Source organism: Canis lupus, chromosome 30, assembly GCF_003254725.2.
Source record: "Canis lupus dingo isolate Sandy chromosome 30, ASM325472v2, whole genome shotgun sequence".
NCBI lineage: Eukaryota > Metazoa > Chordata > Mammalia > Carnivora > Canidae > Canis > Canis lupus.
This window is the reverse complement of record NC_064272.1, coordinates 3951848-4023936: the sequence shown is the minus strand read 5'-3', so window position 1 is coordinate 4023936 and position 72089 is coordinate 3951848.

Sequence of the window (72089 nt, the reverse complement as noted above, 5' to 3'; positions counted from 1 at the left end):
TTTTCCCTCCAAAAAGTGAGCTTGGAAATGGAGCACGTAATTTTACTGAAAAATATCATATTTGAGAGGTTATTGCGTTAAATGCTTTCATCCTCTCGCATCGTTTTTGTTAAAGCCACTGTTCTCTTGGGAATGGGGCAAGGGAAGTTGGGAGAGGGGGAGTGGAAACACAGAAAGACAAAAGCAGCCCAGGAAACAACATGCTATCACTACTTTCTTAACTCACAGCACTTTCTGAAACTTTGTCAGGTGCCCTCTCCCTCTATTTTGCAGGTGGTTAGAGGCATAATTGGAGCCTAAAAAGAAATGTTACTGCTGGAGATCAAAAGTTAAAAACACCATTAATTATTGATAGGCCTGGATTCTGACAAGAGCATCCTTTGGGTCAGAGATGAGTTAAGAAGCACTTAACAAGCATTCCTTTTGCAGTTCTTGATGGAACAAGTAAAAAGAGATGGGAGTTTATTATCCAGATATATAGCTCATTCACTTAAAAAATCATGACTATGTTATGTAAAGCACTGTCTTATGACCAAACATTTAAAATGAAATAATTTTTAAAAACATGACCACCTAAAAGGAGAGGTGGTCATTTGAGCCAAGTGTTTGTGTTCAGAAAAAAAAGGTATTTGTGTTCATCTTAACCTATATACCTTTTGGCCATTGTATTGAGAAAAAGCATTTTGAGGTCTTCACAACCTGTATTCCTTTTGGCCATTGTAGACAAATCCGAATTTCTCCTAAGTAGGTCACAAATAAGTTCTGATGCTGCTCGTTTCCATTTTAACAGCAACCCAGGAACAGACAAGCCATCTCTTCGAGGGAGATGTTGCTGAGTACCAGTTAGAGCAACTGTAGGAATCAGGCATGATGAGTTCTTGCTTTATTCTTTACCCCCCACATGAAAAGTTCTTCGCCCCCAGCGTTGCCTCAGGCCAAAGCCATAAGGCCATAGCCTCAAGCTCCTGATGAATCCTTATAGACCTCTGTGGTCAGAGTTTCTCAGGCAAAGTCAGCATAGAACAAATGCTTTTCACTTGATGTCTGCTTCTTGAAAGCTTAGGGCAAAGACATCTCTTTGCAAAAATAGAAAAAAAAATTGAAATTATGCTTTTATGGTCATCCTTCCCTTCTTCCCATTTGTGTATGCAGTATACACTAAATATTGTATTGCCTAGCAGGAAGTCAAATACAAGTGCCCAATGTGTCTTAAATAAAATAAGAGGCATGTTCATTTAGAGATTGTGAGTGATAATTCAACATGAAAATCTGGGGGCAAAGAAATGATCCTGGGAGCCCGTGGGCAATCCTGAAGAATTGGCACATGGGCAGTCAGCAACCTGGCTTGCCTTCATTACCAATGGGATGTACTTTGCCTTTTTTCTCCTGTCTTTATTCATTTTTCAACAGCCTGCCACATGCAATATGCCAAATCTCATATAAAAAAAGCTCCTATGCACGCACGCACACACACACACACACACACACACACTCACACTGGAACTAAAGAACCTTCAGCGGATTCCGGCATAGACAGTAAAAACAGCCATCTGTACCAAAGCTCGGGATTTATTCAGTTACACTTGCCCGAGTTATTTGTTTGGCTTTGCAATGTAAAGAGTTCTGTTTTATTGTTGGAACCTTTCATGCTGTCGAATTGTTTTCAAAACTCTTTCCCCAGATGCGATTGTCATTTACCAACAGTGAGCAAGCACCAGCAATGGAACACAAAAATGTATGTGCATTAAATGGGCATTGAAATCTTTCCCAAGGTCACTTGCTAGCATCAGACTAAGATTTCTGGTATTTAATGGGAAGGTTAAAAAAAGTTTACAGGTTTAATGCCTGTGGCACACTGATCATTTTTCAAGGTTTTAAGGATTAAAGCTTCTGAGATTCTTTGAAGCAAGTTTGAACAAGGGTGTTGGGAAGCATGAATGGCAGGTGGCTGATCTATACAAAGTGTCATCCGGGTTCAAGCTTCTGGACATGATGTTATCAACAACCAACTCAGATTTCATGTTTGATCCCAAGGATTCTCACGTTGCTATAATCAAATCAGGTAGTGCAGCCAACTCTTCATTTAAAGTAAGGCTTTTTAGTACTGTGTATGCTTTCTATTAAACCACATAATTGCTCTCACATAGTATTTTTTGTGAAGAGCTCAAATGCTCATTAATATTTACACCAAAGAAAGGAAAATATAGAATAATAATTGAAAAAGGTAAAATATAATAATTAATTACAACACATGTAATTTTCTGATGCAAAACCTCTATTCTTATCTATGGCCATAATAGTGAAAGACCTTAGATCAAAATGGAATGATTTCATATTCTATATCAGAATACAGTATTACACCACAATAAATTTATCACATGCAATCTTAAATTTAATGTGCAAAGCATGTAACAATCCACAACTCTTGGAATTGTCATGACCAGAGGTGAATCTGATACTTTAGTTACAAGCCTTGTTCAATATACACCTGCTGTAGAGGTTTCATATATTAAAACAGATGGATATGTATGTGTGTGTATATATAAATATATATATTATGTCTCTATACCTATCTCCATATCTGCCTTGGAATGTTGCTCACTTTGGTAATAGCTGGGCACGTTTTTATCCCAGTTCTAGTTTATAGTAATTATGAAAACTCTTGTTTTTCCCACAGATATTTATCTGCATTTGAACATTTTAAACATCCTTTAATTTGTTCCATTTAGGAACATTTTACTATATGAAACAATCCAGCAGAAGTCTACTTATGGTTTCTCAAAAAATATATAAAATATTAAAAATATTAAAAACTACTTATAGTTTCTCCAAAAATATAAAACGTTAGAAAATATTTCTTCCTTCTTTCCTTCCTTCCTTTCCTCCATCCTTTCAAATGTCAATGCTTGGTTAGGATTTGAAAATAAACTGTGCTTTCACTGTTTCTAAAAAAGAATGAAATTGGAAATTCAAAAGATATTACACAAAAGCATATCCAAATAAGACCCTGTATGAGATACATGAACGTCAAAACTGATGCTCTTAGTTGTAAAATGAGGCACAGTGCCATGTTGATATGTGTTGTTGTATAGTCAACTGACTGAAGTTTATCCTCTTGGTGTTTTTCCTTCCTGAATTATTACATGTCTCAGGTTCAGAAAGGAAAGAGATGTTGGGTCTTCATTTGTAAGTTGCACCCATAGGTGTTACACTATAGATACCCTTATTATCTTTTTCCCAGATGTTAGCCAGAGGACAGGTGTCCTCCATTGAGAGCAAGGACGGGTTCTTTTTCTGGATATAGCCTGAAGGAATTGGTTAGTTCTGGTGTTTGGTCCAAAAGCTCACTGTAGGCTCAGAGAGAATCTTTTCTTTTTCAACATAATAGAAATCCAGGAATCTCTTTTTATTTTGGGGAAGGAAATGGGGAAACAATCAGAACCAGGTCTTAGTTCAGTATGGGTCCCTGGATGCCTCTCTGTTTCCAGTTTTTTCTTCATATTTCCTTTCCATTATGAATTTGAAACATGGTGGGTTATGTTTTGTCTTGCAGGAGTTTCTTAAGTCTGGGAGCAATTAGCGCCTGGAGGCTAATAGCCTGTAGTATCCCAGCTGTGACTTTGGAGACCTAGCAAACTGCTACAAATATTTAGTGACCTAGGATTTGAGTGAGAGTGGGATGCATACCATATCCATCTATGAATGTATTTCTTTGGATCTGTTCAGCTTTGCTTTCCTATGAGTGAGACAATGACCATTGCTAATTTTTATGCTTTCTGAAAATATTGCTGTGTTGAGCATAAAAATGTGATTTCTTTGTGTCATAACACTGCTGCCAAACAGATGCATAGTTTGCATGTATCAGTGTAGCATTTAAATAAAAAAAGACAGTGAATTAATTGTATTTTAGATAAGATTTAAATCAACGAAACTGGAGTGGTGGGATGGCTATTTGGAATGTAAGAAGCCTTTTTCTTGTTGTGATTTACATGGTTTGCTGTTTAATTTATACTTGAGCATTTACTGCACAGTCTCTAACTTTTATTCTGTCTTTCAGAAACAATCATCAGATGTCAACTATGAACTAGACACTGTATTTGATATTTGGGTTCTAATGATGAATTTACCCAGTCAGAGAAATGTGGAAATACCAAGGGGATCCCAGGGAAAAAAGCTAAGACATAAGGATTAGGAAATTGACTTTTTACCATGCCAATAAATATCAAAACACTTGAAATTATTTGACAAATAGGGAAAGTTAAGGATTGGCTCCATAAATTCCTGCAAGTGTTCAAAGTATAGTTATAGAGGATATGTAGAGGGTATTTCATGTTTACAGAGAATAGTAGGAGGCTCCAGGAGTCAGGTCCGTTGCAAATAAGAATTGGGTTTCACATAACAAACGTTTTGACATTAAAGGTAGTAAAGAGTCTTTTTAAGGGAGGAGGTGAATTCTCCCTCCTTCATCAAGGAACTGAATGTTGAGCTACCTTCCTACTCTGTCTTCCATGATTTGGGTTTTATCTGCAGTAAATGGAGAGATTGGACCAGATGTCCCCTCTTGGTCTTTTCCAGCTTTTATGATTCTTTGATACACATGTTGGAGAATAGCTGTGGACAAAAAGTAATTTGCCATTACTTGGTTCTTTATAACTTTTCTTTTCTACTTAGTTCAGAGTGAACTGAGGCTTAGGGGGAAAGGAGAGTTGAAGATGACAGTGAATTTCATAAAGAGCACACATCAGTGCATTGCAAGTGAGGACCTGACTCATCACACAACTCTTGTTGAGTTATCAGGCCCCATCTCATTCAAAGATTCAGCATGTCATCTCAGGGGTGGTTCCTTTTCAGTGCAGCATTGCCCTTTGCAATGCCATAATTAAGATTGTCACTGTTTTCCTTATAAACTCCTAATTTCTGAATTTATAAGTTAAGGCTAAAAACTCCTGAGCTGAAGCGTGGAAACTGCAATCTGATCTTTGTTGGGTTTTTGTTTCTGCTTTTGCTTTCATTTTGGCTTCTGAAGATGAAGAGTAAGTCCAGCTGAGCTCAACGAGGACCTGATGTGGAGAAAATTAGACTGAGGATTACCCTTCCAGTTTCAGCTCAATTTTGCTTAACATACTTCCAGCTTATAGACTCTGAGCCTTTAAATCTCAGACATATGCTGTAAAGGACCATTTATAGATAAACAAGGTCTCAGAGGTTGTGAGTGTCTCATTTTGACCATGTTTCATCAAGTACACTCTATGGGTTAAATAACTGGAAGTCCTTCCCTGGAATTAGTGAGTTTTTATAATTAATTTCTTAACCATTTCTTTTCTTTTCTTTTCTTTTCTTTTCTTTTCTTTTCTTTTCTTTTCTTTTCTTTTCTTTTCTTTTTTTTCTTTTTTCTTTTCTTTTCTTTTTTTCTTTTCTTTTCTTTTCTTTCTTTTCTTTCTTTTCTTTTCTTTTTTTAAAAGAGATTATTTATGTATTCATGAGAAACACAGAGAGAGGCAGAGACACAGGCAGGGGGAGAAGCAGGCTCCCCATGGGGAGTCTGATGAAGAACTCAATTCCATCTTAGCCATTTCTTAGCTTTCCTGCTCATATGGCTTTATGCCACACCTCTAGTAGTCTAGTCCAAACAGCATCTACTAATTACGATAAACAGGCCTGATAAAAATAGCAAAAGAGAATCAATTTATACATATCTCATTTGGTTTGGATGGAAGGAAACTGGGAATACTGACTGCATCGAATACTGCATTCAAAAAGCCACGAACAAGCTAAGTAGAAATAATACCTGAGTCCCAGTTGGAATCAATTGAATTTTACTTGGTTTAAATTCAATGATTTGATGTATCTCTCAAAAAAAAAATATTTTTTACCCTAGGCACTCAAAGAGTCTAAATATAGGAAAAGATTACAATTCATAAGGGTGTGAAAACCTGAAAGGTAAACCTTCCTTAATTCTTGCCTGTTGCATTTGTGTGTAGGTGTATCTGACCCCCAGACCTAACAAAAAACAAAAAACAACAACAACAACAACAACAAAAAAAAAAACCGTCCACTGCGTTCTTATATATTTTCCCCTTTTCACCCAGGTAGATAATCTCACCATTGAACATGAATCCCTGTGCTTCTGAAGCTCTTGATTCTTTACTTTTTCACATAAAACATAATATTCTCAGAAAGTACGATTTGATTTTTTTAAAAAGGCATTTTTTTTAAATGCCAGAAAGGAGATGTTTTATGCTTCTTTTCTGTCCTTTTCTTTTCAATCCACATGAACAAGCTTACAAGTTTTATTTTTTATTCTCAGTCCAACACAATTTCATGATTTTCAAGCACTGATTTAAAAAATAGATAAATAAAGCAAGGTCTGTCAAGCTTTGGGTTTTTTTTTTAATATTTTCTTTTATAATAAATTCTTTTTCAAATGATGCCTGTGTGTATATTTTGACATAATCATGGGTACAAATGTGCAAAGCCTGAAATCTAAAATGACACTGGAATGTCTTTTCTTGTATTAGCATTATTTTAGCATTCTTACAACAGGGGGTGGTTTGGAGAAATGCAGAGGCTTTCAGTTATATATACACCTCTGATTATTATTCCAGTACCTCGAGCTACAGATCCAATCTCATATCATGATGGATGCATCTCTCAGAGTTGAGAAGAAGTGTTGGCAAAGAAAAGGGCTTTCAATAAGGCAACCATGAGAGCCCAAGATGTAAAATTCAAAATCGAATGCCATGGTGTTAAATGATGATCTAGTTTTCCTTTGGGTTTCTGCAGCAACACCTGAAGTCTATTTGGAGCCTTCACGGGTAACGTCATGTATGAACACAGTACTAAGAATCCGGAACCACAGTGACTGCTTCAGTCATGCTCTATGTTGCATTCTGATCTATTCAGTGACTTGGAGAAAGTCTGGTCCTGAGAGGATGGAGACATATAAATCAGCATGTCCTAAAGAGGAAGAAAAATTAGGCAAATGTGGTAGGAAAGGAAGAAAATGAGCCTATTGTTCTCGTTTTATTTCAGGTATTCTTCCATTTGAGGCACAGCCAGGAAGTTGCAGAGCAGAGATTTGGGTGCTGGTCTTAGTAGAGCCAGTATAGAATGTTCTCACAAGTGTATTGCCATCAAAGTAACTGCAGACACTGTCAATAGCTGAAGATTTTTCCACACTTAAACTGAAGAAGCAGGGATGCCTGGGTGGCTCAGTGGTTGAGCTCAGTGGTTGAGCATCTGCCTTTGGCTCAGGTCATGATCCTGGGGTCCTGGGATCCAGTCCCACATCGGGCTCCCCATGGGGGAGTCTGCTTCTCTCTCTGCCTGTGTCTCTGCCTCTCTCTTTCTGTCTCTCATGAATAAATAATATCTTGTTTTGTGTTATGTGTTTATATATGTTATGTGTTTATAATAGAAATGTTTGGTCTGTGACAGTTAGTAGACTATTTTAATCTCATCATTGGTTAGAAAACAAAAAGAAAGGACTAAAAGAAGGAAGAAGGTAAGGGAAGGTTCATTCCTTTGAGATGTGATACTGCACTTTTGAGATTCCAAGTTTGAAAGGAGAATACTCTTCATTAGGGTAACAGGTAACCGATTATTCCCTGAGCTGTGCAAATTAACTGATTAAAACCAAGAGGTGAGGAGGGGAAAAGGTACTGCCAGATGTGGCTGTGGCCCCAGGTGGCAGATTCTGCTGGACAAAGAGCCTCGTGGAGGGAGAAGCTGCCACACAGCAGGAGGGCAAGAGGGAACTAAAGACCCATTTTGGTTTTGTTCTTGGATTTGCCTGAGCCTGGATGTGAGCACAGTTCTGGTAAATTCTGGCCAACAGTCCTTAGGATAAATACTCCTCCTTTCATACCAGCTGGTGAACTACTGATGGACCCAGTGCCTAGAGGTTAGAGGTCAGCTGTCATTTGTGGACCCTCAGCATCTTTGCACCTGTTTTATTAAGTGAAAGTATTGAATGGTGTCTAACATCTCTCTAGCTTATAAAGTGTGCTGTTCCAGAGGATAAATTCTATCTGTCCACTTGTAAGAACTCCAAGGTAAATCGAGCATTATCAGGTTTAGATCTTGCTGTCGACATGCACAAACTGATAATGATTTTTATAACACTAATTTGTGGATTTTTTTTTCAGAATCAAATGAATCAAGTTAAAACCATTTGCAAAAGCTATTGTCACCTATTGGTTCCTTAGCATGGGTCACTAATTTTCTTCGGAATGTGACAGGGTGTTTAGGGAGAAATCAGGCTAAAGAGAGCTGAGGGGGACTCTCCCTTGAAAAGAAATATTTCCATTTATAATGTGCCTGAGTAATTCTCAGGGGCAAAACCCTGGGATAGAAACCATAAGGCTTTTCTAGAGTGTTTTCTCCCTTTACAGCTTTTGTTGTCATGTACTGAAAAACTAAATTATAATCTCACATTTTCTTCCTCCCTCATTCTTCTTGCCTCTAACTTGTGGAGTTCTCAACTTAAGAACTTATTTTCCCCTTTCAAAATGTTCATTAAAGCACAAATGACTTTCTCCCTTTTGATGTTGCCAGAGAAGCTGAAGCACTCTGTAATTAAGCTTCTGTTTTAAAGTATTTCTCTCAACAAACACAGGCTTCCAGGACTAAGACTGCATAATAGATGTTATTAACTGTACATATAAATAGGAAATGTGTCTTGCAAAGCATTATATTTGCTGAATGAGTTTGCCTTATTCCAAAGTCATCTCTTTACTAATGACTCATGAATTTTCTTTCCATTATTTAAAAATAATGTAATCATAGACTATTCTGTAATAATTTGACATATCTTATATTCATATCTGAACCTATTAATTAGAGACAGCACAGGTATTTATAATATGTCTTTATTATTCAAGGTAATCCCTTTAATCCTATTTAAATGGCCAGATAAAAATTAATCCTTTCAAACATCTTTATAAACAAACATTTAAACTCATCTATTTTCATCTTTGTTCCCCGCACCTACCCTGAAAGCTTTCATGATTGAGGTTGATAGAAGCAGTAAACAAGCAATCCGGGAAGAATAATATGCAAATTATTTTTCTTTGCAAAGAAATAATACGCATTTACAAAAGACTTCTCCCAGTCTACAGGGGCCTAAACTCACAGAGAATTATTTTAAAGACGTCAGTAATGTCCTTAGAAATTATTGTTGCAATCATTCTTAGGGCACAGGGTAGTTGTCGGGGTCCTTGACTCCTATGATGAAGCTGTCTTTCTCATAAAATTAGCAGATGTCTATTTGAAGACTTTTTGGCCCAAGAGAACCAGGGCAGTACAAGGCTTTGAGGTTTCTCAGAGGGTCCTTTGGACGAGGCGTTTACTAATGTAAAAATAACAGAGGGAAGCCATGTTGAAGGCAATTTTGGATACTTTTTCCGACACTGTGATCCGCACACACGCTAGGTCACTGGAAACAGGAGAGGAAGCAATTGTTTTTCCCCGCTGTGAGCAATGGATTTGAACATGGCTCACACTGTTCTCATGCTGAGTTTTCCTTCCCTTTCTTTTCCCCATAACACAAGTGTAAACTGAGCTCATGCAAGTCCTTTGGGCACTAGAAATAACACAGCCTGTGCACAAATGAACTGATTATCTGATGTCATTTTTTTCCCTCTAGAATTATGCAGAATTAAGTAATGATAGCTTACCTAACCGGAGAAAACTCACACATAGCACGTACTTATTTATTTTTAAAATATTTTTGTTATATAGAAAATTTGAGAAATAAAGTCAAAAAGAATGAAATAAAAGTCATCAGTGATCCTAGAACTAAGAGATAACCATGTTTATTTCCTTTCAGGCTTTAATATGGTTGCATAATTGGGATCATGCTATAGCAATGACATTATGCCTTTTTTCATGTTATTAATAATTAGCTACATGACATCTCATCTCAAACATTCCCTCTTCTTATGTCCTGTGAATTGCCTCTCCCCACCCCAACATCTTTCTTTTGTTTTTAGCTGAAGATGGTTTTTAAAGTAGTGGCTTGGCCCATTTTGGGGAGTTTCACTATTTTCTTGGGTATCTCCCATGTATACATGAGGTATACATGTTAACAACCTTCTGTTTGTTTTTCAAATCTGTCATTTATTGCAGGGAGTCTCAGCCAAAACTTGAAAGGGTAGGGGGAAAATTATTTGTTCTTTCCTGCAAAGCTATTACCTACTTGCGAAAGATCATAATGGAATGACAAATTTAGGGGTTCCCCATTGGGTTTCTCTTCACCAGGAGGAAATGCAGTATTGGGGAAAATGTTCAGAATCTCGCAGAATTAATTCTCCTCCTCTACAAAGAGGCTTGGCTGTACTGGTAGTGAGGAACTAAAATAAGTGATACAAAGCTCTCTGAAAGAAAAGGGAAATATAGGGAGAGCAGTTATTAAGAGGTCTCAGGAGGTTTAGTAAATAGGCTTAGTATATGGGCCAAAGTACTTAATATTGCTCATTTAAAAATTCTTGAAATAATGAGTTTTTGGCTTCAGGCCTCTGAACAGGACTGGGGAAATGATTTAAAACTCCAGCATGATCTCTTAGGAATGGGTGAGAGAGCCATAGACTATTATCTATGGAGACAAAGGACATTCAACAAGTTTGGAGAAGTTAAAGTAAAGCCATGGTTCAAAACTAAGGATATAGACAATTCTAGCTACATTCTTTTATTCCAGTTATCTTATTCTTGCTTTACCATTAAATATTGGGTTGGAGTTAGGAGATGCCTGACCTTGAGAACCCACAGATGAACCTGATGGAAAGGTTTGTGTGTCACCAAGGGATCCAAGACTATCTGGAAGCCATACTTGTCCAGTGGAAAACTGGAGAGACTTTTAGCTGCTCTTCAAAACCCATTTCCTCTTCTTCCTCCTACACGAATGGACCATATTTTCCAGTCTTCCCCAGTGTAATATGGCCATATGACTGAGTTTTAGTCCATGGAATGTGCAAGGGAGGGATGTGAGCCTTTAGATAAGCCGGCATCCCCCAAACTATCTAATGTTATCCTCTGAGCTCAGGTAGCTTTGAAAGCCTGTTGCTGAAGACGAGGAAAAGGGGACAATCTTAGCCTCTCACTTGCTCTTTGTATTAGACTTCTCCCACCACACCTCTCCAAACTGGAACCATCTTCTGCCTTTTTGTGAACAAAAAATGCACTTCTATTGTGTTTGAGTCATAATTCATTTTTGGATCTATTTTTTACAGCAGTTATCCACTCTAAGTTTAGGGAAGGTCTTGACAAATGGCAGAGAAAATGACCAAGCATCTCTAGGCTTCTTCATGTCTTCATTGCTCACAATATCAGGTTAAGAGAGAGATCTGCTCTTTTTCAACAATCTTAAATATCATGTGGGAAAGTTGTTGCCCTTTTAGTGTCTTATGTTCATTCTTAAAAGATGGAAGGCCAACTCCTCTGCCCTTTAAAACCACATGGTATTGGTTGTCAATGAGAGAAAACAATCTGTTTCCTGAAGGATGAACAAGGCTTCTAGGTAAGCAAAATAATTTTGAACAGTATAATCTGAAGGTACCAATACAGATAATTCTCTAGCATATATAATATGATCACGTTAGTGTAAATATTTTTAAATGTGTGTGTGTGTGTATGTGTGTGTGTATGTGTCTGTTTGGGGCAGAAAATAAACTTAATTTTCCATCTATTGTCTGAAAATTTAAAATGATATTTATTACTTCATTTATTTTTCAATATCAATGGTTATATTTCATGAGATGACATTGTGGGTCAGTTTGTTTCCTACTTTATAATTTTAATTATGAAAATTAATTTTATAGTGATATAGGACTTTAGGAATTTTCCTTACTTAACATGTGAATGTGGCTTGTCTTGACCTATATCCCCAGTACTTTCCAATGTTGCTAATATAATCTGAAGAATGAATGTGGCTTGTCTTGACCTATATCCCCAGTACTTTCCAATGTTGCTAATATAATCTGAAGTAAGAGGTTCAGATTACTTTGAAATTATTACTAATTATTAAATTATTATTTCTGCCATTATAGATGAAATCCTTAAAAATTTTTTATTTTACATTAGATTTTGTTTAATATATTTATAAATGTAATTCTTATTTAGTGAAATTAGACATTAATTTAGTCCTTTATTCTCTGACTTATGTTTCTCCTTTGATTCACACTGCATGATCATCAGGAGGATTTTTTTTTTAGTAGTTTTTTTTTGGAATATAGTAATATATATTCTGAGCCCTCTGTTTGAGAATATTTTTTCATTGCCTTTGTATGTGAAAAAAATAACTTGGCAGACCATGGAATTCTTGGATCTCATCCTTTCTTACTTAAAACTCTCAAGATTAGTCCCATGTCTTCTGGCACTCAATAATGAGAAGAATGCTAAGGCTGGTCTAATTTTTTTTTCTTTGTAATTTTTTTTCTTGCCCAATTGTTGAGAGGATTTTGTATTTACCATTGAAGTTCAAAATTGCTGCCAAGATATTTCTAGGTATTGGCTATTTTTCATATACAGTATTCGATCAATTATAAGATATGCACTTTTTCCCATCTTAACATCTCTGAAATTAGGATACACATAACAATCAATGATTAGAAAATCATTTTGTCATAGTTTAATTGGCAGCATTTTTTCTTTCATACTGAATCTGAAAATAGTAGTATATTTTAGAATTGGTGGAATTTCAGATTTGATGAAATAAAAGCTATAGTTTCTACCAATATATACTATTTATATGTGTTCCTTCCCTCCCACCTCCTTGACTACAGGAAAACATATCACCACCAAATATGTCTCTGCCCTTTATCATAGCCATCTCTTTGATCTATTTCTCTGCTCTTTTCTGTGCCATATGTGGATATTAGTTTTACTATTGTATCCTTTATTTCCCTGGATATGTTTTTATGTTAAGATAAGTATTTTTATTTAGATATCTTTAAAATTAATATTTTAATGAATTTTAATTCATTTAAAAAAATAAAAATGATACTTGCACCTGGTAAAATTCTCATATAGTACCGAGTATATTATTATATTAGCATAATGTAACCTTGACATACGTAAATCTACCACAGTCTTTCTGACTACTCTATACTTCTAATTTATTTCTAATACTTTATTTAACCATTCTCTCAAAAGGGACATTGAATTGTGTCTAGCCTTTTGTGATTATAGACAATGTTACAATAAATATCCTTATACATAAGTTTTTCCATTTCTGTAGGTGATAACTGTAAAATGATTTTTTTTTAAAGATTTTATTTATTTATTCATGAGAGACACAGAGAGAGAGGCAGAGATATAAGCAAAGGGAGAAGCAGGCTCCATGCAGGAAGCCTGATGTGGGACTCGATCCCAATACCCTGGGATCACGGCCTGGGCCAAAGGTAGACTCAACCACGGAGCCACCCAGGTGTCCCTATACAATGATTTCTAAAAGTGAATTGATAGGTCAAAAAGTAGCGTGTATTTTAAACTTATATAGATGGTGCCAATTGCCCTCCAATGGGTTTATGACATTTTTGTTTCTGACAATGGTCTTTGAACAAGCCTTTTAACCTTGATACTTGCTGCATTGTATATTACCAAACGTATTATCTTTTCCTAAATTGAATTTGAGAAACACTATCTATGGGGTTTTAATACCCATTTCCTTAATTCTAAGAGGGAGAGTTTGAGCAATTCTCATGAATTTCTGTAATCTGTTGTTTTTTGTTCATGTTCATTACGTTTACGTTTTTTCTTATTATTTTTCCCATTATATTCATTTTCTTATTAATTTATAAGAGCTTATTATATTTTTTTCATGAAATGAAATACAGGAATTTTTAATGTTTTTTTTTGTTTTGTTTTGTTTTGTGATCTACTTAAAGCAGCCTTACTCCAATATTCTTCTTCTTATTATTATAATTTTTTTTATAAAGATTTTATTTATTTATCCATGAGAGACACACAGAGAGAGGCAGAGACACAGGCAGAGGGAAAAGCAGGCTCCTTCCAGGGAGCCAGATGTGGGACTCTATCCCAGGACCCTGGGATTACGATCTGAGCTGAAGGCAGATGCTCAACCACTGAGCCACCCAGGTGTCCCTCTAATATTATTTTCTTAAATAGATAGCTTGTTCTATTACTGGTACAGGTCCTTTCTTTACTTGTATAACTTGAGCCCCTCTAAAATATATTTTAGTATAAAGAGCTAGATATAGATATATCATGTTTTTTATAACATGGACACTCTCACATCATTTTATTAAATAATCACTTTCCCCAACTGTCCTGATTTTAAAAGTCATATTAATTATAATCTAATATTGAATAATGCATTTTCTCTTACTTCTAAACTCTGTGTTTTCCTCAATTGATATGCTATATATTCCTGGATAAACATCAGTTCTAATTTCTATAGCTTTAAAATATGTTTTATTATTTTGTATGAATGTTCTACTTAGATTCTCCACTGCTTTCCCTGCCACACACTCAATTTTCATGACTGCTATCAGGCACCACCTTTCCCTCCAATAATCATGTTGATATTTACATTGAAATTACATTTGATTTATAGATTCATTTTTGGAGAATTTCATCCACACTGTATTGATTCATCTATTTAAAACAGGTTTTATCTTTCTGGTTTCTCACCTCCTTCAGGTTCTTTAACAGTTTACATTTTTTTTCCCCCAAACAAGTCAGTATTCCTTGTTATATTCATCTCTAGTTTAGTATTTTTTGTCACTTGTCAAAATGTGGTATTTCCTTTCCTTATATTATCTAACTTATTTGTGTATGGGAAAGCTATTGGTCTTTGTATAACTGAAAACCCTAGAATTATTATTGCCGAATTATTATTATGCTTTAGTTGTTTTTTTTTAGTTGATTCCCTTGGAGTTTCTATGATTATAATCATATTGTTGTCATATAGGAATAATTTTGCCAATATGTACATCTCATGTATTTCCTTCAGTTCTGATTGGTCAGAATTTGTTCCAATGGGTTGGTGTATGACTCACACCGCTTTTAAAAATATTTTTGCATGTTACTCCTGTGTTACATGACACATTTCTATTCCTCATCAGAATAGAAGGCATATGTGGTTCACAATGAGACCTTAGAATTTTAATGCACTTCATGTCATGATTTAGTATATATTTCTTTCATTTTCATTAGCTGCCTCCAAGGTGATTGCTCCTTTACTTTGACATTCCCTCCACCTGCTTCTCCCAAAGATGGCTCATCTGAAGGCCATCCCCTAGGGTTTGCTTCACCTAATACTACACATTTCAATAACACTTTAATGTATATTTATAAAAAGTAAAATAATCCTTGCAAGGGTGTATAGTAACATAACATAACCTGGACAGACACAATCTACTAAGTTCTTTTTAAGTACCGTGTCTAGTTATTTATAATAGCTCATTTAGGTAGTCTTTTATAAAAATATGTGGAAAAGCATTGTTTTGACCAACGTGTGTATTGTCCACACCATCAGATGTGACTATTCCAACTCTGACACAGCTGCTTAGGCCTTTTGCTGATTTCGCATCTAGAACCTCTAAGAAACACTGCATCCTCTAGGAGAAATGTAAAACTTTGCACATACTCTCAGGGCTCTTCTTTCTTTAGGATTTCATCCTAAATTCATTGTATTTGGCAGCTTTTTAAAAATAACCTGAGACCCAGGATTGTGACTATGTTCTTAGTTTCATAAGGATGGAGATTACTGTTTTTATCTTTTTATTCTATTTTATTTTATTTGCAATGAGTGATACAAGTGAAGAGAAACTGAAATGATGCCGTAATCCTCATTCCTAATGCAGCTGGTTTGCTTTATACTTTATCTTTAATAATGGTCTCTTTCATCTTATCTTGTGTGATAAAGTTTATGTTTTCATATGTTTTATTGAGAACACAAAGTAATGCATTTGAAAATAGAGGTATTCTTAATTTTTCTTTTCTATTTAAAAAATAATTTTTATTGGTTTCATTCCCTCTACCTCATTAGACCAAGTTTTCTTTTCTCCTATGCTACAGATTTTTAAAAATATATAATTGCTATCTAGTTCGTCGTTTGCTTTGTTTATACTTGAAAGCAGGGAGAATTTGCCAGGTCTTGCCAAACAACAGACTGTCTATAATCTCTTTGATATTTTTTATGGTTAATGTGGGGATGGGGTGGAGTGTTAGAATACACTGTTCAGGTTTCTTGCTGGAAATAACATGATGTTCATAGCCCCCAGCTAAATGTGTAGTCTGGCAGGCATTTATCTAATGCAGCTTGGCTGGTTTGAGGTGAGAGTAACTTTGCTGTTGAGTGGTATATGTCTCTCTCTTTACTAGTTGGTTCCCTAGCTGTTTGCATACCAGAGTTCTATAGAAATTTATAATTTTTAATTCTCAGAGGCAGAAATTTGACTATTTGCTAGAGTTTTCCTTGTAGAGTTGTTTAGCCTCAGGTGAGCCAACTCACCATTTTAACATCCACATCATAAAAGATCCTTATGGTTCATTGTAGTCCAAACAAAGTAAGGCCAGTGAAATGCAAAGCAACCTCCATATCTTTCCGTGGTTGTTGCTATAAATGGCTAACCCTGAAAAGGAAACCCATTGCTTTATAAATTATTTTAATCCTACATTTATGGAATTATTAAAGGTTTTGAGAGGCTTACTGTCTTTTATTGAATTTCATGGGGGAAATTATAGCCCAACTCAGTGTTAAAAAAAAATGTAACTATTAGAAGATTAGGATATTTTTTCCCTACTGAGTCGCATGATTTTTTTCTCACAAACTTCTTGAAGAATTTTTCTTTAGCCAGAAATTTATTATCTGGTTTCTTTCTTGACTGTTTTCTGCCTCTTGACTTTGTTAATACTCCTTTAACTATTTTACTGTTGTGCAATTCAAATTTACATCTGGGTTGAGCAAAAGAAGCAAGCAGAGAGAGGAATCTGGAGTCGTTGGTTTTACATAGTGATTTATGGTCTTGCATTTGTCTCAGCAACACTCGGAAATGGTTGGACCTATTTCTCTACTACTAAGAATAAGTACAGGATCCTCTTATGTTTGGTGGTGATATTTCTATTTCTCAGCAATTATAATACTTTCATCTAGGCTTTGAGATGCTAAAGTCATTTACAGAAGTGTCAGAGCTGGTGCACAAATATATTCAACACAACTCTCCTTTTAAATGGAAATTTTCATAACAGTTGAGTTGGTGCCCGATTTGATTCTCTGTCAAATGCCTGTGGTTTGGTAATCCATGCCAGGCTTTTACCTTTATTTTCGTAAGTTATCAAATATTGTTTGAATGTGCAAGTTAGTCTAATTCTATATTCATTCACTGAACTAAAATATCATTCTGAGAGACTCTAAAGTAAACGATGCCCTCCCAATGTCTCCCTACCTCTGAGAATTGGATCAGAACGCAACATTCATTTGCCTCTGTCCACACAGGCAAAATGAAGTGCAGAACTGAATTAATTAATCAGATATTTCAGATAAAACTAATTTTATTGTTTTATTGAGGAGAAAGTAGGAGTTTGAGGCTAGAATTTTCCTTTTTTAATTTTTTTTTTCACATTGGCTAAATTCAGCAGATAGCTAACTGCTCAACTCACCAGATAATTGGCAGCTCCTCTTTGTGGATGTAGGTGTCTAGTCTCGGTCTTTTAAGTATTCAAATTCTTGGAATAAAATCCTATTAGATCTAGAGTTACTCTTTCCAAAAATTCTACTCTTCTCGCTGAATTTAAACTTTTCTCCCCCCGACAGGTCAATCCTCTTTGCTTTCAGTATCCTAATTCAGCAAGAAGGGCTAAGTTGATATTTAAAGCCACTCTCCCTAAAATGCCTCTCATAATTTTAACAAAAAAAAAAAAAAAAAAAAAAAGACAGAGAAAAGAAAAAAAAAAAGAAAGAAAGAAACTTTTTTTTTCAAGATTTTATTTAAATTTGAGTTAGTTAACAAATAGTTTAGTATTATTAGTTTCAGGGTAGTGATTCTTCAGTTGTATATCACACCCGGTGCTCATTATATCATGTGCCTTCTTTAATGCCCATCACCCAGTTACCCCATTCCCTCACCCACCTCTTTGTTTCCTAAAGTGAAGTGTATCTTATGGTTTGCCTCCTTCTCTGGTTTTTGTTTTGGTTTACAACTTTAAAACCTATCTCCCTCTCTTTTCTAGGTAGATAATTCCAGCATCTATGAATTTCATCATTGGCAAGGTATGTGATGGAAAACCATTCTCTTCTTTAAGTAAACCATACAAGTTAAATTTTTCTTGGAATTAAAAATGATAATGTGGACATTTAAAAACATGCTGGCAGTTGGTCACTGAGATTGTAAAGAAAATATAATGTTACTTGACAATGAAGAGATATCCCGTGTATTTCCAAAGTATTTACCATTTAACTGGGGTTGAAGCCTAAATGGCCTAGACTCCAAGAATATTCTCACAAATACTCTATCAGACTAATTTGAGGGGGAACACGGAGAAAATGGGTGAAATTAATCAGATCTTGTGGAGCGAAGTAAGAAAGCCTTGGGAAGTGGTCTTTAAAGGCAAGTTTGTAGCTTACCTGACAACAAAACAGAAACAAAAACAAAAAACAAAAAATCTAGAGTCGACTCTTTGTAATGGTGGGGGCTGTCAGATATAAAATTTAGGAAAGAAAGAAGGAAGCCAGGCTATATGAAGTCACAGAAAACAGAGTTAGTCTGAAACAATAGGTGTTACCTCAGGAGAATAAAGGAATTAGGCCAAGAAGTCAGGAGTTGCTGCTGTCCTGGCTCTTAAATTCACCCAGATTTTTGGGTGGATCTAAGGCACACACTTCCCAAGTGTTCCCGGAGCTGCTGTGTGGCCTTGCCACGTCCAGGACGCTGACATAAAGAGAACAGCAGCTGCTAAAGTAAAATTTACACTGGTCTGGTCATAAATGCCGAAATGGACAACTCCTTGGGGTTCATGTTTTCTTCCTTTCTCGGGTCAAGTTGAAACTAAGACATTGTATTTTAATCTCTTTACTGTGTAAAACTACCCAGAAAGGAATATCCCGGGACCCCTTTTCGGCCAATAGCCAAGAGAGCAGCGGATCTGTTCAAAGAATACTCTTTTTTTTCTTTTCTTTTTTTTCCTGTGATAGATGCTTAGCATCGTATACCCTGAGGAGGACCATGAAAATCAGCAGAGCTTTTGAGAGGAAATGATCTGCTAAAATTTTTGTATATCAGATATTAAAAAGAGACAAACTTTGTTTTCTGTAATAGGAGCTGTAAAGCAAGTAGCAGGACAACACTTCCACTTACTCTGATACACAAATACAAAGGGAAATGGCACGGCACGTTTGAACGGCAGTAAAGTTAAGGTGTTTTAGTTTTTTGTTTTTTTTTTTAAGATTTTATTTATTTATTCATGAGGGACACACACACACAGAGGGGCAGAGGCACAGGCAGAGGGAGAAGCGGGCTCCATGCACCGGGAGCCCGACGTGGGATTCGATCCCGGGTCTCCAGGATCACGCCCTGGGCCAAAGGCAGCGCCAAACCGCTGCGCCACCGGGACTGCCCAAGTTAAGGGTTTTTTGACAAAATAAAAATACTCTATCCATAGAGGACGCAAAGCTTAGCGATGAGGTCTTCTTAAATCATTGTACCTTTAGGTTTTCAACTCTAGAAGTGCTGGAAGAATTTGGCACTATTCATGTATTCCTTGTGCAACTACTATGTTTAAAATGCTGGGAGGAAACCAGGGCACCTGGGTGGCTCAGGGGTTGAGCGTTTACCCTTTGCTCAGGGCATGATCCTGGGGTCCTGCATGGAGCCTGCTTCTCCCTCTGCCTGTGTCTCCCCCTCTCTCTCTGTGTCTTTTATGAATAAATCAGTAAATTATTAAGGAGGAAACCAAGATGGATCATATGCAAATCCTGGTCTCAGGAGACCTCCATGCTAGTAGTCAAGTGAAGGCAAAAATAACTGGTGCTTAAATGCCATAAAAAAGTACCTGGGATTTAGGATTAGAATATGTAACAGGCAATGATTTCTTTGAGCTGGGTAGATTCCAGGCACTATAATGAAGAAAGTGAAATTTCAGCTACACTTTGAATACTAAGTAGCTTTTATACAGACAAATGGAACAAAAATCACCTCCAGGGTGGGGCAACAAGCTTGTCTATTGGCGTCCTTGTCTACCATCGGAAGTATAGTACTTGGCACATAGTAGGTGTTTAACAAATATTTATAGACTGAATAAAGTAAATGGTTTATTTAGCAAGAGCATACTGTAAGGAGAAAGGAGACAAAGAACACAAGGTGGAAAGTAATGATATCCCAACGGTGACAGTTGGGTTTCCTTCTCTGGGCAATGGACAGTCCTCAGGATTTGTATTTTTTAATTATGTCATTTAAGCAAGGGGAGATGAGTGACTGTGGTTCGAAGACTATCTTCTTTACATGGTGGGAAAATGTGTGTCGATGAAGTGGAAACACTGACAGTAAGGGAGAAAACACTCCTCCCTGATGGATAAACTATAAAACAATTACACAAAGAATCAGATTTGAGCAATCATGCTCTGTAGCAGAGAGAGACTTGGGCAGCAGATTTTATTTTATTTTATTTTATTTTTGGGGGGGGGGGCGGGGGGATAAAGGTCTTTATTCAACAAAGTTATCTCACTTAGTAGGGCAGCAGATTTTAAATACCACTCTTCCACAGCAAATATTTTCACATTACAGAGCCTGACTTGATACGATGTGTCTGAACACTCACCGATAATAGACTTTTGACCAAAGTTGATGCTGTCATGAAATGTATGTTTTTATGTCTGTATCTGCCAAGTAGTTGACACACTTCTTGAGGTCAGGGAGTACATCTTGGTTGACTTGGTGTCTCGTTTGTCTTCACATGCTTGATGTTCAAAGTCTGTGCAACAACTGATTGACCAGTAGACTCCCCATATTCCAATTTTCTGATGCCCTGCATACCTAGGAACAGATAGTTGCTAAGTCAGCTAAAGGATTAGTCATGCCACCAAGAAAAGAAGTTGGGTCTATGTGTCAGTCTCAGGGAACTTTGTTGATTACATCTTCCCATGACCAGTAATTCCTTTCTCCCCTTGCTCGCAAGATCGGACTTCTGAGCTTGCACAGATTAGAGGATCAGACCCTGGATTATCACAATTTTGCAAAGTAAATGCCATCTTGTGTGCAAGAGAGGAGGCCTCCTCCAAGGACACCCTAATCTCATCACACCTGATCTTCCAAAGGGTTCATATTAGAGATAGTGATTAATTTTATGTTAAATGAGAACAGAATAATAAACAAAGGTGCCTGAGTTCCAGAAGGAACAGCCTAGGCTAGTGGAAACAAGAATTTGCCGTATTCTGAGTTTTCCCTTTTGAGATGTTAAGAAACTGTCTTTTGGCCTATAAGGATTCGACTAACCTAAATGACCTGGGAGAGGCATGGTCTATGCTTGCTCTTTAATTCCATGACACAGTCATTTCTTTCCGCCTAATTTTCTTTTTGTGCTTTACTAAAGAATGAAGGCAAGCTTTACAAATGCATTAATAGCAAAACAGATGACAACTTTAGTACAGGCCCCATTAGCCATGTCTGTATAAGCGCACATGCTGAGAAAGGAGAGCATTTTATTAAATATCACCTGAAGACAGCAAAATAGCAACAGCAGAAAAGAAAAATGGTCACTGAAAAATTTAGTGCTGAGGAGCACACACTATATTTTTTACCATTTGCCATATTTACTGAAAAATCAATTACAGATCTCCCGTGGTATGACCGTGATGGGACAAACTCTTATTATAGGCTAACATCCTATTACACTGGTTCATTTGTGTAAAACTTTCTGCTGGATCGGCAAATATTAGTTGCATTGTCAGGAAACAATAGCTGGGGTCTTCCAAGGATGAGAAGGTAAGGGGCATCTCTGAGAATGGTGATATTTAATTACAGCTTTATTTTGTGTAAATATTCTACTCAACAAAAGATTTGAGATTACTTCACAAAATGTACACAACCCAACAAGATGGAATCATTCTTTAAAACAGACAAGGGAATGCAGTAAAGGACAACAATATTAGAAGGATAATAAGAAATTAGAATTGAGACTAGTATCCGCATCAAATGTTGGGAGTATTTTTACTCTTGAGTGAATTGGGCCATGCATATGGCTTTAAAATTTTGAGCAGCCAGTTTAAAGAAGACTCGATCAGCTTTATGATTCACAGCATTTAATGAGATTAAAACAAAACAAAACAAAACAAACCAGGTCATTGTTCATGAATATTCTGATTTTTCCCATTCTATGCCCAGAGATAAATTTCTCTTGTGGATTTTCAGAGGGGGAGAGAGAGAGAGAGAGAGAGCGAGCACTAGAACATGGGAGACTGTATTCGTACTTTCACAATGAGCTTGCTTATAATTTTCTACTACAGAGCTGGGTGGAATTATACTCCAAAGCAACAAAGTAATAAATCTTTGGGGAACTAATAGAATGTGCTTGAGGGGTGACGCTTCCTACTGGAATGGTATAATGAAAGACAAATTCTAAAGTATACTAAGGACTGGATGGGCTCTGCATCCTCTTGAGGTTCTCTTCCCCCCCCCCCCCCCATTTCTCTTATTTTCTTTTTTATTTGGGCTTGGGATTTTTAAGTACCTGGCTAGCCTGACTGAGCCGTATGCTTCTACTGTTAGTCCTGCCGGGAGTAGGATCAACATACTCTTATGGGAACTGGAGAGTGGCAAAAGCATCTACCTGAACAGACCACTCTGCCTCCCCACCGAGGTGACCCCAGGATGCCCCAACACTTTCCTCAGTAAGAACAGTCCCATTAAGGATACAGAGAAGCATATTGGCCACGATGTTCAGAGAGAACCAAATTCTTTTGGCAGTATCACATCAGGGAGTAAATAAAAACTGATTTATGTTCTCATAAAATTTTCAGTGTGAACTGACAAAGACAAATCAAATAGAAATAACTCCAATCTCTGAAACTTAAGTCTGAAAATTAGTAGCACAAGCTCATCTGAGGGATGTAGAATTTCAGAAATTGAGAACATGGGAATGAAAAGATCAGGGGAAGGAGATGCACTCAAGCCTCCTTCACTCTCTACTCGTTCTTCCTCTGTGTACTTGAAACACCTGCACCGCATCCTCAGATTCGTCTGCCTTATAATATCCACCATGGAACTGGAGCCCTGTGATGAAGTGATTCTCTTCCTTTTAGGTCTCTACAGCAGCAGCAACAGCAATTTTGTTTACCTAACATGGTAGCAAAGTCAATATTGGTTGAATGAATTGATATTGCTGTTTTCCCAGCCCCATTTGTGTAAGTAAAAATCCCTTTGCTAGTTTAGGAAGAGCCAAAAGTTTTATTCCTAAATTGGTTAGCTAGTGAAATATTCTATTTGCATTATAGATTTAGGACTGGGTTTAGACAGGAAGAAAAATTAGGGGAATTTTTAACAAGTGTAAGAGTCTAACAGTTGATAGGGAAAAAAAAAAAAAACCTTAACAATTTTTTCCTGTTTTGCTCATCCTTTTTCACATATTTGAAATAAAACAGAACAAAAACAACTAAAACCTCTTAGTCACACCCTTTTACAATTTATGCCATCCAGCATTTAATCCTTGGCCAGTGAAGACGAGGACTTTGAATTTGGATGCTGGTCCAGTGTTGGTGCGATGTGGCTTCCAAGCCCAGAAACAAGGCTCTGCGGAGAGCGGGGTGGAGCCTTGGCCTCCGCAGGTGACGTCTGGGTCCGGGTCTGGGAATTAGGCACATTGGCCCTGATTCTCAGCCGGTAAATGGGTATCCTCCCGACAGTTTCAAAGTGGCTCCGGCCGTGTTTCACTTCTCTCCCTGTGGGGGGCTAATCTCATAAAGATTTCAGCCACACAAGCAACAGTGTCTGGGGTGTAATGATTGCTTTGAAGTTTGTTTGCTCGCCAGTGCATTTAAAGCGTTTAAATGTTCCAGGAATAGGATTAGATGCCCCAGTGAATTCATTTCATTTACCCCCAGCAGTGGTTTCCCGATGCTAGCAGAGGTTTACATGGTATCAATTTAGAGGCATGCTGCTTTTGAAGATTTTCCCCTTCACCCTCTCAATTTTCTACCTCTCCCAAGGTCTCGCCTAGAAAAATATTTAGGGGTCAGGGCTCAATAGAAAAGGGCATTACTGTTAGGCCCTTAGGGCACGCTAAAGATAATTTTCTGAATCATCTTCGGAAGTGTTGTTAGCTTACAAAGGAGAAGGAAGAAAATGAGAACAAAATCAAGGCTACTTTATACTTGTGCAAAAATTAAAGCACCCCCCACCCCCAGCCCCAACCTCTGGATCAGTGGTACCTTTGAGAAGTGGAGAATTTTGAACCCGAATCAGTGCACTACCTACGTGGCCGTTTCCTGGCAGATGCCCTTTTCAGCTTCACCCTTTGGAGCTACAACCATACATCATCAAACAGCCCACATATTGTCTTTGAAAATAAATGGTTGATTTTCAGTGGGCCCTCGATGCCTAGCATCTCTTTTATACTTAACCATGACACACTGATTCACCATGCAAGAAAAAACAGATTTCACCTCTCTCTCCATGTAGATGGAAGGAAAAAGTTCTCCTCAGCTACTGTGTCCACTGCCAACGGTCTCTGGGACCAGCAAGAATTAATATGGAGGATAGCTAACATTCTACATGTGGGGCATTTTCATGCAGCAGGATCTTCATGTGTTGGAAATGTTATTATTTTTCAATATCCACACTCTCCTAGGTAGCTCAAATGATACGTTGGGTGGATATTAAACCATCAATTGTCAGATAGTTAGCTGAGCTTCTGCTCTCCTTAGAGGAATGATGTATTTCTTAGACACTTTGGTTTTGCTATTTTTTTCTTTTTTTTTCTAAAAAGATTTTATTTATTTAATCGTGCGAGACACACAGAGAGGCAGAGACACAGGCAGAGGCAGAAGCAGGCTCCGTGCAGGGAGCCCAATGTGGGATGTGGGACTTGGTCCCAAGACTCTGGGGTCACAACCTGAGCTGAAGGTGGATGCTCAACCTCTGAGATAACCAGGCATCCCACTCTTTTTTTTTTTTCTTAAAAATAAATTAGAAATAAAACATACTCATTTTAGAAAACTTAAAAAAATAGGGAGTTATAAGGAAAAAAATTAAAATTAACAGGTACATTTCCACAAGGTTGATAACCACAGTTAAGTTATTAAGATATTTCCTATTTTCTATCATGTATGTTTCCATAATTATGATAATGTTATAAATGAATGCTTTTTAGAAAGATATTATTTACTCATTTGAGAGAGACGGGGAGAGAGTATGAGCAGAGTGGGGCAGAGCAGAGGGAGGGGAAGAAGCAGGCTCCCTGCTGAGGGGGGAGCCCCACAAAGGCCTTGATCCCAGGACCCTAGGACCCCAGGACCAGGACTCAAGCTGAAGGCAGCCGCTTAACCGACTGAGCCCCCCAGGCGCCTCTTATAAGTAAATGCTTTCTTCATGTCAGTTAAGCATTTTCTCATGTCATTAAAATTATTATTCAATGCAATTTTAGTGGCTGAAGAATATTTCATTAGGTGAATATACCATAGCTTCTTTCTGTATTCCTTTGTTGCTGTTGTTGTTGTTACACATTTAGAATCTTCCCAACCTCTTGGTGTGCAGTTTCTATGTAGTTAGAAATATTCCCAATGCTTTGATTAGGCTGAATTTCTACAACTGGAATTACTGGATCAAAAGTTCTGAACGTTTTAAGGATTCTGATATATATTGTCAAACTGTTTTTCAGAAATGCTCTATCAAATTATGAGATGTTTAATGTTAAAAATATACTTATTAGCCTTTTTTTCATGTTCCTTGCCCAAACCCCAGTCATTTGTCTATTTTTTTTCCTTTGAGGATGTTTATGTTATTCTTAATGATTTTTTAAAAATTTGTCATATTAGGGTTATTGTCTTTTTCTGTGTTTGTTATAAACATCTTCCCCCTGGGCTGAGAATTATTGGATTTTGCATCTCCCAACACATTCTTATCTTGCTGCCATAGCTTCTGAATAAACTCATTTAAATGGCAGATGTTGGAATTTATATAGATTATTAATATGAAAAATAGATTATTAACATGAAAAATAACTTCGTACTTAGCAATTATTAGTTACTGTTTCAGCGTTATGGAGAACCAGCTACAAACTTGCTAGAGGTATGACAAAACATTTTCTAAGGGAACCAGACACATTTCATCTAACTTGGTCTTTACTGGATGCTCATGCTTCTTCCATTTTCTCCACACACCCCCCACTCCCCATTAACCACCTTATCTCTGTTTTTCCCTGAAGGAGAAAACTTTTCTTTCTTTAAAGCAGAGTGAGCAATCAATTGATCTTCTTCTCCCGCTGTCTGGTTAGATTACCCAGGGACCTGCGGCACATCTTTTAGAGTATAGTCTGCTTGCCACACACAAAAAGCTCTGCATGCAGAAACTGCTAATATCACTCTGCTTGATCCTATTTTAAGGGACTTTGCAGCCTGCCACACTTGGTGTTATGATGCAAAAGCAACTCAGCCCTGTGACTTGATACTCCGTACCCTGAACACACTTTTGTCTAGCTCATTAGTCTCTGTAGAGATACAGCTCTAGATAGTTCATTCATTATGCCAACAGTGAATTGGTATCCTCCCTCTCTCTCTCTCTCTGTAGTTATTTTATAGTTGTTATATGCTTGAATATTCGAGGCAGTGGCCAGTTTTTTTTTTTTTTGGGGGGGGGGGATGACCCCAGAGAAGTAAGAGTGAACTGCTTTTGGCCTTGAGTTTAGAATTTCTCTTTTCCCATAGGCAACACCAGTATACCACCAAGATATAGTTTATCCTCCCTTGAAAACTGGACTTGGCATTTTTGCTGGGTTCTTGCAGACAATTGATAATGGACAGCGTAGCTTATAAGGCTCAGATACCAGACAATTGGAAATATCTGTTGCCTCTCCTGTGGTTATTTATTTTCGGTGCTTTTGAAAAATGATAATATGCTCATTTACACAATTACAGAAGGACATTAAGGTTATATTTTAGGGTAAAAAGGCTTGTTCCCTGGAATGACCTATGGGAGAGATTATGGAGGTCTTCGACTGTAAACGGTGAAGCAACAAACACCACTTAAACTAGGCTCTGCTTCCTAAACAAGTATTTAATCTCCTCATTAAAGATATATGAAACTAAAAATCAATGAGCTCCGGTGGTTAGAGCTTTTTAGTGGAACTAATGGATACACCTTGTCTAACATTAGAAACTTCACTTGTGGTTTACAGCTGTATATGAGGAGAAAACATGAATCTAGAAATAAGGTCTCTGGCCAGAGTAATAATTGGGCTGTGAGTTCTGGATATGCAGGCCTCATAAATATATAACGTATGGAATAATGTATTGCCAATGCATATTCTCTCACATTAAATAGATATAGTGAACTCTTACTATAAAGCTCAAGATTAAAGTCAGCAAAATTCTGCTTGGATACATACCCTCCTGAGGCCCATTAAACTCTTTAACTGTGTAAATTTAAACCTCTGACACGCTGACATCATGAACTATTTAAACTGAAAAATATTCCGTAAGACTTGTTTGGAGATATAAAAAACAAAAAACAAAAAACAAAAACAAAAACCAGGCTTCCTTTCACTGGGCAAATATAAGTAAAATGCTGGCATCTTTCATGTAAATAGTATCCTGGTCATTTGGACAAACATCCAGAGCCTGAAATGGATCTCATATCAAAGATTTTACCAACAAAGCTACAGTATCCTTAAGAAAATTTTAGGACATTTATTACCTATTCATTAGGCTACTAGGTTTCAAAGTCCTTTTTTTTTTTTTTTTTTTTTTTTGTCTATACATGTTCTAAACAGTGCAAGAAAAAAATAAATAAACACATGAAATAGATTTTTAAGCTCCTTGAGGCCAGAAACTGCATCTCTTTTTCAAAACCTCAACTGGTGCTCGCTTCAGAGTGGGCACTCATATTTTAGTTACATTAGTGAATGGAGCCTGGTGAAGGTAATATATGCAGGCTGGCTAGACTGTGAATGGAGGTAGCAGTCTACTTTGGATGGTGAGCCAGATACCATTGCACATAGTCCCGACTCAATTCACTGTTTTCAGTCTTTGCTTCATTGGTCTATGAAGAGATACAGCCCTAGGCCTTTCATTCATACTTTTGAAGCTCTCACTTAGTAAGAAATGAAACCGCAAAACACAAAACTCCACTAAATTTGCAACCTGACCAAAGTCACACTTGCTTTTCATTCTAAGCATACAGCCAGGTATCCGGTAAGAATTACAGGACAAATGTCCCCTGCAAATGGAGAAGAGGGTTCCATGTAGCATTTTAGTAAGGTCCCTTTTTTCTCAACACTAGGGAGATTTCTAGCACTACAGGTACAGAAAGTTTTTTTTTTTTTTAAGATTTTATTTATTATTCATGAGAGACACAGAAGGAGAGGCCGAGACACAGGCAGAGGGAGAAGCAGGCTCCATGCAGGGATCCCAATGTGGGACATGATCCCAAGACTCCAGGATCACGCCCTGGGCCAAAGGCAGGTGCTCAACTGCTGAGCCATGCAGGTGTCCCAAGGTGCAAAAAGTATTAATAGAAGTTAATCAGAGGGCATTTTTAAGAAGTCCAAATGAATTGCAGCATTAGTAGTTCTAACATTGCACAAGATATCAACGCACACAACACCAAATTAGGAAAGAGAAGCTTTCCTATAGGCTCCCCATATAGAACAGATATCTAACCCTTGACCATACCAGTGAGGGTTTACACCAAAACCTAGTGCGGAATCCCTCAAAATCCCACGGTACCTATGTATCTTTACATCTACAGTTATCTCTTGCTTCTTCTCCTTCACATGTTTAGTAATCTATATATGGTTGATTTGCTAGAGTAGGTGCATTCCTTTAAGTGAGTGCTTTTGCTATTATTATGAAATCCCGACTTTAAAGAATCTGTTTGGCCAAGAGGACTGATTCTTTGTCATTATTGTGCTTTCCCAGTGAGAGCAGTACAGGTGAGCACACCCTTACAATCCACTCTTAATGAGCTCATATAAAGTGGCATGCAATGATGAAACACCATTCAGGATGATTCATTATAGGAAAGCCATCCTGAGGATAACCAACTGTCTGGGCACAGCTGCCTGGACTTCTTCAAAAGTCATCATAAATGACTCACAGATCCTCGGGTCATTTTTCAATTTCAGTGAGCAGAATTATACTCACCTAATGACAGCACGAGAGAAGTTTTGAATCTCAAAATAAGGAGCAAGGAAATTTAGCTGAGGCCTGGCTTATCAGAAATACCTAGAGACTGAAAAAGGAAATACTTAGGGATTGAAAAAGAACTCTTTGCAATGAACATGAATTGATCAAACGTTTGTAACTAGGATGCCAAGTTCCTCTAATATTGCTTTCATTTTGTGGAGTCTAAGGAAAGCAGAAAGCAGAACCTTCTTGCCAAGAACATAGCATCCCTACTAATAAAATACCCTATCTACTCCCAATCTTAATGAATTCTGTCTGCAAGATAACCTTTAGAAAAAGAATGAAACCTGTCTTTTGGCTCCTTGATAAGTGGTTTTGTTTTGTTTTGTTTTATTTTTTTAAATGAGTTGATGTGATTTTATGATGGCATTTTCAAATCATTATGCTTACTAATGCCTGTTCTTGTTTTATGTTTTATAGCCTATTCAACTCTATAAATTTATTCTGATAATTCACCCTAAGGCAATTCAAAGCCAAATATATAAACCAAATATATAAAGTACATATTATTGCTGTGAGGGCATGCTTTTTGGTAAAGAAGACACCACCGAGTATGGTAAATGATAGCCATATGGGGTGGAAAGAGAAAACAATTGTCCATAATTTTTAAGAGAGGAGTCAAGGAAAGGAGTGAGAATAAACCCTGCTCATCACGAAGTATTGAAAGGAGGAAAAAAGTAGCTTTTAAAGTTACTCAGTCTGTAAACAGTAGGTTTATTGTAACAATGCAGGCAGTTGTCTCCTCCTTTAAAATCCCACTTTAGCAAGACTCCTCACTGTTTATTGAGCTTTGCTTTTACCATCTTCTTTACGTTGAAACTTGTGTTTAGACCTCAGCTCAAATTATCTTGTGAGATGTCCTTTTCTGAGGATCTTATATAAAGTAGCAAGATCTTTCACTTTGCATGCCTTTACCTTGCTTCTTCTTCTATTTCTCCACGACGTACTTACCTATCAAATATATATATATATTCATATATCTTCATATATAATTTATGAATCATATACATTTCTATAGTGTTTGCCGTCCCTTAATATAATAAGTTGTGTAAGAATAAAACAACTTTGATTTCTTTTCTGGTTTTGGTGCATTAGACTTTGCCTGGTGCATAGCAGGTGCTCAAAATATTTTGCTGAATGAGTAAAATTATGGACAGATGGCAATGAAAGATTCTTAAATAAAATCTTACTATTTAGAAAATAAATGTACACTTTATAATACATTCGCAGTAAGCAAAGTCCCTGTTTACTTGTATGTTTTCTTTTTTGATGGCTTAACATGCAACCTTCAACAATAATAATTCATGTCATGTAAAATAAAGTGTGTATTCTAATAATAACTTGGAGTTCTTTTGCATTAGCAAAATATAGGGTTTTTTTTTCCCCCTGGGAGAGAAGGGGGATCAAAACATTACTATTATTAGTTGAAGATGAATACACAGTAGAAATATCTGAGAATTGAATACTGTTTTAAAATGATGTGCTTTGCCAGAATGTAATTATTACTAATTTATTTTTGTAAGAAAACTATATATATATAACAGAAATTTTAGATCACGGTGTAAACACTAAGAAAATGTACATCACATTTTATTTTTTCATCAGAGGTAATTAAAGTTAATTTGATACATACCTTCTATAAGTGTTTTAGAGGAGGTTTATAGAGAATTGGCATTATAGTTTTGAGTATTTTGAAACTTGCTTCTTTTTTCTATTTAGTCATATTCAAAATATCTTCTCATATTGTTAAATGTTATTCTACATGACATTTTGATAGCTTAATAGTATTTCACTTTATGGATGAAAATTATTAATTCTGACAGTCCCCTGTCGTTGGACATTTATATTACTTATGACCTTTCTCTGTTACAAACAAATTGCAAAGAACATCCATATTGTAAACCATTATACCTACCCATGATTGTCTCCTTAGGATGAATTTCCGTAAGTGGAAATTCTAAGTCATAGGAAGTATATGCTTTTCATTTACTTTATACTTAACCTCCAAGTTATTGCTCTGAAAGATTATAGCATGTTATTCTTCCTACTTAGTGTACAGAGTATAAATATAGTAATTTTAGGTAATGAGAAGAAAATGTTGATATTTTGACGGCTAAGATCAAAGTTTATTTTCAAATAAAATTGTCTTTGTTTGAAAATTACTTTAATTCATACTTACGTTAGAAAGTAAGCTCCCCGAGGGCTTAGAAGTCAAGAGTTACTTTGTATGAGTCCTGAATTAGTTGGTCAGTGAAATTCCATGGAGGTGAGGAGTTTCAATGGTTCGTGAATATACTTATTAAATCAAACAAACAGAAAATACTACTGTATAGTTGTTTGCATTGCTATTGTAGGAACCCATCTCATGTAAAGTTACCTTTACTCATAAGGAGCCTGTGTGTGTAGTTTTTCTTAGCCAAAGTTGAAGGGAGGTTTGGGGGTCACTATTGAGCAGCATTTGAGTTGATAAATAGGGAGACTGGAACCCAGGATAAGAGGGGGTTATGAAAATCAAGTCCTCAGGGAAGTGTTGGACTCTTGGAAAGGAGCTTATATTTCCCATTTCATTGGGACAGTAGAGACATGGTGATGGTTGAGTCAAGTTCATTAAAATCCCAGAGATATGGAGGCTCACATCTAATAATTTGGCTTATATATTAGTAAATTCTAGATAACATTTTTGAAGATCTTTTAACATGAATATTCAGACTGTCACAGGAAACAATATTCAAAGCCAGTTCCGCTATTGTTGCCATTAGATCAAGGATAGTGAGGAGAGCGGTGCTTGGGTGGCACAGTTGGTTAAGTGTCAGACTCCTGGTTTCTGCTCAGGTGGTGATCTCAGTGTCATGAGATCGAGTTCCCGGGTTGGGCTCCGTGCTCAGCGGGGAGTTTGTTTGAGTTTCTCTTCCCCTCTCTCTCTTCCTCTGTCCCTCCTGCTTGTGCTCATTCTCTCTCTCAAATAAATATGTAAGTCTTAAAAAAATAGTGAGAAGAATGGAACCTCTTAATTCATGTTATTTTATGGGTCATGATGAGATCAATAAAAGTATACATTGACTATGTAGACAGATCAGCATGAAGAAGCTGAAGCTTGGGCAGGGTTGCCAGATTTAGCAAATAAATATAGTTCATGTTTATACCAGAGACTTGTTTGTTTCTCTGAAATTCAAATTTAGCTGATATTCTGTTTTTTATTTGGCCTTAAGCTTGGGTTTCTTATGAGGATAAAGTAACCACTCAGGAGATGCATAAAATGATAACAATGTGAATTATATTTAAAAAATACAGAATTTTAAATCAAACTAGTAGATTCAAGGACTTGCAGATGACAGTTCTATGAGATGAAGGTCCAGTGTAGCTGTTGTCTTTCTTGAATAATTATTTCAGGAGCCAAGCAAATTTATATTTCTAAATTGGGATTCGCAACACTCTTTATTGGCCTGTGGCTAGGGCAGTTCAAGTGGGCAAGACCCTGAGGCCAAGAGATATAACCACTTAAATGGAGACCTACAAAACTTGGGTTGTATCAACCTCTTGAAACATAAAATGCCACTCATTGGCTCCCTGAATCTGCCTATCTTAACAACAGGACAGATGAGAACCTCAGAATTTCTCTAATATAATTGATACCAATACCCAAGAAAGCTCAATGTTTAGATCTCTTGCCCTTGTAATATTGAAGAAAGCTACTGCCATTCTTTATCATTATTATTTATAATGTGTTGTCTTGATCAGCTAGCTGCCAAAAACAACTTTATCAAAGTATGATTTATTAATCTCTATTTCCATTATTTTAATGTGTTATATCCTAGCAATTTAACACATTGCATTGCTGTTGGAGTTAGAGACATGGTCTTGAGAGACCCTACTTCGCCACTTCATCTATCAAAATTCCACCTCTAAGTATATACTCAAGAAAAATGCATGTCAGTGTTCTCACAGACATGTATAATAATGTTTATGGCAACGATACAGATCCTCTTTCTGATATTGTAAGGCTTAGTAATACACAAAAACTAGAAAAAAAAAAGTCACTCAATAATCATGAATGCATGTCAAAAAAGATAAACAAACTAGAGCTATATGCAACAACATGGATGAATCTCACAAAGACAATGTTGGGTGTAAGAATCCAGGCGCAAAAGAAGATATATTGTATAATTCCATTTATGTAAAGTTAAACAGGCAAAAATAAACTATAAGGTTGAGAGATGCAACTTAGGCATAAAGGTAAAAAAAGCAATTTCCATAAAACTTTCCATAAAATCAGCATAATGACTATGAAAAGGATAATGAAAAGGAAAGGGTAGTGATTGGGAAGGGAAATGAGGGGGCACACATGGGGCCCAGGCAACATATTAATTCTTGATGTAGTGTACAGGTGTTTGGTTTATGAGAAATCATTGAGCTGTGCATCTTTCCTTCATAGGGCCTTTTTGAGTGGATATTTCACAATCAAAATGTTTAAAAATTAGAACAAAACCAAACTTCAGCCCAGCTAGAATGAAATGATAGGCTCTTTTAATTTATTGGAGCATGAATTAAAGACATTTTCACATTCTGCTCATGACCATGAAAGGTGCCTTGGTTGCCTCTCTAATATTAAAAAAGTGATATGTTCAGTCACGAAAACAGCATCTTTAACAGGCTACCTAATATCTTGTAGATAAAAATAAGAAAATAAGAGATGAATCACTGATGATATTAATTACATTCATGTCTGATTTTGTTTTATTTTATTATTTTTTTTTCATGTCTGATTTTAAAGCATCTCTTCAAGACACTGAATGAGATTCTTTCGAAATAATAAAACAGAGTATCTTTTTAAAAAGATTTTATTTATTTATTCATGAGAGACACACATAGAAAGGAAGAGAGATAGGCAGAGGGAGAAGCAGACTCCCTGCAGGGACCCTGGTGCATGACTCAATCTCAGGACCTTGGGATCACGCCCTGAGCCGTAGGCAGATGCTCAACCACTGAGCCACTCAAGTGTCCCTAAAATTGAATATCTTGCATAGAGCTATTATTTAGCAATTGAGTTTTATAGTCATCCCCAACCTAGGCTGTTATTCAATATTATTAGCAATATATAAGCCCCATGTTCTGTTGAACAAAATGTACAACATGGTTTCTGACAGTAAGCTATTAATTTTAGCAGATGTACTTAGAAACTTGAAATTGTAAATCCTTTTTCTTCTTTCTGATAAAGTTAGTCAAACAGATGAAAAGCCTACCAAACCAATGAACTGGGTTCAAACTCTAGATTTATAAACACTTGTATGAAGATATATGCACTTAAGTCCTTTTCTACACCCTGCCCCCCACCCCCCGCCCCAGTCTTGTGACAAGGGCAATACCACCCACAGATTGGCTCAGGCCTTTAGCACCAAATCCACTGCTAAGATAGTGGTAGAGCCCCACCCAGCCTCTTAGCCTGAATTGTAAGGTGGGAGGTGTCCATACTCCATCGAGGCTCCTGGCAGAAAGAAGAGGCTATAAAAGCCAGAGTCAAAAACATGCTCACCACACGTTTATGAATCAGCCTTCTCTTTTCTTTGATATGCATCCTTCAGAGTGTCAAAGGCCATGGGCCTCTTCTACTTCAAAAGGTTGATATATAAGTATATTCATGAACTAACACCACCTCCTTGCCTACCAGCTCTTTGTGTAAACAGTCCCAAGGCTGGGGTATCATTAACCCCACTTGCACTGAAGTCCAAGCTGATATACTTTGACAAAGAAGGACACAGTGAGTCAGTGGCTATCCTTCCAGCTGAGCCAGCTCTACATGCAGAAGGAAGAATAAGTCCTGACTCCTCGTTCCCATGTAGCTCAATGCAAACAGACAGCATCCTACACATTTGGTCCCAGACTGGCCAGATGAGACAACACAGTTACCACTGATTTCTGCAAACATTTTTTCTTCCATCCTTAGCCTGTCTGTACTGCGTTTGAGAGATATGAATGACAATATAGAGGTCAAAAAGACACTCTAGTTCCAGTACATCAGACAATAAGGACACAAACAAAGCTTCTTTTACCAGCTTCCATTGACGCATGAAGAAACCCATTATTGGGCCATTTGTATGTTTTCTCTAAAATGGCAACCCTTGGCAGTGATGTCTTGGTAATGATATGTTACAATGCCCTGCAAAGAGCTCATACAGGAAAAGGCTGTGGAAGCGTTGTCTCCCTCCTATTTGGAGAAAGGTCAAACTCATGTCACTCTTGCTGACATGGCATGAGTACTAATCTCTGCACTTCGAAGTCAACCAGAAATGGAGTGGGCACATTAGACAGCTTGTTCGGGGTTCCTGACTGCACTAATGGTAAATTAGCTCAGTACTACACATGCACAAGCAAAAATCCCAGTTTAGACTTTGTTGCCTAAAGTACTGTAATGATAATCCTAAGGCCTGTCATTACGTCTGAAAGTATAGTCAAATGGCTATGACTTGGCAGCTACCAGAGGATAAAGACTCTTTTGTTGGGGCAGTTTGGCTAGATCATTCTGCACTGTAGGGATGTTGATGAAGACCACCTGAGAAAAACAGGAGTGAGGACAGACAAGGAAAAACAAATCGGACTGGAAATGTTTCCAGAGCTTCTAAGTTGTTTGGCAATTTATATTTATTGACTCAATGTAAGAGTAACTACAAGAATGTCTTAGTTTAGGTTCACCTGCGTATGATGACTTCCTCTCTGATTTTTAACCTGAGAATCCTTAACAAGACCGATGTATAGTTGTGGAGAACTGAAGATGCTTAGTTGTCCTGTAAGAGTTTTATTCTTTAGATAGGACAACAACTTTAGGCAAATGAATATCAATCTACTCTACTTAAAGTATGGTCTCAGGTTTTGTTTGCTTCTGTTTTTTTTTTTTTTCCTTTTTACAAATAGTGTCCATATAAGATATTTATATGTATTTTTCAGGCTTCAGGTTTTCTTTTTTTTTCTTCTTCTCTTTTTCTACTTTGTAACGGAAGAGAGCCAGCATTTCCCTTTCTTAAATTTTGGTCTTCATTTTTATCGCACATTTTGTTGCTCTAAAGAAATCATAGAGTGTTTTGGGGGAGTGTGTTCTATATAATTAATTCATTCTTGCAGTTTTAAAACCCTTTTTATTCCAAGTAATATTTAGTGTTCTATTTTTTTCTTTCGTATTTTTTGGGGGAAATTATAAATACAACAATGCAACAGTATTTTCTTTTTGCTTTTCTTTTATTCATTTGTATCCAAAATTTATTATTGATGTTATATTGTGTGACTTTGGAGATCTGTCATCAAAATTCTCCTTCATAACGTATTCCAACGTTCCACAACAGTTTGGAAGGAACATTTCACAATCTTCATTATTATTATATCTGTATCACCTAATGTCAAATCCTTATATCACAGCTTGGTTTAACATCCATAAATAAAATTAAGTATTAAAGTTTCCCAGGCAAGTGGAATGTTAAGGATTAGAAGAAACCGAGGAGAGGCTAGGATTGGTTCCATGGTGGCAAATGACAGGGGAGAAGAGATGGTGCCTGATTTACAAAGGTTTGGCTTAGGACTGAGTTTATGATGGTACAAAAACAATATGCTTTCAGTGGGAAGTGAAACTTTTGTATTTGAGATTTTTTTTTGGCGGGGGGCGGCGTGCTGTTGATGCATGGCACAATGCTCTTGTGATCCTGGGTGGGGCAGCAAGCTGCAGTTCCCAATAAGCTGCGTGACGAGGAGGGTAAACAGCCAATACCCTTACAACCATTATGCACCCATATAAGCCTTCTGTTTTTCACTTTTAGTACAGTATTCAATTACATGAGATAGTCAACACTTTTTTATAAAATTGGCTTGTGTCAAGTGATATTACCCAACTGTAGGCTAATATAAGTGCCCTGAGCATGTTCAGGGTGGGCTAGGCTAAGCTATGATGTTGGGTAGGCTAGGTATATTCAGTGTATTTTTGACTTATGATATCTTCAACTTAGGATGGGGTTTATGTCCCAATAAAAGAGAAAGATGTGTATTCACTTACAGTTCATCAGTTTCTGGGTGAGGTGTGGAAAACGAGTCATTTAGCTCTTGGCTGTTGTTACTGAGTCCTATGACATAAATAATTTGGGTGTTTTTCAATGACTAATATAGTCTTTAAGAGTAACAATTAAACACAAGAAAAATGCTCCAGTAAAGGATGAGAGAGGGAGGGAGGGAGGGAGGGAGAGAAAGAGAGACAGAGAGAGAGAGAGAGAGAAAGGGAAAGAGAGAAAGGAACACATTCAATACACTTTTTCTTGCCATTCTTTGGTTCCTATTTGGTCTTATAGTTCTTGATGGCAACCAGCTTTTTCCTATCTGTGAAATTCTAAAAATAAACCTTTATAAAGCTTTAAGTCATTTCAGGAATTTGTGCTCTATTACATTCAATCTGGGAGGTACTTCAAGGAAGCTCTGAGTATTTTGCTTTTTGCCCTTTGTCTTTAAGGGCAGTGTAATAAAATGGCTATAATAATAGGGAAAGGAAATGGGGAAGAAATCATGTGACCAAATGACTTATGGGGAAACATGTTTCCCTGGTGTTCCTATTCATTTATCTCTACTGTATAATGCATTTTTCTTGTTTTACTGGGTAATTAAACCTTCAACACTCCCAAGTTTGTGAGGAATCTGAATCCCATTATGGGGAGATGCTGGAGTTTGATTCCCTTGTATTATTATCAAGAGTTGGCCTCGTTCAAAGGGAATGCTTTTGATAATGCTTGGAGAGGTCTCTAAGGAGAGTCCCTACTCTGGGCAAGTTAAGCACTGTCACATGTCTTGGCAAGGTTTACTGAACTTTTAGGTTAATTCCTACAGCTGTTTCTCCCCCTCCCACCTAAAATTTTGTTTTAAACTTATTGCCTTGTCTGCTTCTTAATAGAGCAGGATCATTTTTCAGAGGTAGAACGATTCTCTTCTTTCAAGTTACATTTTTATGAAAAGGGAAAAAAGAATAATCCACATCAAAGCCCTTATGGGAGAGACCACAGGTTTTCTGCATGTGTCTGCTCTAGTAGAACAGTAGTCTGATATCAATCCTAAAAGATGAATTACTTAAAAGTTACACTTTCCATTCTGACCTTTTGGATTTAAAGCCAACTTTTGTGTCATGTGTCTTTAATCTGAAATGCACAGCAAGGATCATAACTCACTTTTATTCGTTTTTCTAATCAAGGGAAGAGGAAGCTACAAACTTCTGTTTTGAATGCTGCTTCTCCTTTGGATACTTCGATCATGCATCTTTGTTCAACTTTTCAAAATCATAAGTAAAAAATAAAGTGGTTCTAGTTTTTTTTCCAGAAAAAATACCTAAATAGTCTGCTATATGTCTTACCTGCTTACAAATTTACTCTATCTGGAAACTAAGAGACTATGTGATTTCACAATGTACCAGTTTTTGACAAGAACTTTGTAATATGCAGTGCTTCCAGAAATGGAAGATGAAATTTGAAAGACCAAATGCTGTTTTTGCCTCTTCAAAGAAAAACCAGGAGATTTTAGTAAGGAGGTATTCTAAGACTTCAAAAACTATGTGAAATAATGGATTAACAAGTGAAGGAAGATTTTTAAATCCTGAAGTAAGTTGGTTTTGTTGAGACATGTATTAAACTATGTGAGCTTTCAAAAATATACTGGGCTTGGACAAAACCAAGTATTTTGGTGAAAAGAAATAGAGACATTGTCATGGGACTATAAAGGTGTATATGGAATCTTTATTAGTGTTTAGTGATGTTATAAGTGATGAAAAGACTAATTGAGAAGTAAAATTCATATTCCTTATGTTTTTTTTTTAGTGAAAATTTCCTGTGCATTTTAGTTTTTAATATATTTCTCTTTGGGGAAAAAACAAGTAAGACAATAGTGAATTATTAAGAGAAACTAGATTTGTGATTTGATAAAAAAAATCACTTGACTTTTTGGGAGACCTGGACTGTGGTGGTAGTATTTCCATGAAATAAGATTCTGGATCAGATACTGAATTTCTATGAGTCTCAATGTTCTTATCTGTAATATGTCATTTTAGGCTCGAATCTGTAATCTTATAAATTTATGTTTTCTGAATACATTTTTCACTGAAAACCTCATTCATACTGTGATTGTAATCCCGGTTCAGTTTTTCTCCCTTAAATCTGGGATCTCAACTGTATATTATAACACGAAGAATAATTTTATTCTGCACCCCCCCCCCAAAAAAAAGAAAAAGAAAACACCAAATTCTCTTCAAGAGTAGTAAAAGCTCACAAACCAGATGCGGTTTGTATAGGTATTCATTGTGAATTTGCCGCAAACTAGAATTATAGAGATAGCCAAACCCAAAGGTACACTTCAGAACAGAGTAATAGGGACAGAGATTTAAGTGATCCTAAAAGGAAGAGATTTAAGAAATATTTAAATGTCTTCATTATTTTTCCTTGGTGAAATGGCAGCACACATTAGGAAGAGTTCCCTTTATCCTTTACCCTGACGAGAACTTCTGTCCCGCTTCTGCAGTCTGGTCAGGCTCACAACACATCAAGGAGCACAACACATCATGGGGTTATAACAAGGCTCTAATTCCAAATGAGCTGGGATCAAATCTCATCTGGGCCATTTGCTAAACATTTAACTTTGCAAAATCTTGACTTTCTGAGCCTCTCTTCCCTCATTCAGTTATGACTTTGGGTAATAAAACTTACCTGGTAGGACTCATTGTTAGAATTGGAGATAATTTTCACCTGCCACGAATTTTCTACCCAATAAGCTACAGATGTCAGTAATGTTATTAGTTGGAGAAGCTAACTACATGTGTCCTTACGGGGTAATTGGAAAGGCCTGGAGACTGTTGATCAGGATATCGTAAACAGGAAGGTCAAAACCAGGAGGCCCTATTCGTGTTGGGCATGGTTGAGGAGCATGCTCTGGCAGCAAGTCTTGGGAATGTGTAGGCCTTGAAGGGTGGAGGGATGCATCAAGTGCAAATAACTGAATAATTGTAAGGACTCCACTGTTTTATTGATAGCTGGCTCCAGGAGGCTACCTTCCTTGTTGGAATGGGAAATTGCTTTTTGTTCTTCATATCCACATGGTACTGTGAGTAAAAAAATGCACATTTTAACATAGAAACTTTTATTTTTTCTAATATTACAATTATCCTGTGTGTTTACAGTCGATGTTTATGTTGTTTCCTTCCAGGATCCTCTCCATCTCTTCTGGTAGCTGCCCTTGGATATCTTTTAGAAAATAAATTGCCTTCCTTCCTCGTTCAGCTGACTGGCTTGCATGAGATTGATACACACTCAGCAACCAGAGATGACCTTGAATAGTTTGGGCCAATCAGCACATTACATCTTTTAATAGGGAATGTGTTTGGAAAGGGAACTTGAAAACCTGTAAGTCTTGTTCGAGTCTCAAGACGTTTGCTTGGAATGCTGGGGCATGGATGGCCTTTTCCCTTCTGGACTTGAAGGAAGCCTAAAGCCCCGAGAATTGCTGGAGCCACCTTGGGATTACCAGGGAAGAAGATGCCTGGGGAAAGGATCAACGGCACGAAAGCAGAGCACAGAAAGGAGAAGGTAAAACGTATCCATTACTTTTATTTTTATTTATTTTTTAAAAGATTTTATTCATTTATTCATGAGAGATACACAGAGAGGCACAGACACAGGCAGAGGGAGAAGCGGGCTCCATGCAGGAAGCCTGATGCGGGACTCGATTCTAGGACTCCAGGATTATGACCCCAACAAAAGCAGACGCTCAACCACGAAGCCACCCAGGTGTCCCAGATCCATTATTTTTAATATAAGTGAGCCAATTATTCAAACAAACTGAAAAATTTCACTCGTATTCACTATATTATTTCATATAAGCTAGTTTTGTTTAGATTTCTGAAACTTTGTAAGATGTTAGTGATATACTTATTAATAGTTGAAAATTTAGAAATAAGGAGAAGAAAATACATTCTATTTATAATTCTAACACCTACAAACTATCTTAGTACTTAATGTAGAATATACATCTAGTCATCTATTTTTCTATGTGTATTTATATACACGTGCTTTAAAATATTTAAAAATACATTTTGTAATCTGCTTTTTTGCTATGATTATAAGCATGTTTTTTTTGTATATCATTAAGTGTTATACTACAATCCCATTTTTATAGTTTCATAGTAATCTGTTGTATGGATATACCATAATTTATTTTACCAATTTCCTACCTTCGGGAATTAAATTATCACTCTATTTTCATTATTGTAAACAATGTAATGAACTTCATAGATAAGGCCTGATGCATATTTTTAAATATTCTCAATAGGAAAAATTTGTTAAATCTACTTTTCAGATCAATGTGTTTGATGCATTTATATGCCTTCCAGAGGTTACATACTAATTTATACTTCTAATAGTGATTGAAAGTTTTTGCACTCAAAAACCATAAGTGTTATTAATAAAAATCTGCCAGTGTGGTAGATACGAAATGCTAGCTGTACGGCACCTCTCATGGATAGATGTGTAGATACGGAGTAGAGTTTTTGCAATGTGCATAAAGGATTTTTTCTCTGAAAATTCCAAGAATTTTGAATTATGAACATGTTAATGGGAAACTACAGGATCAACTAAACTGATCCATTTTAGTTGAAGAAAATGATGGTTTTATGTATTTTTACTGATTTATTGTTTATATTAACTATCTTTAAAGATAGAACCCTTCAAATTCCTTGAGAATACATAACAGAGATGAAAAAAAATACTTCAGTTACTCTCTACAGTAGCAGCTGATGGTTTAAAACTGAATATGATATGGTTTATCTTAGGAAAATATTAGGTTGTGGAACCTTTAGAAATGTGCAGATCTACGTAGCAGACAACATTGTGTATGTCATCTGGAGCTATTTTCCACTATCTCTGTTGCTGTTCAACTAAAGTGTTTTTAAAGGTGATTTGCAAAAAGCTGATCGAGTTACTCGGAATGTTTCATTGTCTAAGGCCACGACAGACATGGTTTCAAAGATTCTTAGGAAAAGAATGGAAAGAAATGGTGGAAAATAGTGAACATAAGGCAAGGTAAATTCAGAGTAGCATTGAATGATGTGACCCATTTGTGACTCTAAGTAAGTCACTGTGTTTGTCCAAAGAAAGTGTGCAGGTTCTTGCTTTCAAGCCACCAAACTTCCCTGTCTGGAAGTCTGAGTGATTGGGGTCACCACAATGTAACACTTCAAAATACTCATCTGGTTTGGCTGAAATATCCTCTTAGAAACTCACTAATTCTTTTGGGTCAGGGTTAAGGTACATATGACAGTACTGTTACTGACCAGAGAATTATCAGACCCCAAAAGATGTAATTGCTAACAGTATGAGGAGCTATAGGAGATAGAGATGATTTTTTTTTTTAATTCCCATTTTAAAAATGGCAATACCTCTCTCACCTCGACAGGGAAAGTAGATCTTCCTGAAATGCTTCAACTAGCTTCTTTGTCTGGGTGACTATGAACACTTGAAGATAAAAACCTTCCTGATCCCTATAGCTATTTCCGTTAACTCCTTGAAAACCAAATAATGTGTGCGCTCAGCTGCTGAACTGTTTTAATGAGGTGCCACTGATTTTAATGGGGCAAAAAGATGGATGATTTACACCAGATGTCCGTAAGGGCCATTCGGGGATTGCTTTGCTGGACACATAGTACATCATGTTGCTCGTTGAATTCTTAAGGGGTTAACTTGACCTTTCCCTTTAACACAGCACTAAAAATAATGTAATTTTCATTCTCGGTGTCTCTTTTATTTATATAGAAAAGCTTCATGACAAACCCATCAGGCCTCTGAGAGCAAGTTTCTCATTTATGTCTTTGCCATCCATAAACCCCAGTGGGTGATTTTGAAAGTGAGAATAGACACTGGTGGATGCTTCACTCATGAGCATGAACCAGGCTTTTATTATCAACACTTCAGGCATTGAATCATTCCAGGATGAAAGGTATTATTTTCTGAAGATTGCTGGTCAGTGTTGTATGCCTCATCTCTGGAAGAGTATTTCAGTTAGATGATCAATACTCTTGCCCCTTGAAGTATGAAAATAAAATTTAAAATCAAGAGAATGAAGCATAAATCTTCTTTTAAACATAACATCACAGGCATTATATAACATTATTGTTCCTTATTTTCTAGATTTTGGGGGTGATATATGCTGTACCATTTAAGTTATCAAGTAGTAGGATATCATAGGGTGTATAAAATGAACACTTGACTGGCATTCATCAGGATTCTTACTTCAGAATATTTTCTGTTTAAAACTGGAGAACTGAGATTCTAAGTATTAACATTTTGCCTCTTGCTTGGGCCCAAAAGTTAGATTTGTGTTCCACCTGAGGTCCTAATGTGCTTATTTCAACTCCTTATAAAAATAGCTTATTTATTTGTTGGTTATCATGACCTTTGCATCAAGAAAAGATTCATCTTTTGCTGTATATTTCCTTTGAAAATCAGATATTATACGATTGAAAAAGAAATCCAGAAACTCCAATGCTTGTGACAATCATCCAACAATGAGGGCACATCATTGTAGAGAATCTAAAGTGTGACCCAAATGATAATCACTCCTTTCTTCTTTCTTCTGCTGTGTCTTTAGGGTTTACCTATCATTTTGGACTTTGTATGAGGAGCTTCATTTTGCCATAAAAGTAGTACAGCAATGTCCACATAGTCAAAAAATAAATCCCCCCATGTTTATTCTGCAAACTTGAATTTTGTGTATCAAGATTTTTTTATGTCTATGTATCCTTTGGTGATGCCTACATATTTTCCTTGAAATATATAACAATTTACATTGAGATTATGTCCTTTAAAAAATATTGTGCAAACAAAAGAGAAAAAGAAAAAAAGATAAAAATATCCCACTGACTAGCAGATATTCCTCCCCTCATCTTTCTCTGATATTGTAGATTTTTGTTTGAGGGCTCATGGAAGTGTGATTTCTCTTTCTTTTTTTTTTTTTTTTTTTTTTACTTTCATTTTTTTTTTATTGGTGTTCAATTTACTAACATACAGAATAACACCCAGTGCCCGTCACCCATTCACTCCCACCCCCCGCCCTCCTCCCCTACTACCGCCCCTAGTTCGTTTCCCAGAGTTAGCAGTCTTTACGTTCTGTCTCCCTTTCTGATATTTCCCACACATTTCTTCTCCCTTCCCTTATTTTCCCTTTCACTATTATTTATATTCCCCAAATGAATGAGAACATATAATGTTTGTCCTTCTCCGACTGACTTACTTCACTCAGCATAATACCCTCCAGTTCCATCCACGTTGAAGCAAATGGTGGGTATTTGTCATTTCTAATAGCTGAGTAATATTCCATTGTATACATAAACCACATCTTCTTTATCCATTCATCTTTCGTTGGACACCGAGGCTCCTTCCACAGTTTGGCTATCGTGGCCATTGCTGCTAGAAACATCGGGGTGCAGGTGTCCCGGCGTTTCATTGCATTTGTATCTTTGGGGTAAATCCCCAACAGTGCAATTGCTGGGTCGTAGGGCAGGTCTATTTTTAACTGTTTGAGGAACCTCCACACAGTTTTCCAGAGTGGCTGCACCAGTTCACATTCCCACCAACAGTGTAAGAGGGTTCCCTTTTCTCCGCATCCTCTCCAACATTTGTTGTTTCCTGCCTTGTTAATTTTCCCCATTCTCACTGGTGTGAGGTGGTATCTCATTGTAGTTTTGATTTGTATTTCCCTGATGGCAAGTGATGTAGAGCATTTTCTCATATGCATGTTGGCCATGTCTATGTCTTCCTCTGTGAGATTTCTGTTCATGTCTTTTGCCCATTTCATGATTGGATTGTTTGTTTCTTTGGTGTTGAGTTTAATAAGTTCTTTATAGATCTTGGAAACTAGCCCTTTATCTGATATGTCATTTGCAAATATCTTCTCCCATTCTGTAGGTTGTCTTTGAGTTTTGTTGACTGTATCCTTTGCTGTGCAAAAGCTTCTTATCTTGATGAAGTCCCAATAGTTCATTTTTGCTTTTGTTTCTTTTGCCTTCGTGGATGTATCTTGCAAGAAGTTACTATGGCCGAGTTCAAAAAGGGTTGTTGCCTGTGTTCTTCTCTAGGATTTTGATGGAATCTTGTCTCACATTTAGATCTTTCATCCATTTTGAGTTTATCTTTGTGTATGGTGAAAGAGAGTGGTCTAGTTTCATTCTTCTGCATGTGGATGTCCAATTTTCCCAGCACCATTTATTGAAGAGACTGTCTTTCTTCCAATGGATAGTCTTTCCTCCTTTATCGAATATTAGTTGCCCATAAAGTTCAGGGTCCACTTCTGGATTCTCTATTCTGTTCCACTGATCTATGTGTCTGTTTTTGTGCCAAAGCCATCTATGAAAAGCCCACAGCAAATATCATTCTCAATGGGGAAGCACTGGGAGCCTTTCCCCTAAGATCAGGAACAAGACAGGGATGTCCACTCTCACCACTGCTATTCAACATAGTACTGGAAGTCCTAGCCTCAGCAATCAGACAACAAAAAGACATTAAAGGCATTCAAATTGGCAAAGAAGAAGTCAAACTCTCCCTCTTCGCCGATGACATGATACTCTACATAGAAAACCCAAAAGTTTCCACCCCAAGATTGCTAGAACTCATACAGCAATTCGGTAGCGTGGCAGGATACAAAATCAATGCCCAGAAGTCAGTGGCATTTCTATACACTAACAATGAGACTGAAGAAAGAGAAATTAAGGAGTCAATCCCATTTACAATTGCACCCAAAAGCATAAGATACCTAGGAATAAACCTCACCAAAGATGTAAAGGATCTATACCCTCAAAACTATAGAACACTTCTGAAAGAAATTGAGGAAGACACAAAGAGATGGAAAAATATTCCATGCTCATGGATTGGCAGAATTAATATTGTGAAAATGTCAATGTTACCCAGGGCAATATACACGTTTAATGCAATCCCTATCAAAATACCATGGACTTTCTTCAGAGAGTTAGAACAAATTATTTTAAGATTTGTGTGGAATCAGAAAAGACCCCGAATAGCCAGGGGAATTTTAAAAAAGAAAACCATATCTGGGGGCATCACAATGCCAGATTTCAGGTTGTACTACAAAGCTGTGGTCATCAAGACAGTGTGATTTCTCTTTCTAGTCTCAATGTGATATTTATGTTTAATGGGAATTGCAGTTAATCAAGCACACTAAGATACTTCAGTTCTGCTCACTGTATTATTTCACTGTTAAGGTATAAAAACCTTTCATTATGTTAGCACTCTCATTTCACCAGTTATTTGTTTTTACTCAGATGAAAAGGATCTGAACATTGTTACCAATTCTATTTAGTGGCCTTACTGTTGTTTTCCTATCTTTGGTATTACATATATCTGTGTGTCTGACCTTATAATGCAAGCTAAAGTTTTGTAAACTTTTGGTTTCTAGGCCTACACCCACCTCTATTTCTTGTAAAATTTTGACCTGATTATAAGTATGTGGTAACATTAAGTACAAACATGACCCCAAATGTCCTAGTATATTCACTCATCAAGGGGTAGGAATTCGGGCAGCCCTGGTGGCTCAGCAGTTTAGCACCTGCCTTCAGCCCAGGGTGTGATCCTGGAGACCCCGGATCGAATCCCACGTCAGGCTCCCTGCATGGAGCCTGCTTCTCCCTCTGCCTGTGTCTCTGCCTCTCTTTCTCTCTCTCTGTGTCTCTCATGAATAAATTAATAAAATTAAAAAAAAAAAAAGGAAGGGGTAGGAATTCTTTGAATCTGGATTGGCCTTGTTAAACTGTGATTTCTGTTTAATAGAATTCAATAGAATAGTCTAAGCTTCTAGAGATCTTATATATATATATGTATATATATATATGTATGTGTATATGTATATATATCTGATATATGTATCTGCTCTCTCTCTCACCCCTCTGCCTCTGCCAAAGAATACACCTGCGGTAGCCTGCTGGATGATGAGACACACGTGACTAGCTGCCTAGTCCCATCCAGCATGTGAGTGAGGCTAATCTAGACCAGAAGAACCATCTAGCTGAGTCCAGCCTAATTCTCTAACTCACAGTATCATGATCTACATGTGTTCTTTTAAAAATTTATGGTGTATTTTGCTATACAGCAATAATTCAAGTAGATTTGGATTTAAATAGACTTAGATTCAAACAGATTCCAAAGAAAAGACTAGACATAATTATAGTGAGCATTGAGCTATCTATGTGGTTGGTATATGGAGATTGGACCCACCTAAGACTAATGCCTTTTGCTCTACAGTGCTCTTTTCTGGGTTTATAATTTATCTGCCAAATACTCTCTTTTAAATGACTGTGTATCACTTCATCTTCTTCAGAGTCAGCTATTAGTCCACAAAGGGTTGTTAAAGACAATGATGGAAGAATTTCTTTGCAAGTCCTTCATATGCTCCAATTTAGCAGTACTTCCCAATATTTTATCAGTAAAACAGATTGCTTTTTGCTTTTGGTTTTGCTGTGTTATTTATTTTCTCCACTGACAGCTATGGTTCTTTCTTTTATAAAATCACATGAATTAATATATATTCTGGGAAACATTGAGATCGCTGGATATTTTTTGACAGTGAAGAAGAAACTCTTGATGGTCACAAACTTATTTTGGAGAATTTATTTGGGAGTTAGAGGGGCAAACAACACAAAAAAAATTCTGGTTTATTAAGCAAAAAGTGAATTATGACAGTCCTCATAATATTAATTTATCGCCACAAGACTTCATGGAGTGGCTGGAAGAAGAATTTTTTTTTAAAAAGATTTTATTTATTCATAGAGACACAGAGAGAGAGGCAGAGGGAGAAGCAGGCACCATGCAGGGAGCCCAACGCGGGACTTGATCCCGGGTCTCCAGGATCAGGCCCTGGGCTGCAGGCGGCGCTAAACTGCTGCACCACCGGGGCTGCCCTATTTTTCTTTTAAGTAGGAAATGTGTGGCTTGAACTCACAACCCCTGACATCAAGACCTGAGCTGAGATTGAGTCTGGTGCTTAACCAACAGAGACACCCAGGCACCCCTGGAAGAAGGGATATCTAACTGCTTTGCACTTCTTTAATGGGCCTTTGTTCCCATTTATTTTGGAATGTATTGTGAATAAGAAGGATTTTTAATCTTTATGCAGTCAAGAAACAAGCGTCTTTTCCTATCTCTTTTGCTATCTAACATTCTCATGTACCATTTCCCCTCCTGCCAATTTTCTTACATTGAAGATAAAAGCTTTAGGAACAATGACATCATTTCCATGCAATCAAAAGATGTACTTATTCCCTCCCTAAGAGAATGGTAAATGAAATCTTGTAATTGACTCTATCAAGCCTCAAGTCTAAGTTTAAGGATATTGGTCAGGTCTCTGAATTTTTTCACAATCTTTAATAACAAAGGAAATAGCTTAAGGAACTACATATGTGAAAAATAAAAAAAAGCTATTTGTGTAGAGGCCACAGTCCTTGTTTTAAGATTTATTGAGGACTTAGGTAGTATTGATAGCTTTCTTCTACTTCTCATGTTTTCTTTGCTTTCTGCCAGTACCTCATTTAATTGGTATTTCTTATCCAGTAGGGTGTCCCATATCTTTGTTCTTGAAGAATGGTAACCCTTGACAGCGGCACTGCCTCCACGAGATGCTATTTAATATGACTTTCTGTGACCAGGAAACTATTCCACAGTGTGTGCTTTCCAGCATGGCAGCTTCTGGCCACATGTGGCTATTGAACACTTGAAATGAAACTAATGAGATGAAGATACTGAATTTTAAGTTTTATTTATTGTTAATTAAATCTTAAATAGACACTTATTAGATAATATAGCTTCAGTAGTCTTTCTTTTACTTTTACCCCACATATAGAAATGCCCGGAGGTACCCCAAGGGATCACTTGGCTTGGCTTCCATTTCTGTTTATTATTGGTTTCTTTTGAGAGTCTTCTAGACCCTCTTAGAGGATATAATTAGCTTTTTGGTGTGTACATGACACGTGATGATCAATTCCAATAATTCCATCTCCCTAATTTTTTGGATTTAACCTATTTTAAGTCAAGAGACAGATGACATTTCACCTGAATTCACAGTGAACCTGTCTTAGAATCTAGCTAGACTATGAGGTAATCAATTAAGACCACTTCCAATCACTCATGCAAACTTATTCCACAAAATATCAGTTCAAAATTTGTTCTCTCTTTCTGTCATAACCTGAATCTATTCCTACACATTCTCTCCTACATCAGATATCTCCAAATATCAAATATCTCCAAATACAGTAGCAAAACTCTAAAATTTATCTGGAGTATAGCCTTCTTTTTCTGAGTTTTATTTCATAATTTCTCTATGAGGACTGCTGGATTCTAAATTTATGGTTTGGAAGATGGTAAAGGAGGGATGTATGTGTGCAGTGGATGGGGGAGGGTGGCATGAGAAAAACAGATTTCCTCATAGGAGATCACCAATGCAAGATGCAAGAAAGAGGAGTAAGAGTCTTCAAGGAATACTGGACTTCAACTGTGCTTAACTCGAACTCCAACCCAAGATTCTCCCTATTTCCTTGCTCTTGTCTGCATCCCATTCTCTGTTACCAGTTTCACTGGGAGTCAAGTGTTTTATGTATAAACAATAAAAACTGGCCCTAATAAACTTAGGAAAAAAACTTTACAGAGACCAGAATCAACAGAATGGGTGGAAGACTAGTCAAGGGAAAAGTAGAGTCAAGATCCTGTGATCAGTTGCTGGTACCAACATCAATGGCATTTGCTGCCTTTGCTACTGTTACTGTAACCACTGAGCACTTGTGGCCATTCACTGAATTTTTTTAAGATTCAAATTCATTTAATTAACATATAATTTATTATTGGTTTCAAAGGTAGAGATCAGAGATTCATCCACCCAGTGCTCATTACATCTTAATCCCCATCACCCAGTTACCCCATCCCCCACCCCCTCCCCTCCAGTAGCCTGCAGTTTGTTTCCTATGAGTAAGAGTCTCTTATAGTTTGTCTCCATCTCTTGATTTCATCTTTTTATTTTTCCTCTCTTTTCCTATGATCCTGTTTTGTTTCTTAAATTCCACATGAATGAGATCGTATGATAATTGTCTTTCTCTGATTGACTTATTTTACTTAGCAACTCTCTTTTTTTTTAACAAACATTTTCTTTTATAATGGTTTTATTGGTGGGAGGACACAAACATTCAATCCATTACGGTTTCTAAATTTGCGTTTTTATTTTTGTTTTTTGGTAGATAGATGTTCCATTGTTCCAGTACCATTTTTTGTAAAGACTATCCTTTCTCCATCAAACAGTCTCTGCTCCTTTATCAAAGATTGTTGACTATATTTGTGTGGGCTTATTTCTGGCCTCTCTATTCAGATTCATTGATCTATGTATCTGTTTTCTTTTTTTTTTTTCTTTTGTTTGTTCGTTTTTCATCATTACCACACTCTCCTGATTACCACAGCTTATAGTAAATCTTGGAGTCCTGGAATGTCAATCTTTCAAATTTGTCCTTCTTTAGTATTATGTTGTCTATTCTTGATCTTTTACCTTTCCATATAAACTTTAGAATCAGCTCATTGATATCTACAAAGTAGCTTGCTGTGATTTGATTGGGATTGTATTAAGTGTATAGATGAAGTTGGGAAGATGAATATCTTAATTTAGAGTCTTCTAATGTAAACATAGAATACCTCTCTGTTTATTTAGATTTTTAAAATTTCTTTAGTGTTTTATGGTATTCTGTATGCAGACCCATATTTTTCTTTTGATTTATATCTCCATACTTCCAAGTTTTGGTGCTATTGCAAATGGCATTTTGTTTTTAACTTCAAAATTTCATTGTTTATTTCTGGTTTATAGGAATGTAATTAACTACTTCATATTGTAAAGGTCTGCTGTGGTTGTGATTCTTGGTAAGGTGTTTCTTCCTAGTTGCTTTCAGCTTCTTTCAAGATTTTTTTCTCCATCTTTGGTTTTCAGTAATTAGACTATTATATGACTCTGTGTGTGTGTGTGTGTGTGTGTGTGTGTGTATGTTTGTGTGTGTGTCTGGCATACATCCTGCTTTGTATTCTCTGAGTTTCCTGGATCTATGCTTTTGCATCTATCACTACCTGTGTTGGAAAGTTCTTAGCCACAATTACTCAGAATATTTCTTCTATTCATTATCTTTTTTTTTCTTTTTTGCATTCCAATTATACAAATATTACATTTTTTGAAGTTGCATCATAATTCTCAGATATCTATTCTCCTCCCACCCTAAACCCTGCCATCTGCCATTATTTTCTTCTCTTTGCATTTTAGTTTGGAAAGTTGATTTATTGATTTATTGATTTATCTTCGTGGTCTCTGATTCTTTCCTCAGCTGTGTCATGTCTACTGATAAACACATTGAAGGCTCTCTTTATTATACTGATTTTATCTCTAAAATTTCTTTTTATTTCTCAGGTTTCCATACTTCTGCTTATATTACTCATCTGTTTTTTCATGTTATCTACATTTTCCAATAGAGCACTGAACATATTAATTGTAATTATTTTTAAGTTATCTGTTTGATAGATCCAACATCAGTGTCATATCAGAGTCTGATTGTATTACATGCTCTTTTCTTTTCAAACTGTCTTCTCTTGACTTTTGACGTAGCTTTTATTATTGAGTGGAAAGCCAGACATGTTGAATCAGGTATTAGGAACTAATATAAATAAGCCTGTAAGGTAGGATTTATGTTAATCTGATTAGGACTTGGATTGTGTTAGCAATGGGGTGCCAGAGGCTTCACATTTCTTTTCTGTCTTTGTGTCTTCCCGCTTGACTTAGGGCTTCCCTAAGTACTCCTCCTCAGAGGATATGTCTTGCAGCTTTTTCAATTATAATCTGCTGTTAACTTATTGCTGTGGCTGTGAATTGTTGGGGAGAGGGAGCATTCTATATTCTGCCAATTATCTCTCAGTCTTTTAGTGGGCCTGTGACCCAACATTGTGGGCCTCACAAGTGTTTTTCCAGTGGGATAGCTTTTATCTCCTTCCCCTACTCCCTTCCCTGGCTATAGTATTCCAAATTAGCCAAATCTATTTCCTTAAAGATCTGACCACTGTTGACTATATTTTTCTCCCACCAGTTGGGTAATCAGAAAGGCTAGAGGGCACTAGAGTGGGAGGAAATTCCTTTCCTCTGTCTGATAGAAAGATCCAGCAAAGTCTTTTTTTCTGGAAAGTAGGTTTTTGTTATGAGGAAGACCTATGGTGAAGGTTCTGGATGTATTCCTCAATGATCCATCTTCTCCTCTCTTTGTAAGGGCCAAAAGGGAATCTTTCTCAGATCTCTATGATGAGAACCTGATAGGGCTTCTGGAGGCAAAGTGAAGAAAAGTGTGGGAGCTCCCCTAAAACTGTGATATTGAGAAACTTCAATATCATGCTGGTCTCATACTCAGTCTCAAGCAAGTAGCCCAAATTGTCATTTAAGGTCCTGTTTATGGCACAACCAGCTTCAGCTCTAGGCAAGCAGATCTCAGCTGTGACTGGATAAACCTTTAGATTTTGATATGGCTTTTTGCTACAAGACCTTCATTCTCTGCTGGCTCTGAGAAATATCTCTGATTTTCATTTACCTAGATTTTTCTTATTGTAAGGACAGAATGAAGACCCAGAAGCTTTTTTCCATGGCAAAACTGAAACCACAAGTCCCTCACTGAATTTGTGGACTCATTGAAATAATTTTTAATGGTTCTTGAGTGATTGTGTCATTTTTTTCAATCTTCATAGTCCTCCCTTTCAGCAGGCTTCTCTAAGCTGTGTCTCTCACATACAAGATCCTTCAGAAGGAACGAAAGTACCTTGATTCTGCGTAGCCAAACAAAACGCTGTACCAAATGTGTGATAGCAAAATTTAAAGGGTATTTTTCTTGAGTGGGTATATATATATATCATTAGATTGATGTAATTAGAATTCTGGTTGTTTTATACATACTGAGTGATCTTTTGGAACATTTTAGATGTCACTCTTCAACCTAAAGATCATAAGTTGCTTGCCATTTTTTTTAGGATACAGACAAAAATGTTATTACCTGATCTGGTCTTGACTTTGTACAGCCTTATTTGATGCCGCCATTCTCTTTATTCAATAAAGAGTTCAGACAAAGTCTGCCTAATATATACTTTCACAGAACTGTGTGTATTTTTTTGTGGGAAGGGGGAATATTGCATCTATAATAAATTATTTCAATTATCATGTAATTCCTTCTTTATTATCTGTCTCTCCCATTGAATATATATATTTCTCTCCCATTGAATATATATATTCCAGTAGGTCAGGGACTGCCTGTCGTGTTCATTGTTATATTCTTTGCACCAGCAGAATCTTGGAAAACATTTTTCATGTGCATGAATTACGAATGAATTCAACCTTCATTTTCATTTCATGGCAAACCAAATCCTTGATTTGGGCTTAGGGGTGAGAAGCATAGAGAGGCACGAATCACACAACTAGAGGTTCCTGAGGAGAAAACTAGGAGCAGAAATTTAGCTTGAGTAATGATATAAAATCTCTTCCCTCAGGAAACTCAGGAATATTTGTAGTTTTATTTTCTGCAGTTATACAGATGTCAGCATGACTTGATTTCTTTGGGTATCAAAGGAAAGGATAAACTGGAAATGTTGGCAAATAGAGGGGCACTCAGATTACAGCCACAGTAAAAATGTGATTGTTATTATCAACTAGCTAATATTTTTAGGTTTCTCAGTGATTGGAATGAAGCATGAGAGGATTCCTCAAAACCACTGTCAACAGAATGATTCCCTGGGTGAGATTTTGTGCTCATCTAGAGTCTTCTGGGGTCATTTTAGGACTTCATACTTGAAGATGGCCTTCCATGACCACTTCTAATGAGTATCACACTTCACTTATGGTGGGGTAAGCTGTGGCCATACAGTTACCTTTGTAATAACATATAACATGAAATGTTTGTTAGATAGAGATTGAAGTCCATTAAACACATGAAATAATTACATTGTACTTGGTGTGCTCTCATGTATTATTACATTTAATTTTCAAAAGAATTTCATCCAGTAGGGCATCATTTCCATTTTTCACAAATCACAAAATAGGAGGAATGATTGAGGAATATAGCCATAATCAAAGAGTTCATGTAGTGCCACAGGGAGGATGAACCTGTTTTCTAAGATCATTGAGGTTGGAGGCCTCATTTCGTGAAGAGTTTTGTAGTCATTATCAGTATCTATGGCATTTGGAGGATTTTCTTCTCCCTCTCTCTTTTTTTTTTTTTTTTTTTTTTTTGGTACTGCTTTTCAATCTTAGTCTCTTTAAACATTGACAACATTAAACCTGTGAGTTCAGAACAACAACACAGATTAATACTTTTTACGCCAAATTTTATGATCATTGTTGTCCCAACCTCAATCCAAAGAAAGAAGTCCCTACCACCAACACCAAAATTCTCAAAACATGTGTGTTAAACAAAAACAAAAACAAAAAACCCCAAAAACCCCATGGAAATATGTCGGATATCAAGGTTCTTAAAGCAGCTGTTATGCATAGAAAGTGAGCACACTTTATAGCAGTTTTTAGTATCTGTTCCAGCTGCAAGTGTGTAATATAATCTGAAAATTATACAGTGTAGTATTCATTTAAATGTGTAAACTTTATTGACAAGAAGACAGCTTCAAAAGAAATAGCAAGAGTGCGTTTTGTCAATTTTGTTTAGAGAGATTTCTTGGTAAATAAGGATAAGAAGAGAGCATGATAACTTATATGACACTCTAAATTGCATTTCAGGGCATCCAGCCAATTCTGCAACTTGCATAGCATGGGTAGGAAAGCAATTTTGTCTAATTAGAACACAGGGCAATCTTGATAAGCATGTTATATATTGATATTCATATAAATGATGTGAATGAATATGTATTATTAGATACTACTTGTTATACACACACACACACACACACACACACACACACACACTCACTCTAATATGAGTTTGATTTTGTTATAAGAAACACCAAATAAGAAAGTAGGTGATTAAAAAAAAAAAAAAAAGAAAGAAAGAAAGAAAGTAGGTGATTCTAGACAAACCATTACTGGAAAAAATGCAAAGTTTATTCCCTATAGGAATTAATGCCCTAGAATCAACTTGGTATATGACCATTTTTGCATTGAGAAATTTATTTTCTATTAGTTTGCTAATAAGTCTCTTTCCTCCTGTGCCTATATTAAGACAATCATAATTTGTTTTCTACTTAAATTATATTAGCATTGTGAATGATATCAATAGGGTTTTTCGTCCTGGCATAAGATAGAAATTATGTATTATCTATTCCTTGAAAATTTTATAGACTTCACCTACAAACCAATTGAATCTGGGTTTTGAGGTTGTTGGTCTATGCTAGTTTTTACATCTTGTACCATATTTTTTCAGAGGTGTATTTATTTCCCTTTGTTTTCAAACTTATTAGCCTATAGGTTTTTTGATATTTTCATTATTTTAAAAGTCCTTTTTAAAATCTGGATTATTTTTCTTTATATAATTGGAATTTCTTTTACTTGCATTCTGTCTTTTTTGTTAAATCCGTCTTACCAGAAGTTCATATTGTTTTAAGTACCAACTTGGTGTTTTATGAGTATTCTCTATTGCTTTCTTTTGTTCTATTACTTTATTGAGTTTTCATTTATTCTTATTCTTCCCTTCCTTTTTGTTGCTTTTTAAATTTTGTTCTGTACCTATTCAAACTTTTTTATCAGAATGCTTAGCTCAGTTTTTATTTTGTCTTTCCAATTTTTCTATATTAGTTATGTATCACAAATTTTGGACTGTATAGTTTTTACTGCTGTTTAATCTTAAATATTTCATTATTGCTTTTGTATTTCCTCTTAAATACAGAGACCTATATTACTTATATATCACACATATAGAATTTTTAGCTAGTCTTTTATTATTAATTTTCTGTATTGTCTTCAGACAGCATAAACTATATGATATCATCCTCTGTAATTTATTGAAGCTTCCTTTAGGGCTAAATACAGGAGCAGGTTTTGTAAATGTTCTATGTATATTCAAAAAGAAAATATGCATTCTCTGTTTAAGTGAATACATTTTTAGAAGTGGATACATTTTTAAGGTATAATAGTTTGGCATTATTAGTTGAGTTATTTATTTATTTAACATTTTCATTTCATTGTTTCCTTTGCTATACAGAAACCTTTTTTTTACATTTTAAATTCCAGTATAGTTAACATATAGTATTATATTAGTTTCAGGTGTATAATACGATGATTCTACAATTCCATATTGCTCATTGCAACGGGTGCCCTCCTTAATCTCCATCACCTATTTCATCCATACACCCACTCACCTCCCTTCTGGTAACCATTCTTTTGTTCTCTATATTTGAGTCTGTTTCTTGGTTTGTCTCTCTTTCCCTCTTTTTCTCTTTGCTCATTTGTTTCTTAAATTCTACATATGAGAGAAATATTATGGGATTTGTCTTTCTCTGACTTATTTCGCTTAGTTTAATACTCTCTAGCTCCATCCATGGCATTGCAAGTGATTGAACAATATTTCATTGTGTATCTACACCACACCTTCTTCATCCATTCATCTATCCATGGATACTTGGGCTGCTTCCTAATTTGGCTATTGTAAATAATGCTGCTATAAACATAGGAGGTGCATGTTTCACTTTGAATTAGTGTTTTTGCATTTTGGGGGGTGGGGTAAATACCAAGTAATGCAATTTTTGGATCATATGGTATTTCTATTTTTAATTTTTTGAGGAACGTCCATACTGCTTTCTACAGTGGCTATACTAGTTTTCATTCCCATCAACAGTACACATCTTTGCCAACACTTGTTTCTTACGTTGATTGATATACCCCCTTTAAGAGGACTATGTTAAAATCAACAACAATGAATGTTTTTTCTACTTTTACCTGTGAATTTGTTAGTTTTTGCTCTATATATTCCTGGACAATATTGTGAATTATAAATATGTCACTTTTACTCTATGTAGTACCTCTTGTATTTTGATTTTTTTGCCTTAAATTCTCTTTTGTCAGAAATAAGGATTATTACCTTAGCTTTCTGTTTATTCTTGCCTGACATGTTATCTCCATCCTTACTTGTCAAATTTTTTTATATTATTCAAGTGTGTAACTTGTAGACCAGTGCTTCTCAAAACATTCTGATGAAGGACCAGGGTTTCTAAACTTTCTATTCTATTTCCATTATATTCTACTTTTGTAACATGCAGTAAATATGGTTTTCTAGCAAAGAAAATAAAACCATACAAAATACGTGATTATATTTTTACCTATTAACTCAATAGACAGGAAATTTCTCTGTCAAACTTCTATAAAACTTTATAAATGATCTCCATTTCTCTATTAATTTTGTCACAGATTGGTAGCAAATAGGCTGTAGACCAATATTATTCTGCAGACCGTATTTCAATAGTGCCATTATAGGCAAATATAGCTAGATCTTGTTTTAAAATCTATCTTAATTGGTGATCTTTGTTAATTGGTGAGTTTAATTTATTTAAATTTATTATAATTACTGCTAAGATTTATTTCTACTATCTAGTGTCATATTTTTAATTTATGGTTTTTTTCCCCCCTCACTGTGACTATGGGCACTATCAGTTCAGGCTGGTAGATGTAAACTTACACTTATAATTCAAATACCATGGTCATTTTGCTGATGTGATATTTTTGGAATAGTGAAAAATCCTGGATAAAATTCCCAACAAAACAAAGCATGTTGATTCCTGGACACTATAAATAGATACTGAAATTATGCAAAAATACTTGGTCTATAGAAATAGTTATACTCTGGGTTAGATAAGTACATAAATATATAGAAGAATATTACCATGTTATTTGGAAAAGAAAAATTAATTTTCTGGGATTATTCTGTGTATTGTAGAACATCCATTATCTCTGCTTCTGTCTACTAACTGCCAATAGCACCTCCCAGTTATGGTGGTAGTCAAATATACCCTCAGAAATTTCCAAAATGTCTCTTTAGGGAATGCTTTCCTTTTATTGAGAACAGTTGCTCTGAGATGTGACATAGAATTTGAACTAGATCAATTGGAGTCCTTTCCCCAGGGTTTGAGACAGGCTCTGTCCAAGCTGTGAGGACGACTGTGGACACTATCAATAGTACGGCCTTGGCTTTGTGGAAATGGTTAATTTGCAACAAGACAGATTAAAACTGACACAGGGAAGGAGAGGCAGCAGATATATCCAGAGTGCACTACTATCTCCCTGCCTCCCTTTCATTTGGGGATATTTTTCCTCTTTGCTAGAGCTAGTTCTGGTTGAGTTTCTGTTGCTTGCTACTGAAGGAATCCTAAAACAACATAGTTACTTATTTGTGCATTATTATTTTACATCATGTATAATCAGTTATCATTATAATATCCTGGAAGGAACTGAATAAAAGAGATGTTCAATAAAGCCAAAAGAATGAGAATAACAGTAAATAGAAAGTCATTTAGATGGTTATGATGAACTACAAAAAAAAAAAAAAAATTCCCAGGGATGCTTACTTAGGTACAATTGAAACGTTGCATTTGTATTTTAAAAGTGAAAATAGAGGGGTGCCTGGGTGGCTCAGTCAGTTAAACATCAGACTCTTTCTTGATTTCAGCTCAGGTCATGATCTGATGGTTATGAGATCAAGCCCCATGTAGGGTTCCCTGCTGGGCATGGAGAGAGATCTCTCTCTCTCTTTCTCTCTCACTCTCTCTCTCTCACCCTCTGCCTCCCCTCGCACACTCACACTCTCTTTCAAAAAAAGAAAAGAAAATACAATAGATTTGGTATAGAAATTATGCACTCATTTTAAATATTAAAAAAGAATAGGTATCCAAGGATGACTAAAACGTTCTATCTGGTCCATGCAGATTCCTTTCCTGAAATGGAAAGCTAGGGCATTTACTTTTCACATACATTTTACTAGGTGTTATTAAGTGCTCTCTGGCACGGCCAATGTTTTCATTGGAAATAGCTACCTTATTATAGAGTAGATGTTTTCAGGATAGCAGTTTCTATCAGAATTTTGTCTGTGGTCCAAATTTGGTATGTATATTCTTTGGAAAGTCTGCAGAAAAGATTTACATTATAAAGAATGTTTAGTTCTTCAGAGACCTGCTATAAAATGTGTATTAGGATGTATGATAATGCACCAATTCAGAATAATGAAACGTTAAAGAATGGTAAATAACTCTAATTATGTCTTCTGTTATTTCTCCAGTAGAGTTTGGTACACATAATCTCTGACAGTCAACTGTAGTTAGAGATAAAGGACATGGATATTAGGATTTAAAGGGAGAATCACTTAAAGGAAACTTAAAGGATAAATTCATACATATTCTTAATTTATATTTTAAAAAATATTTAATATATACATGTACATATTCATTTGTGAAGATCATGAAGTAAAACAAAGTAAAGGCTAACATGTTTAGTTTTGTTTTTTGATTAATTTCCATTTATCCTTGTTCCTTTTATTGAACTTGCTCTTTATTGCTGAGAACCACCAGTCTCGCAGCTCTTCCCTGTTCTCCTGACCCAAGGTGATTTTCCTGACTTCATTTGCTTGTCCACTTAGCCTGGATCTCTAGGTCAAACTTTAAAAATTGACACAAATAGAAACAACAGAAAAGTTGCACAAATAATAGGTATCAGAATGGGGACTCAAAATCAAGTGCTCCTTGCTGCCAAGGCCTTTGTAACAGCTGCTACTACTACCGTTTCCATACTTAATGCTGTGATGTATTAAGGCTTTTCACAGATAAGAACTGAATGTTCATTTTTATCTTTTTCAGAGCAGAATAAAACACCTGACATAAAACAGGAAACAATATATTTTAGACTAAGGGGATGATATTATCTGTTTTATTTTAAATGCATACTTCATTAAAATATTTTAAAATGTTGAGTAATAATCAAAATTCTAGTTATATACATACATACATTCTTTTTATCTACCTGGCAATTTATTAACAATATGAAGTGAGAGCATTGGATGATAGAAAAAAAATCATTTATGTAGCAATTGATATGAAAGATAGAAAGAATAATACTCTTAGAATATTATTTAGTAATAAGCTTTAAAAGCTCAGTAAGTAAGCTTTTTAAAATATCAAACAGGAAGGAAAACAGAGGTTCTGTAGGATTTATACAACTCAAAAATAGTAAAATGGTTGGATATTGCCAAATTCAATTACTAGAAAGCAAAGCAAATAATTTTAGTATGAAATTTGATGGAAGCTACTATTTACTTTTCATTGGCTTATTTATTTCTCCATTTGATCCCATGAAACCAACTCATTTTATTCTTCATTGTATGTTATGCAAACATTAGTCATGAAAGAAATTTTGAATTCTTGAATATAAGCTCTAAGTTATGGTCTAATTCTTAAGCAGAGTATTAAGTCCCATTATGCATTTCAGTGTTTTGCTAATTAACTTTAGTAATTTTATTGCTGTTATTATGGTAACATGTAATTATTTACAATATTTTATTGTAACTATTTGCCATTTAGAGTTGGAAATGATATGGATCAATAAAACTTTTCTATTGTTTGCATGTCTACATCATTTAAAATGTAATAAATCAAGAAAAAATAATAATGGTGGAATATATTTGATGACACAGCCCTTTTTTTCAGGAGAGATATTAGGAGCCCTACTGTTTTTGTTATTTGAGATTAGACTAGAAAAAAAGGGATAAATGTTATGAAAAATTAGTGTCTGAAGAAAGTGGCAAGATGACCAAACCAACTGTCTTCCCTCTTTAAATTTTGTGGTGTCTTTCAAATGGTTTAAGTGGATTGCTGTATCTTATCTACAACAAGTTTTAACTAGCTTGTTTCTAGGCTACTATTTTCATTTAACATTATAGAAAAGAAAATGTAATCAGAACACTAGAGACAGCATCTTTGATACAGCTCCTGAGTTTGTGAATTATTTCATATAGTTCTGCACATGTTCGAATAATATGAAATAAGTAGTTAAAAATCTCTAAAGTATGTGATTAATATAGGCTAATAATCTGATTCTTTCAATCTGAAGATTTTAATCCCATTTTTCCCTTCAAACGGTATTTATTTTTGGAATCATCTAGATTATCATCTTAACCCTCTACTTTGAATAAATGCTACCTTCATAGGTTCACCTGTGTGGGTGTGTTACCAAAAAGAAAGCTCCTTATAAATATTCTCAGAAAATATACCCATCTCTCTGAAGTATTCTTATTTGATTCATTTTACTCGGGAAAAATAATGAGATAGAATTACATTTCAATGGTATCTGTTTTGAAAAGTTGATTATAAACGCCTCAAGAAGATTCCAAAATTCTTGTCATTCTGTCTTCAAAAAGGTTCTCCTTTCTATCTAATCTAGATTTCCCACATCAACTTCTTTTGTATCTCTACCACATATTCCACACCATTGTCTCGCATGTTTACATTCTCTCTTCTTTACATGTGTATGTATATAAGCGTATACATATATTTACTTGCTTTTTGGCTCTCATTTCCATTAGACTGAGAGTCATGAGGGCATGGGCTCTTTGATCTTACTCACTGCTGTGTTCCCAGCATCCTGTCTAGAGACTAGAGTGCAAAGGAGGGATCTTTGTCTGCTTTGCTTGCTGCTATATTTTTAGCATGTAGAATAGTGAATGACATATAAAAAAAATTGTCAGAGTGATGAATATAGTAAGCACTTGGTAAATATTTCTTGAATGAACATATTAAAAAATTCCTATAACTGAAAATTTTATTTCTGGACAGTGTTTTTAGGTACAGATTGCACCCAGAGTTTGTTCAGACAGCAGCAATATACTAGTTTTGCAAAGCAATGGTTCAGTCCTGTCCATCTTATAGGCTTATATGCTTTTGCAAAGTATTGCATTCAGAATTCAGAAATTCTGTTTGTTTTAGATACTTTATGTTCCATAGAGGTAGAAGGCTTTTCCAGAAGAAAACAGAATTGTCCATATTTCTAAGGAGGTTGTCTGTGGGCCTTGATTCATGAACTGAGTTTAAGACAGCTAACTATATATAATATACCCTGCTTTCTGGTAAAAGGAAGCAGTTCACAAGCCATTATCTATTGTCCAATATCCTTGAGAAAATCTGAGGGAGAAAGTGGGGAAAATAAGTCATTGCTCTTTCCAGACCTAGAGTTTCTATGTAGTCACCTGATATTTTCTGTATTCCCAAAAAGGTTATGGGCTGGGATGGTGGGCATAATTGTGACAATTCTGTTTAACAATGAGTTTTCTATGAAGAGAAACCTTTTGATTATTTCGTGATGATAGAAGATTTTCTAAGAATACACTCACTGATTTAGAGTTGTACTTTTGTATTAATGCCAGGTAATGGAAGAGAAATCTCACCATCATAAAATTAAAATTAATCAGTTCTTAGGGCACCAGGGTGGCTCAGTTGGTTAAACATCTGCCTTTAGCTCAAGACATAATCCAGGGTTCTGGAATCAAGCCCCAGTTTGGGCTGCCTGCTCAGTGAGGAGTCTGCTTCTTTCTCTGCTCCTCCCTGGTTCATGCTCACTCTTTCTCTTAAATAAATAAATAAAAATCTAAAAATAATTAAAATCAAACAATTCTTAAAATTATGTCCACATGATCAACAATTATTGCTTCTTTGTGTCAATAAGAACATGGCTCAAAATAGTAATTTGGGGTAAAAAAAATACACTCCTGCCTTCCTTTTCCTCTGCTTTCTACTCTTTTTACTCTTTTAAAAGTCCCTCTCTATTTTCAACTTGAATGATTATTTGTCCCTGGTACCAGTGTGGAAGAGGAGGTGAGTGGCTAAAAATGGGAGTGGAGAGAAAAATGAATGAGAAAAGAGGAAAATTAGATAAATTTCTCTCCTAGAAAAACCCAGCAGAATAATTTAGTTGTTTTCAATGGATTATGGGCTCTCTGCCTACTTAATCCCACCTTGCCCAGCTCCCCAGTTCACTCACACTTATGAACATTTTTTGAAAATGGAAGAAGAGTGCATGCTGAATATATACCAAGTCAGATTATGTTGATGTTTTGCTTTCTTCATTTCTGTTACAGATTTTGGCACCTTAATACAATGATGATAGCATGCAAATCTTTATACAATAACCTAGTTAGGATTTCTACAATAAATAATTCCCATATCCATCACTTTTAAAGCATCATTGCAAAGAGTAGAGTGTAGCAATGTGCCCTTATGTTTCTTATTTTCCAGATCAATCTGTTTTTCTTAATTTTAATTTATAATCAGCACAACTGAAGCTTCCTAATCATATCAGACATGCCAATCCTTTCAGAAGCAAATCTGATTTAACATCAAGGAGCCTGGCTTGTGTTCATGGAGGAGTTTTTTTCTCCCACTGCTCTCCAGAAGTTTTTGTTGGTACTTAACACATTTACACAGCTGAAATTCAAACCAGTTTCCTAATACTTGATGGACAAAAGTCTCCCTCAGTTGAGCCAAGTAATCTTGTCAGCATATCAGAGGGTATGCCCAGGCAGGTGACCCTGGAGTTTCTTGTTTGTAGTTTTGGTGGAGAGGAAGAGAAATAAATATACACACAAAAGGAAATTGCTCTTGAAAAAGTCTAGGTTAAAATAGAAGATGCTGCTTTGAAGATGGAGATGTGTTTACTGTAAGCTTTAAGGAGATGTATAGATAGAATATAGGCTTTTTGTCCGATTTTGTTTTGCATCTCAGAACAGTTGAACCTAACAAATACTAATGATCCTATCTTAAGGGATACACAATTTTCCAAGAGGGGACTTTGGGTATTTTTAGCCTATAAAACAGCGGATGAGCTTTCCTTGCTAGCTGCAAGCTGGAGCTTGTGTCAGGCTTCACTAGGCACACAAGGCTCTGATTTTGTATCATTAAAGACTCATTATCTCTTTTAACTTCTGTTGAAAGCATTCATCCATAGCTCTAGCTACTACTGAAACAATAGAGGCTCCTAGCTCAGTAATAATGCCCCCCCCCACCCCCCGGCCCCCAGCTTAAAGAGCCTTTAAAGGATGGATTGGCTTCTACAATGTAGAAACAAAAAGCTACTGCCCAGGAAAATATGAAAGGCTATTTCTGTAAGTAACTTCAATTTTAAAGAGTGAAGGAAAATCATCTGATGCGAGTTTCTGGGAGCTGGGAGTCTGAGTATACCTGAATACTAAATTCCTGTTGGGGAAATATTACATTTTCCAAAGAAGAATGGCATGCCTTACTTATGCTTCGTCTCAAAGAGAAAAATACTTTAATAAGAATGAAACAGGCTTGGTGTATTGATCTTGCCAATTTGTTTGGTATTAATATATATTTGGCAGGGAGCTAAACTCTCCATTGAATTCAACAGTGGATTATATGAACAGTAATTTCTACATTTACCGGCTTTGTTTACACTTTCATTATACCTCTACTGCATTATCTGATGCCTTCATACAGTTTTCAATCTTATAGCCACTTTAATCTCCTCCTGCACTCAGCATATCTGAGTGAGTTTGTTGGCATAAGGGAATTTTGAAGGTTATATTACAGTACATGAATCAACAGAAAATGAAATGCACTGGAGACACGATCAGCCAGTTTTAATTCATTGCAGAAAGTTATAGATACCAAAATGCATTTAATGTAATCTGATCTCTTTATTCAGTCCTGAATTTATGAGCAATTTACCAGGAGTCAAATGACAACTTTGTTTTAAAAATAGTAGTCTATATCGAATGCCATTTTAATATATCTCTGACATATTTGCATTTAAAGAGTCGGGAAAAGTGGAATCTTTGAACATAAATTTCTCTTTTCATAGAAAAGAAAAGCCTGAGAAAGATGCTACTTTTGTTCATTGAAACATTATTTGTCACTGTAACATAGGTCAGGTTGGTGATAACAGTTAAATAAATCCAGCTCATCAGTACAGCTGGTAAACAGATTAGAAGCCCCCTCGATTACTGAGCATTTCATTTTAAGGAGGAGGCAAATAGCATCACTGTGCTCAGCTCTGTAAAAAAAACATTTTATGTCAATAAGCCTGCTCTTTGCCTAGAATGATCAAACGTTCTTGGTTCACACCGGTCAACAAGAAGATATGGACAGTGGCTTTCAGACAGTTTCCCTAGCAGCAACGCAAATGGATGTTAAAAATCAGTCAATTATTGCCTGGCTATAAGATGTGATCTTTCACTTGGGGTCCTAAATCATTTTTGGTAATACTGACCCCATCAAAATCACTCGTCTTACCTGGGAGGAGATAAAGTAACTCTTCTCATTCATATTTGAGACATCTCCCTTCTCACATACCATGGCACTGACATTTGGGTTGAAGGAGAAATATAGGAATACTACTTGCTATTTTTATTTTAACGTACAAAATTTGTAATCTATTCCAAAGCAAACGACATTTTTTTTTGTGGCTCTGAAAGTTTCTTACTGTCCATATAGAAAAGCTATATCATTTTATTAAGCCCAAAGAAATAAATCACATTTTTGCAACTAGTACATTGACATCTTAGCTTGTCAAATGTGGAAATTATTATTATATAAACAGTATATAGTCCTCACAGAGAAGAGATGTGTATTTTATATATTATATTAGTTATAAATATGGTCATAAAAGTAACCTGTTTTTATCAAGTATGTGAATTAAAATTTTAGGCTACACCATAATTTTTATATAATAACAATAGTTTGGGGATGGTGGTCATTTTATTTTATTTTATTTTATTTTATTTTTTTTTGTGATGGTGGTCATTTTAAAGGATTGTTTTCATAGATCAATTCTGAGAACTAAATTCTGCATTGCTTCAGAATTTCTACTTTCACGGTAAACATTTTCCTAACAAGAGTCAAATGGCTAGTTCTATTTAAGAGTTGTTAATTTCCACTCCAAGAATGTTCCAAATCCAAAATGGACTGCTTTCAGATACTTTTAGTTTTTAGTTCATTTTACTCTGGAAAATAATGAAATGGTAGTATATGTCCTGTATATTTCCCTTAAAAGTAGACCATAGGGTTGGGAGAAGAGAAAAAAGAGTTAATGTATTGGAGGAGGAAGAGTTTATTTTTAGAATCAATAACCAGATACCCTAAACGTTTTGGTTCACAGAAATCAGGAGTAAAAACTATTTATTAGACTCTGTCCAAATAGACCCATACCCCTAGAGGGAAAGCTTGATCCAATCCAGTTTTAATGAAATAAGAAAAAGGGTTTCACCATTTCCCTCGAAAGGGTGACTTTTCCAGAGTCTAACCAACATCTCTGTTAGAAAATACTTCGTAATACACAGCCCAAGTTATTTCCTCGCTCGATTTCATCCAATTGCTCCATTTCTTGTGTGTTCCCTTCAAAAACCGGTTGACTAGTCTTATCTTCTTCCTTCAGTTTTTATCCATTCAAGCTACATTTAGTTCTTTGTGCTTTCATTATGGTTCAATTCCTCTAATCAAAGGTATCATTTATTTTTCTCATTTTTAACTTTTATTTTTGTTGTTTTGGTAAATCGGTGATGGTGTTTTAATTATGTTCTTTAAATGATGTGAAGAAAGAGGCTTTTCTAGCTTATAAACACTGAATCTCTACTAATGTAGCCCAACTTGTGGTGCCCAGGAAAATTACTTGCCTTAACTTTTCAGAATTAGCAATTTATTGCAGCTCTTCCTTTTGAATATCCCTATACTTTGAATTTTTCAGGATGACTCTCAAGTGATCTCTATTCCCTCTGTGTAACTTTTCTTGGTTATGCCAGGTTTGCCAAATAGAATGAGAGTTTTATCCTGTTTATCTCTGTTCTTCTGAGCTGTCTTTTGTAATCTTAGTAACTATTTCAACTATATTTAAACTACAAAAGTGAGCATAGCAAGAATATACACTTAACAGAAAAATAGAAGCATAACACCATCTTTGAGTATACAATCTTAAAATAATAATCACAAGTGACTTAAATTGTCATTGTCTTGTCTTCATAGAATCTTGAGATGAAGAGGCAAAAGCATTTGACACCACAGTTTATGTCCTTACATTTTCAGGCAAAAGGAACTCTGGTTCATAAATGCTGGTATTCTTGGAAGAAAGTGATTGACAACAGGTAAGTTCTCAAGTTATGAGGAACCAATGAGGATGGAGCAGTTTGGAGAAGGATTTGCCTTTCACTTAGAAGCAAGGACTTAGAACAGTGGAATCAGTGTTTGTGGGGGACAAGGATTGCCATGATCTACTTACACTATCCCAAAGCTCAAATTAACAGTCTCTCACCCCCTCTATGCCTTTTGTTCTGTCTTCCTTGTCAGTTGTATCTTCTCCAAACTTATCTTTGCAGTTGACTTTTAAGGGAGTAAGAATTTATCCATTCAAGCAATGTTCAAATTTTAACAAAATTTTACAGATAAATGGACCTCAAGGTTTCAGGTGTTCAGAAGACACTTTTAAATTAATTAATTAATTTATTTATTTATTTATTGAGACTTTTTTTTTTAAGATTTTATTTATTTATTCATGATAGACATAGAGAAAGAGAGGTAGAGACACAGGCAGAGGGAGAAGCAGGCTCCATGCCGGGAGCTCGAGGCGGGACTCGATCTCGGGACTACCAGGATCGCGCCCTGGGCCAAAGGCAGGCGCTAAACCACTGAGCCACCCAGGGATCCCCTCAGAAGACACTTTTAAAAAAGATGTTATTTGCATAAATAATTTCAAGGCCCTTAGGGTTTAAGTCAATTCACCTAACCCATCCAAATGTCAGTTGCCTTCATATGTTCAAAATCATCTAGACATAATAGGAAAATGTTTTGTAATTGTCAGAAATAGGATAGAACTGATCTAAATACATGAAACCAGTTACACAGATTGGCAAGTATGACTAAGGATTCTCTGATTCCCCAACAGTGCTAACACTGAAATATTTTCATCTTGGTAGAAAACAGTAGCAAGGAAAAACCTATGAGGATTAACTTTTTTGAAAGATCAATCATTGCTTTGTTCCGATAACCCTGGGCCTTCTCCAATTTTTGTTTTGTTATCTGTCCATAGTATGCTGTCTAGGGCATGCCTTATATTTGCCACATGGGCAGTCATTTATGTTTCTTCTTGAGAACCATGGGTCTGCTCACCAGTGTGAATGCTATGAGGGATGATGCTTTCAATGGGAACAAGTGGAGCAACCGTTAATGGGGGACACACATAAAAGAATAAATCCACAAATATTAATCCAACCTGTGGTCTTCACACCACATTCAAAAATTTGCTTTTGCCAATGGTCAATAAATAGATATGACCAACCATTGTTCCATTCAGTGGCTATTAATTCAGGTATTGATAACTCCCTTGCATTAGGAAATTTACTGTCTAACTCTGTTGTCCATGCTATCCCAGGGTGCCCAAAGAAAAGAACGCACTGATGGAAGAGTCAAAATAGAAAGTAAAAGCTCCGAGTGTGGTTGAGGCTGAAGGTTGTGGGGCAATGGTGTGGAAAGGAAAGCTGTGTACAAAATGATACCTATGAATTCATATAGCAACTGCACTCATCCATTTGAGGTAATGTAAATGCATGATAAAAGTAAAATGACCAAATCCAATTATATGCATCAATTCTAACTTCTTGAGCAATTATCATTCTTTCGTAAACTGCAATTTTGGCCACTTGTGTGTACCAACCCTTAATTGTCAGTAATTCTCTAGTTTTCTAGCATTTTGTAATGAGATATTTAGCACACAACATGGCTGCTGCCAGCTATTTACATTGTAGAATTAAATTACTAGACATAAAAAATCATGGGAAGCAGCCACTTGGAGTATTCTTAAGTATTTTGCTCTTTTAGTTGATATTTAAAAACAGAAAATTATTGACAGAATCAATGGTAACCTCAAGGGGCTGCCACAACTACTCTTTTCCTTTCCATGTCACAATCTCATCAAGAATTACAGAGAGCTCTTTCCTATATCAAATGACACCTAATATAGAAAAGGAAAATCATGACCACTTCTGCTGGTTGTTTAAAAATTATTAAAACTCTCCATTTTTTTCTTTTTTTTTTTTTCTTTTTTTTTTAGATTTTATTTATTTATTCATGATAGTCACACAGAGAGAGACAGAGAGGCAGAGACACAGGCAGAGGGAGAAGCAGGCTCCATGCTGGGAGCCCGATGTGGGATTCGATCCTGGGTCTCCAGGATCGCGCCCCGGGCCAAAGGCAGGCGCCAAACCGCTGCGCCACCCAGGGATCCCTCTCCATTTTTTTCTGAGAAATATGCTTTTAAATAAATATCAGGAATAGAAACTAGTCATAAAGTACTAATACTTCAAAAAAATGACCATGTGGACTTCCTGAGGACTGTGGTCTTGAATGAAGTTTTCCAGATAATCAAATCAGTAGAGTGGTGACATTGTTAAGAATTTATAATGTCATGGAGAATCCAGGGTGGGCATGGTTGGGAAGAATCCCTAGATTGCTTCACTCTTTATTGGAAAAAGAAGCCACTAGAAACTTTAACTGCATGTTACAAAGTGAAAGAAGCCAATCTGAAGATGCTGCATGCTATACAGCTCTAATCGTATGACTTTCTGGAAAAGACAAAACAATAGAGTCAATAAAAAAAAAAGTCAGTGGTGGTGTGCCTGCATGACTTAGGTGGTTAAGCCTCTGACTCTCGATTCAGTTTAGTTCATGATCTCAGTGTCATAAGATTGAGTCCTCCATGGGGGGTGGGGGGAGTCCATGCTCAGCAGGGAGTCTGCTGGAGATCCTCTTTCTCCCTCTGCTCCTCCTCTTGCTCTCTCGTTCTCTGTCTCAAATAAATAAATAAATCTTTAAAATAAAAGATCAGTGGTTGTCAGAGGGGAGAGTAGCAGGGGAGAAATTAACAGGCAGAGCATAGAGAATTTTTGCAGGAGTGAAATGCACTGTATGACACCATTACGATGGGTGTGTGTCATTCTACCTTTGTTCAAACCCATAGAATGTATGATACCAGGAGTGAACTCCAAGGTAAAATAGAGATTTGGGGTGATTCTGATGTACCAGTGGAGGCTCATCTTTGGTAAAGCAAACAAAAAAGTGTACCATGCTGGTAGTTGGATGATGCTAAGTGGGGAGGCTATGTATGTGTAAAGGCCCTTAATTTTGTTGTAAACTTAAACTACCCTCGGGGGGAAAAAGGTCTTAAAGAAAAGAAGCTATTGCATTGGCTGTTCTCAAAGATGCCTCATCGGTGTCTAAGAGTGGCCTTTGGTGATATTTTAAGGGGTTGGTAAATGCAATGCTGATGGCTGATGGAAGAGAGCTGGCCCTGGGCTCACTAGTTATGCAATTCACGTCCACTGCCTGGGGTTGGAGCTTTTCATCTATCCACTGAAGATGTTGAATTAGATTTGTGAAATACCTTCAAACCCCTAGTTTTTTTGACTGCAGTGATCTAGAAGTTGTATATTCCCCCAGGCATTTCTTTGCTTATTGTTTTTTGAAGCTATTTTGCATGGTATCTTTACTATTTGCTTTTGGTTTTGCTTGATTGCCTGATCTTGTGTTTGTTGCTTTAAAAAAGAAAGTTTTAGGGACATCTGGCTGGCTCAGTCAGTGGATCAGTGACTCTTGATCTGGCAATTGTGAGTTTGAGCCCCTCACTGGGTGTAAAGATTACTTTAAAAAAATCTTTTTAAAAAGTCTGAATATGAGCTGTTTTGGAATGAAGAGTTTCTTCTCTTATTTCTTTTATTATATGAACCACCCTTTTCTCCTATTATTTTTGGACTGCTGGAATGAAAATACTTAAAAAGAAATGTATTTCCCGATCTCTCCCCATATGGAATGCCTTACTTTTGAGTTTGTTCTTATTTGCCAGTTTTCATGTTTCATTTAGTCCATAGACCTCCTAAGACTATCTTCCAGGAACCTGGAGATAGTCCACTCACCTGATTCTTTTTGCATTTTCTTCATTGCATATCCATTGTTGCATATCCGGTTCTCTATTCAGGTTGGGAACCTCTTCTAATTTATGTTATTATTTGTATTTATTTTTGGTTCTTTTTAAAAAAAGATTTATTTATTTGACACAGAGAGAAAGAGAGAGTGAGACAGTGGATGAATAAGCAGAGGGAGAGGGAGAAACAAACTCCCCACTGAGCAGGCGGCCTGATGTGGTGGCTCGGACCCTGAGATCATGATCTGAACTGAAGGCAGACAGTTACTGATGGAACCACCCAGGCACCTCTATTCTTTAGTTCTAATTAACATTTGATTTAGTTCATTTCTGTTTGGATATCTGACATCTTATGTCCAAAGCTAAATGTATTACTTTCCCATCCCAACATGTTTCTGTGCCCTCTTCCCTCTCTTAGAGAATGGTGTCATTATCCACTACGTTTCCCCTACTAGAAACATCGGCAACATCCCCAACCTCTTTATCTTTCTTTTTCTTCATCCAGTAGGTCACAATTCTCATTGCCATAGCTGCACTTTATACATTCTCATCCCATTTTAGATCACTTCTGGAGAAAGAATTTTTATAAGGTAGAGCTATGGGAGGGGTGTTCCCAAAGATTAAGGATGCTTGTAAGAAGGGAGATTGGAATTTTGTTTCTCAGTTGGTCATTTGGTTGGGCAGCTGGCTTGGCCATCTGCCTTGCATCTACGTGGGCAGGACAAAAGTAAGTAGAGAGAGAGGC